This window comes from Lynx rufus, unplaced genomic scaffold, assembly GCF_022079265.1.
Source record: "Lynx rufus isolate CCGP_SWC_20201006 ecotype Redwood Valley unplaced genomic scaffold, mLynRuf1.p SCAF_15, whole genome shotgun sequence".
Taxonomy (NCBI): Eukaryota; Metazoa; Chordata; class Mammalia; order Carnivora; family Felidae; genus Lynx; species Lynx rufus.
The window spans coordinates 21,479,898-21,542,211 of record NW_025814829.1 but is presented as its reverse complement, the minus strand read 5'-3'; the positions used below and the strand labels follow the sequence as shown (position 1 = coordinate 21,542,211).

The window sequence follows — 62,314 nt, the reverse complement described above, 5'->3', positions numbered from 1 at the left end:
TTTAAATTTCAAATGCCATTTTTTTCATAAGTCACATTTATCCATGGACTTGCTTGAATTCTGTGGATCTTACATTCACTTGTTTGGGAATATTACATTTAAATGTTCTATTTCACATCTGTAATAGCAATAAGTCTTGTTGTTTTTTCTTTTCTTTTTAACGTTTGTTTATTTTGAGAGAGAAAGAGCACGAGTAGGGGAGGAACAGAGAGAGAATCCAAGCAGGCTCCTTACTTTTGGAGACTTACTATCTAAAACTTCCAAGTCCCGAGATCTTGAAATGTACTTTGAAAGGACATATCTAAGGTCATAATCTTCCTTTTAAATTCTGGTGCATAGCATTTTGTCTTTCGTCATTTAGAGATTCAGATGATGTCATAAGTCTGATTTTCTTTGTTGTCAGTCTGCTTTTTCCTAGAAATCTGTGTGATTCTATCTTCACTCCTTGGAATTTGACATTTTCAGCTTATCTCTGGTACAGTAGAGATATCTTTAAGTTTTTTTTAAGCAATCTGTACACCCAGCGTGGAGCTTGAACTCACAACCCTGAGATCAAGAGTCGCACACTTCACTGACTGAGCTAGCTGGGAGCCCCAGTAGAGATGTCTTTAAGGAAATTTTCTGCCTGGCATTTGATGAACCCCTTTTAATTTACAGACTCAGGTTCAAAAAAAAAAAAAAACTCAAGTTTATTCAGTGTAGGGAAATTTTACTGTATTTTATCATTATCTTTACCAATTCCATTCTTTTTTTTTTTTTTTTAAGATCTTCCATTGTATAGAAATTTAATCTCCTGGAATTATTTCCATGTTATATACATTTTCTTGTGTTGATGTCTTTCCGCATTCTGGAAGATATCCTGACGGTGATACTGTACAATTGAGTTGTGTTTTTCATCAGTGTTTATTCTGCTTCCTGTTCTTCTTTTGAAATCTCGGGGGAAGAGGCTAGAAATTTGCGTTTTCTTATTTTTTGCACTTTCTTTTGCTTCTCCTCTGTTTCATAGCAATATATTCATTTGTATCAAGCTGTGTCCTTAGCATGAAGATTTTAAAAGAATTTCTTTTTCTTACATTAATTCAGGAGTAGGATAGGAGAGTTACTCCTCTTGGCTTCCTTTCACTATTGAAAAGTAACCAGGTTTTTCTTGGCATCATGAAAAGTTTTTTTTCTTTTAAAACTTAAGAAATTTATCAGTGTGCATCTTGGTTTTAGGTCCTTGCAAAGTTGGGGTAGTGCTGATTACTGTCAAGTTTTGTTTTTTTAATCTCTGGAGATGGCTTTTGTTTTGTTTTGGGCTGTTTTCTTGAATAGCGGTTATATTCTTTTTTTCCCCCTAGTGAAAGTTACAGAAGTTCAGTGTGTAAAACAGATACATGAAGGAACTGTTCTGTTGAAACATTAGTAAGGCAGTGCCCATCTACTCAACGTTCAGTCTCCGTGCTCTGTGCCCCTGTGAGGGAGTTTTGCAGAGCCTAACTAAAACAAACAAAAACCACTGTAATTTGCAACAATTCATGCTGTTTTGCTATTACTTCTTAAGTACCATTTTGTTTGATTGGGATGTTTTCAGGAATGAAATTGACCCCTGAACCTTTTATTTTCCTTTCGAAAATTTTTTTCTTTTGTAAAACGTTTTTATTCTTGTCTCATTAATACTTTCTCTTTTTGTATATGTATCATTGTAATTATTTGGATATCCCTTAGAGACTTGATCCCATTTGAGGTAGTGTTTTAAATTACCTTTTGGTGTACGTGCTATTACAGAATGTACTCCCCGTGTTTAGGGTCAGGGGAATCCTACTAGTGGATCAGTGAGGTGCTATGAAGGGTCCAATCCTTGTCCAATTCTGTAGTGGATCTGTGATGGGCAGGCCGGTTAGGACAGACTTAAATTTTTTATTATGTCTGTGTTGCATTGTATTAGAAAATTTAATGTTCTTATGAGCATAAAGTAAAATATAATAAATAGCCGCCTGTAATCCTGCCAATCACCCTGGTGGTAACTACTGTTAATAGTTTGGTCTATGTTCTTCCAAACTTCCTGTTGCTTCATCTTCACCGACATTTAGTGCTGTCAGTGTTCTGGATTTTCACCATTCTAAAAGGAATTTGCAATTCCCTAATGATGTATGATGTTGACCATTTTTTTGTGTGTTTATTTGCCATCTGTGTATCTTTGGTGAACTGTCTTTCTAGATCTTTTGCCCATTTAAAAAAAAATACGTATTTTTTTTGTGAGACAGAGCCTGTGTACTTGAGTAGGGGAGGGGCAGAGAGAGAGGGAGAGAGGATCCCAAGCAGGCTCTGCACTGTCAGCACAGAGCCTGACATGGGGTTCAATCCCACCTGCTGTGAGATCATGACATGAGCCAGAATCAGAAATCTGACACTTAACTGACTGAGCCACCCAGGCACCCCTTTGTGCCTGTTTGTAATTGGTTTGTTCATTTTCTTATTGGTGAGTTTTAAGTGCTCTTTTTATATTTTGGATACCAGTCCATTGTGAGTTATGTATTGTTGCTTTTTTTAATGTTTATTTTTTTTTGAGAGAGAGAGAGAGACAGTGTGAGCAGGGGCTAGGGAGCAGAGAGAGAGAGAGAGACCGAGACACAGAATCCAAAGCAGACTCCAGGCTCCGAGCTGTCAACACAGAGCCCAGTGTGGGGCTCGAACTCATAATGAGATCATGACTTGAGGCAAAAGTCGGCCGCCTAACCAACTGAGCCACCCAGGCGCCCTTCAGTTAGTTAATGTTTTGCAAAGATTTTCTGCCAGTCACTTGTCTTCCGTTTTCTTTTCTTTTATGTTTATTTCTGAGAGTGAGAGAGACAGAACACAAGTGGGGGAGGGGGAGAGAGAGAGGGAGACACAGAATCTGAAGGAGGCTCCAGGCTTCAAGCTGTCAGCACAGAGCCTGATGAGGGGCTCAAACCCATGGATTGCAAGATCATGACTTGAGCCGAAGTCGGACACTTAACCGACTGAGCCACCCAGGCACCCCCTTGTGTCCCATTTTCTTAACGTTGTTTCCACAGAAGCCTCACCAGAAGCACCTTTAACATTCATATTTCCCGCAGCAGTTTCTTCTAGGCTTTTCTATGGCGTGCCTCCAAACTCTTCTAGTCTCTATTCATGACCCAGTTTCAAAGCTTCTTCCACATTTGTAGGTGGTTTTTCAGCCACACCCCATTTCCCAGTACTCAAATCTGTATAATGCTACATATTATCACGTCACATGGAAGTACTATAACTTTTTAAAACGACTCCAGTTTTTGAACATGTGGGTGTTTTTTTCATTATTAAAAGCAAAGTGATGGTGAACTTGATTGAATATTTACCTCGGGATAAATTCTAGAAATGAAATTGTGCATCACAGCATATGCACATTTAAAGGTTTTAGTAAATGTTTAGTGGCATTCTTAATTCCTAACCTAGGTTGCTGATTTCAAGGCTGGTTTTTATTGTGGTCTGCTATTCTTGGATTAGGATTATTAGTGGGAGATATGATTGAGTTTGATTTCATTTCAAGTTGTAGATCAGTGTTTCTGAAACCTGGTCTTCTGGTGTATATGAATTTATAGAAACCCTTTCCAAATTCTGGCAGGTGCTCTTACCGTGTGTTTTTATTTCTGTAGAAGCTTTCTTGAGTACTTCACTGTGAGGGCCAGGGTATGGCAAGAGCAGAGGGTGGGGTGTTGGTAGTTTTGTGTATTTTATGGAAGGAATCCCAAGGACGACTTGCACCTTGTTATAATTGGTGTGCAACTCTGTTTTTGTCAACCATGATTTCTTTTTTTTTTTTTTTTAATTTTGCCTAATTTTTTTAAGTTTATTTTTGAGACAGAGAGAGGCCATGTGTGTGAGTGGGGAAGGGGAAGAGAGACTCCCAAGCAGGCTCCACGCCGTCAGCGTGGAGCCTGATGTGGTGCTGGATCCCACAAACTGAGATGATGACCTGAGTTGAAATCAAAAGTTGGATGCTTAACCCACTGAGCCACCCAGGCGCCCTGGTGTGCAACTCTTTAGCCATCTTAATTCCATAAGCTAGCTCTACAGATGTATTCAGGGGTAATTGTTTCATCAGTTATTCTAGTGAGACAGCTTTTCCCACCTACTTGTATACTTTTGAATTAAAAATGCTTGTGAAAATATTGGGACTTTTGTCAGATGAAAAAAGCCTAGTTTGTCAGATACGTAGATTTAGCAAATATCTTGTGTAAAATAACGTAAATCCCATCAGTAATCTAAAATTAGATTATTGGGCCACTCGGGTGGCTCAGTTGGTTAAGAGTCCAACTTTGGCTTAGGTCATGATCTTGCAGTCTGTGAGTTCGAGTCCCTCATCAGGCTCTGAGCTGACAGTTCAGAGCCTGGAGTCTGCTTCAGATTCTATGTCTCCCTCTCTCTCTGTCCCTCCTCTCTTGTGCTCTGTTCCCCACCCCCCCCCAAAATAAATAAACATTAAAAATAAAATAATAAAATGTAGATTGATTATTGAGTTAGCAATGCTTATTTTATGCTGAAGTCATGTAATGAGCACCGTAGAGAATACGAAAGAAGGGCATGGCTATCCTTAACAAAAATTTTACATTATAAATGAGAAAGTATAATATTCACATAAGAATAAAATACTAACCAGTGCTCACTAAGCCCTGCACAGGTAAGGACATATTCATGCAATTAAAATTTGGTTTTAACAGTGTGATCTCAGTCAAGGTGATTTGGAGGAGGAAGTTGGCAGAATTTATCTGAAGTACTTTAATTCATTGTCTCCTCATTTTAGGATTGCATTTTAAAGACGATTTCTGTGATTGAGTGGTCTTTTGGAAGATTAAACCCATTTCAAGAGGACTTGGAGCTGGTCCTCGCCTTGAGGAAGCAGTGGCTTGTTTTCAAGAAGCCACTTCTAATCTGAGGATCTACCCAGCATGCCTAATCAAGGAGAAGACTGCTATTTTTTTTTCTATTCTACATGTACCAAAGTAAGAATTGGCATCTCTAAATCAGTTCTTTCTACAGTTTCTCTAATAAAATTTGATAAGATTTACCCAGTATACTAAGTTTTTATGTTTTGTTTTCCTCAACTGTTTATTGTCTGCTACCTGCTACCATTGTTTAAAAAGAGAATAGCAGTCCTGGGAGACTTCCATCGTTCATCCTTGTTTTTTCTCCTCTCGTATGCTCTTCACTGCCCTTCACGTTCTACAAAAGTGGAAAGGTTTACAGCGCATAGGCATCACTCACTGTTGTCTTATTGATAATTAATCTGTTCGGGGCGATTTCGGAATGAGGAGCGCTTTGGCCCAGCTTGCAAACTTTGATTTTATTTACTTTGCATTAAATGAATGTGTGGGTTGTATTATACTTCTAGAAACTATCGTGGGTTGAATTTGACTTTTTTTCTTCAGATTTCCTGCTGAGTCATCAAGCCATTCTTCTAAATACGCTTTTGCAGCATTTTTTGCTTTTTCTGTGTCCAGACTTCCTGTTTTTCTGCTTAATTTTTCTGTGGCTTCATTGAGATCTATCCACTTTTCTGCGCCTTTATGACTAATTCTATAATTGTATGTGTTGTTAAAAAAAACCTTTTTTAAAATCATCTTGGTGCTGTGTTTAAAATGATCAGTTTTGAGCAAAGCCCTGATCACATAGCAGGTTGCACAGCAGTAGTGTTCTGTTTAAGATATTACCATTGTATAAAGTATATAATGAAGCATAGAATTAAACTGAAATCCTAATCTATTAACTTTCTGATTTTCCATCAAAAGCTAGTTACACAAGTCAAGATGTATGAAACGGTTTTGAAGAACTGTAAAATGTATTTTTAAAGTGTACCACTTTAAATACTCCCACTTATCTTTTTGAACCCCATCTCTCAGCTTATGTCACTTATGTTATAAAATCAGATGAAGGATACTGTCAAGGAAATTATAAATTTGTTGACCTCAGATTGTTCTTGTCTTCCCCCTGCACTGTTTTCTACCTTGCCTGTCTCCTTACTCCTTTGTGTTTGTCTAGATGCCAGGAAACTGTTACAATGAACATTTCGCGTAGGCTCTGTTTTGGTACCACAGTTCTTTTCTGTATTCTCTTTGTTTACAGGGTGACAGCTGTCCATTCCGTCACTGTGAAGCGGCACTAGGAAATGAAACTGTTTGCACATTGTGGCAAGAGGGGCGCTGTTTTCGACAGGTGTGCAGGTTTCGGCACATGGAGATTGATGTAAGGTTTCAGTTTGTACTGTAATATGTAGTCTGGTGTTGTGATGGGCCAATGCAAAATACAGGGGGGAAATGACATTTTATGTAATATGCAGGTTACATTTTTTTTTTTTGATGAGATAGTGAAATTTCTGTCATAATGCTCACCTAATAACTTGATATTTTGGAGTATTGGTATCATTTTCTAGGAGGCAGTTTGGTAATCTGTCGAAAGTGTAAAAATTTTGTATGTGTCACTGGGGAGTATTTTTGTTTCTATGTTTATTTTAAAACCACCTCAAACTTAGAGGAAAGCTGCAAGTACAGTATAAAACGTTTTTCTGAGCTACTTGGGAGTAAACTGTCACCTCCAAATACGTTCATGAGTATTTCCTACAAACAAGAAGGACATTCTCCTACATAACCATAATACAGCCATCAAAATGAGAAAATTGGGGCACCTGGGTGGCTCAGTCAGTTAAGCATGTGACTCGATTTCAGCTCAGGTCATGATCTCGGGGTTCATGAGACTGAGCCCCGCATCAGGCTCTGTGCTGACAGTGTGGAGCCTGCTTGGAATTCTCTCTCTCTCCTTCTCTGTCTCTGCCCCTCACCTGCTCTCACGTACACATGCACATGCGCTCTCTCACACTCTCTCAAAATAAGTAGATATAAGGTTTTTAAAAATGAGAAAATTAACATTGGTATATTACCTTCATTTAATGCAGAAACCCCATTCACATTTTGCCACTGTATCAGTTACATCCGTTAACACAGAAGGAGCAAGTCCAGAATCTAGTGTTGTATGTAGTTGTCCTCGCTCTCATTCTCCCTCAGTCTAAAACAGTTGTTCAGTCTTTACTTTTCATTTGCCTTGACATCTTGGTAGGTATAGGCCAGGTATTTTCTAGAATGTCCTGCAGTTTGGGTTTGTCTGGTATTTCCTCATTACTAACTTCAAGTTATGTATCTTTGATGGGAGTATTAGTTCTTCTCATTGCATGTCATTAGTGACACATTCCTATAGTCTTTTATTATCCCGTTACTGGTGATGTTAAATTAACCCTGATCCCTTCATTAAGGTGGTACCAGATTGCTTCACTATAAAGTTTTTCTTTTTGTAACTAATATGTATTTTGTGGAGAAGTACTTTGAGACCCTGTCATTGCCCCATTTCCTACCAAACTTTCCGTTTTTTCCACTTAGTTACCTATATTTGTGTGAACTCAAGGTTTTCTCTTTTATTCAATGTGTTACACTCCATTACTATCATTTTTTTTTTTATCAAGTTGACCCAGATTTGCCCTTTAAGCTGACTTTTGTGTCCTTTTGATGTTTACATCATTCTTTGAACACCTTTTTGCTTTCTAGCCTAATAAGATTTTTTATTAGGCTCATCCTGTATTTTTCCTCCTCCAGCCCTGGAATCAACCATTTCTCTAAGGAGCCCTGGATCCTATTAGTGAAGAAATAAGATTTGGGTAGCTCCTGGAGTCTCACTGCTTCCAGGCCTGCAATGGACAGAATAGGGGAGTATATAAGTGTATTCATATAGACACATTTACCTCATTATTTATTTTTTATATCTGTGTATTGAATCAAGAGTTCACAAAGATGCCTTCAGTTCACCAGCACTGCAGGGTTTATTTAGTCTAGGCTCTCCTTTTCCATACTTGTAACTCTCTTTTCCAAAAGTAAGAAAGTCGCTTCCCACTGTCCTTAACATCAGCTGATTTTATCAGTCCCCTGGTTCCGTAAGCCAGTGTCATATCACAGCCTCCTCCTTCCTCTCAGGCTCTGACATCACACATGAGGCTGCTGTTCTTCCACAGGGACATCTTGCTCACCTTGTGTTGGTTCCGACAACCCTGTAACAGGCCTTGTTCCTTGCTCCACCGTGAGGACCTCATCTTCACCATGCTTGGACCCCAGCATACTGCTCCTCTCCCCGCAGATGCCCTTTTCACACCTTTGGTCTCTGATATCTGTGTTGGAGAGCCCTCCTATGTGAGATGCCTACTTTCTCACCCTGCGTGTATTCGGACTCTGTAGCAGGTCCCCACTTGGGAAGAACCTACCTTTCTTACCCTGCTTGGTCATTGCCCATTCTACGCTGGCCCTCCATAAATATACACTCCCTATCCTACCCTGGGATCCCTTCTGCACGGAAGCCTTGCTCACCCTGCTTGGGCTCAATCACTGTGCTGGCCACCCTCCCAACTCCTTCTGGGTTCTGACATCTTAGGCCAGTTCCACCTTGTCACGTGATGCCTTCCTCATTCAGTCAGGCTCCAACACCCCGCTCTGCGCCACATGCCCAGCGTGAATACCTACCTCTCATCTCTCGGCCTCACCTAATGCCCTTGGACTACATTGTTTGAGGGGAGGTGGGGAAGGAAGGAAGACTGACCATGCACTTTATATGCCTGGGGTTACAGAGCTACTCCAGGTAGGTTCTAGATTTATGGCCTCTTAACTGCATTCTGTGCAGCCTATCTTCCAAAGATCAGGGAATTCACTAAATAAATTCAGAGAAATACTCTGCAGCTTTTGAAAATTAATGTAGTACTGGCAAAGTATAAATTGGCACAACTCCCAAAAAGGTGTGGTGTGTCAGAGTCTCTGAGAACATCTACATTTAGAGGGAAGCCTGGGTGGCTCAGTTGGTTAAGCGTCAGACTCTTGGTTTTGGCTCAGGTCGTGATCTCACAGTTTGTGGGTTCAAGCCCCACTTGTCATCCATGCTGACAGCACGGAGCCTGTTTGGGATTCTCTCTGCCTCTCTCTCCCGTCCCCTGCTCATGCTCTCTCTGTCTCTCTCAAAATAAATAAATAAACCTGAAAAAAAATTTACATTTAGATATACTCTAGAACTCATCAGGAGACTCAGCATATAGTTGTATTTCATGGCTAAGATTTATTACAGTGATGGGGAGGTACACTGATTATAAATGAAAAAAAGACACAGGCAGAGTCTGGAGGAATCCATGTGCGGTTTTCTTTTATGATCTCCCTCTCATGACGGGTCACACAGAGCACACACTTCCCTGGCAATGAAAGTGCAGCACTACGTGTGGGATGTTCCTGCCCAGGGAAACCCATTAGAAACTCCAAGATTTTTAATGGGGCTAATCATGTAAGCACCCTCTACCTATCACATTCCAGAACTCTAGACTCCCAGAAGGATGGCAGCCTAAGACACGTTATTTGCACAGTCTAGGCACCGTGATCAATTAACTGACTAGGAACATTCCAAGAGCCAAGTTCCCACGTGCCAACCAAGGGCCAACTTAGCAAGCAGGCTACCTAAGGATAGCAGTCTTTGGGCTGTATCTTCAAAAATACTGTATGCTGGGGTTTTGTTTTGTTTTGTTTTTGTGTTTTTAGCTTTGTGTCATCTGTGCTCATATGTGCAAAAGAAGATAGATGCAGAATTACTCATAATTTGTAATGATAAGATATGTGAAATAACCTAACCCTCATTTAAAATAAATTTGCTACAATTAGGAGCGTCTGGGTGGCTCAGTCGGTCACGCGTCTGGCTTCAGCTCAGGTCATGAGTCTCATGGTTTTGTGGGTTCGAGCCCTGCATCAGGCTCTGTGCTGACAGCTCGGAGCCTGGAGCCTGCTTCGGATTCCGTGTCTCCCTCTCTCTCTGCTTTTGCCCCATTTGCACTCTGTCTGTCTCTCTCTCAAAAATAAATAAAACATTAAAAAAATTTTGTTAATAAAGTAAATTGCTACATTCATACAGTGGAGTACTGGACAGCTGTTAAAATTTTTTAAAAGGGCAACTTTATTGATAAGGAAAGATTGGGATATATTGTCAGTGAAAAAGCAAGGGGGTAGAATAAGGTGCATAATATGCTACCATTTGGTAAAAAAAAAAAAAAAAGGGAGAAGAATTTATATTTGTTTTTCATTTGCATATGTATTTTTAAAATCTCTGGGGGTATAAAAGAGAAACTTAAAACATGGGTCGTCAGGGAGTGGGGACAGGAATGGAAAGGAGCGTTTTTACTGTAACCCCCTCTACATGCAGTTGATTTTCATTATTCATAGGTTCCATGTTTGCAAATTCACCTACTTGCTAAAATTTATTTGTAACCCCCAAATCAGTACTTGTGGTGTTTCATGGGCCATCTGCAGACGTGTGCAAAGCATTGAAAAACTTGAGTCTCGTGACCTACACACTCCCAGCTGAGATGGAACAAGGTGACACTCTGCTGGCTTGTTTTAGTTCTCATACCATTAGCAAGTGTCCTTTTTGTGGTCTGTTTAAAGCCACGTGTTTTGCATTTTTGTCCTTTTTTTTGGTGATTTTGCTGATTAAAATGGTTCCCAAGTGTGGTGCTGAAGTGCTGTGTAGTGTTACTAAGTGCAACAAAGTTCTTAAAGTTCCTTATGTAGAAAATACCTGTATTAGATAAGCTTCATTCAGTTGTGAGGTATAGTGCCCTTGGCCTTGAGTTCTGTGTTAATGAATACACTAAAAAAGGTGTCTTTAAACACAAACACCCGTTCAACTGTGCTATATTGATTATTTGATAAAAATGTGACCAGAAACTTGCAGGAACCTGACTAACTTAAACTCTGTATTTCCCTGAGGAGCAGTCGGGTTCACTATTAGCTAATTTAGTATTCGTAGTGACTTCATAGAATCAGCTGTATGTCTTTGGACCATGTGCTGTATTACCTTTTAAATATTAAAAAAAAATTCTGTAGGAGAATGTTACTAGGGAGGATCTGTTGCTAAGTGAGAAGTGGGTACACTTATATGGAATACTTTTAAGTTTTTAAGTATACATGTAGACATTTATAATTTTTCTTCTTTTTTATTTTTAAATAATAAACTCTAGACCCAACATGGGGCTTGAACTCATGACCCCAGAATCCAGAGTTGCTCTACCAACTAAGTCAGCCAGGCACACCTTTAGTTATAGATACAGATATAGATATATATTTGGAGAGAGAATTCTGTATTTCTTTTTGGATAATAGCATAGCAAGCATCTATTACCATTTTCCAAGTGGTTTTCATTGTGTATTACTTTTCACTTAGAAACAAAATCCAGTGGGGTGCTTGGGTGGCTTAGTTGGTTAAACATCCAACTCTTGGTTTCAGCTCAGTTCTTGATATCGAGGTTCATGTGTTCAATCCCCACATTGGGCTCTGTGCTGACAGCTCAGAGCCTGGAGCCTTCTTCACATTCTGTGTCTCCCTTTCTCTCTATCCCTCTCCCGCTTGTGTGTTCTCTCTCTCTCAAAGATAAATAAACTTTAAAAAAAAAAATTTTTTTTTAACATGTTATTTTATTTTTTAAGAGACAGAGAGGGACAGAGCATGAGCAGGGGAGGGGCAGAGAGAGAGGGAGACACAGAATCGAAAACAGGCTCCAGGCTCTGAGCTGTCAGCAGAGAGCCCACCGCGGGGCTTGAACTCACGAACTACGAGATCATGACCTGAGCCAAAGTCAGACACTTAACCGACTGAGCCACCCAGGTGCCCCATAAATAAACATTTTTAAAAAAAGAAACAAAATCCGGTAAGTGTGTTAAACAGAGCAAGTAAATGTCATGTGACTATATACATGTGTCATGTATATAGAGGATATCATTACAGAAGTCATCCAGTAATTTGAAAACTGCTTCCAGGAAAGAAGTAAAAACTTAAGCAAAGACAGACCCAGGAGCATTAGGTTCTGCCTTAAGGAAGGAGTAATTGAATAATTGTTGCTTCTGTCTAAAAGAGAATAGTACTATTATGCTTCCCTTTTGCGTGTGCCAGGAGACTAATAAATTCTGTCCATTTCTTTGAAAGGTAAAGGTTTTTGCTGTACTGTTTATTTTTTTTTTAATTTTTTTTAATGTTTTTATTTATTTTTGAGACAGAGACAGAGCATGAATGGGGGAGGGGCAGAGAGAGAGAGGGAGACACAGAATCGGAAGCAGGCTCCAGGCTCTGAGCCATCAGCCCAGAGCCCCACGCGGGGCTCGAACTCACGGACCGCGAGATCGTGACCTGGCTGAAGTCGGACGCTTAACCGACTGAGCCACCCAGGCGCCCCTATGCTGTACTGTTTAAAAATAGGTAATTAATAGGGGCGCCTGGGTGGCTCAGTCAGTTGGGTGTCCAACTTCGCCTCAGGTCATGATCTTGTGGTTCGTGAGTTTGAGCCCTGCATGGGGCTCTGTGCTGACAGCTCAGAGCTTGGAGCCCGCTTCAGATTCTGTGTCTCATTCGCTCTCCGCCCCTCCCTGCCCTTGTGCTCCGTCTCTCCCTCTCAAAAAATAAATGTAAAAATAAATGTATAAATAAATAAATAAATAAATAAATAAATAAATAAATAAATAAATAAATAAAACGAAAATAGGTAATTATACATGTGGCAGTAAACTCAGGACATCAGTTTTGTAAGTACTTTTTTTTTTTTCCCTAACCGAACTGCCTTTCAGAGATGTTGAGCTAATTTTCATTTCCATTATCAGTACACAGGGCTGTATGATTCTTCCACATTCCCACTGACACAGTGTATTATCAAATAATTTCTCAAAATCGTCAATTTTTATCTTTGCCCTTTTTGCTACATTTAAGGATCTTTTTATAATGGTAATTGTTTTTGTTTCTCTCTTCCATATTTTTAGCTTTCTGAAGCAATGCTGCTGTTCTTTCCTAGAATTTTTTTTAATTTATTTTTGAGAGAGAGTGAGCACACCTGTGTGCATGCTCGAGGGGGAGAGGGGTGGAGGGAGAGAGAGAAAAAGAGTCTTAAGTAGCCTCCCTGCCCAGCACAGAGCCTGATGCAAGGCTCCACCTCACAACCGTGAGATCGTGACCTGAGCCGAAATCAAGAATCAGAGGCTGAGCCAGCTCAGCCATCCAGGAGCCCCACTCTTCCTACAATTTTAAACCTTAGGTTGCTTATTATGATGAGCGATCCGACATAATCCAGCAGATGCGGTTCTGTGTTCCCCCTTTATCTCTTGACTGTCGCCAACTGTGCCCTCGAAACTTCTCACTAACCTGACTGCTCTACCACGGAGAAATTTTACCTGTTTTGATCTCTACATCGGTGCAGCCACACAGTGTGTGCTCTTCTTGTGTCTGGCTTCTTTCCTTTTGCACTGTCATGTTAAGTGTAGCAGTGTTTATTCCTTCTGTGTACTGGGTGGAATGCTCTTGTATGAAAAAACTACAGTGTATTTATCCATTCTGGTGTTTGTGTACATTTGGTTTTCCATTTTGGAGCTGTTAACAAACAGTATTGTTTTGAACACACGTACACATCTAGTGTATGCATTAGCAGTAATGTATGTATTTCTGCCGAGCATATATCCTGTGACCCAGCAATTTATTCTTGATGTGAGGGTATTTCTTTTCTCGTTCCCCTTCACAAGGGTGCGGTAGCTTGCGAAGGAAAATACCAATCCTTAGTGTGTTACATGTGCCTTCCTTGGAGAAGTCACAAAAGGGAAAATCGATCTCAAAGCTATGAACTCGCAGCTTCAAATAATAACTGCAGTTTAGTGAGTCCTTTCTACGTGCTAAGTGTTTCGTGTACATTATTTCATTTAATCCTTACACGAAACTTAAATAGCTACTCTTATTGCCATTTTATAGCTGAGGATACTAAGACTTAGAGGCATTAAATTACCTGTCCACCATCACATGGCCAGTATGTAGCATAATGGTATCTTTGATTCCATAATCTTAACTAATATATTATCCTGCATCTGTAAGTTAAGTGTAGGCATTTAGAGGTTCTAGGATGAGACAACAGCAGAGGAACTACTTCCCTGCCCACTTCCTCTCCCCATCAAGCATGAAGAGCGTCACTTTCAGCAACCCTCGTGCTCACAGTCAGCTCACATACCTCAGAGTTTTGAAGCCTGTGATGAACTTTATTATCCAGAAAACAAATGACCAAAGTAACACAGGTCACAACTCATTTTTTATTTGAAAACAATGTGTTTTTTCCTCTAGAAAAAACGTAGTGAGATTCCGTGTTACTGGGAAAATCAGCCAATGGGATGCCAGAAGCTGAACTGCGCTTTCCATCACAACAGAGGACGTTACGTTGATGGCCTTTTCCTACCTCCAAGCAAAAGTGAGATGTGTTTTTAGTTTTAAAAGAATAGTTACTATTTAATGAACACCTGCTGTGTGCGGTATATAGAGTACTTTACATACACGACCTTTCAGTCCTGCAAGAGAACAGTTTTATTTCCACCTTATAGATGAGGGAGCTGAACTCTTCTTTAAGGTTAAATGACTTATACCTACATAGCCCTGCTCATAAACCAGTAAGTATCATAAGCTTTTGTCGCCAAAAGCCATGCTGCCTCACAAATGTTTCTCGGCATGACAGTTTAGATTACGATAGCTTCATTTCCCATTTTCTTATCAGACCCAATGAGTTTTCCAAAAGAAACTTGATTCTCCAGGCCAGAGTTCGACAGAACTGGCCCCCCACCTGTTTTATAAAATAACCTTCTATTGGAAGGAAGCCGTGCCCATTCATTCACATATTTTCTATGGCCAGATTTTATGCTCCTGCTGCAGAGTTGAATAGTTGAGACACAGCAGTCTGCAAAGCCTGAAATACTTACTGTCCCAACTGTTTACAGAAAGGGTTTGCCAACCCTGCTTAGGTGATTAAAATAGGATGGCTACACATTTTGGCCCCTATTTAAGAGAAAAAAGTGGCTTTGCTCCTCTCTGGTTTGGTTCAGAAGTGTTATATCTACTATCTCTTATTTGCTGAGCAAAAAGCCTCAAATTTCAGTATTAAAATTAAACGTCTAGAATTTGCAACCAGTTTTATACATCTAGCCTCCAGATTAGTCTGTGTTTTGAACACCTACTTTGAGTGTGTTTATGTACGGTGAGGAGTTACTAGCTAATAGCCCTGTTTTCCCTCCCTGGGAGTGTGCAACTTAATTGTTGAAAATGGGGAAATCGGGTATAAAAGGACATAAGTGCTCATAAGGAAAATGCACCAAACTTCTATGCGGTTGGAGATTTTTTGATGAAGTGGGACTTTATCTTCTATTTTTAACTTCTGACTGATGTTGTGTATCTAGCTGTGCTCCCCAGTGTGCCTGAGTCACCAGAAGAGGAAGTGAAGGCTAACCAGCTCACAGTTCAACAGAACAAACTGTCTGTCCAGTCTAATCCCTCCCCTCAGCTGCGAAGTGTTATGAAAGTAGAAAGTTCGGAAAATGTTCCCAGCCCCACCCATCCACCAGTTGTAATCAATGCTGCAGATGATGATGAAGATGATGATGGTGAGTTTTCAGCTCTTTCTTTAAGGCAAATAAGTGACTGGGGGTCATTTAGTGAGTTAGAAATCAGAATTAGAGCCTGTTGTTAATTGTACATTTGTCTTACATGTTGATACATAGATCAGTTTTCTGAGGAAGGCGATGAAAGCAAAACGCCCATCCTGCAACCAACTCCCGAAGTTCACAACGGATTACGAGCAGCTTCTGCCCGCAAACCTGGGGTCACTTTGAAGCAAGGTAAGAAGAGGCCGTCTTGCTGCTGGTGCCTGCTCATGAGTCTTGCAGCAGTGTTGAATGTGCCCGAACTCTTTTAAATAACTTGGGAATGGATCACGATCACCGCCACCTCTCTCTCCTCCGCCCCCACTGTACACACAAGCAGATTTACACATACTTTCTCTTATTTGTCCAGAAAACATTTGCCTGCTTGCTGTGCACAAATAAAACACAGAGGGCGTGAGGTGTTCTTTCCTCATGTGGTTTCTGTTTGGGTTTCTCAGGTGAATGTTTGAATTTTGGAATAAAAACCCTTGAGGAAATTAAGTCAAAGAAAATGAAGGAAAAATCCAAGAAGCAAGGTGGTAAGTCATCAGTTTTGACACGGGTGGTCAGATTTTACTACAGGAGAATAACAAGAACCTTCTGATGAGGACACTTGGCAGCAGCCAGAATGAGCACATGTGGTTTGTTTGAAGTAAAGCACAGACTTCTTGAAACCAGGGCGGCTTTTTTAACTCAGAGCTAGACGTGGACAACAGTGTCCTGGGAAGAACTGCTCTGTCTTGAGAAAGACAACTCCAAAGAATGGCATATAAATCACACTAAGGCGAGAAAAACTTTATTTTGAATTATTTGAATTCTTCTCAGGAGCTGTTGTCTTCTAGAGCTTGCCTCAGCCTGGTTGGCCTATATTTCCAACCCTAAAAACTACAGATCCAGTGTGAAAAGTAGTATTTAGAGAGGATCAAATGGTTGGTTCTAAGTACTCCCTTGCTAAGGCTTGTTCTTGGAGTTGTGTTTTGCAGATGATTAAAAGACAGATTTTAAAAGGTTGAGTTGACACACTTGGTGGCTGGCGTGCTTCTGAGGTTCACTTTAGGAGCTAGCCTTCTTGGTAGATAAAAGTAGATTCAGTGCCTGAGTCGCTGGAAACAATTTTATATTTTATTTTTACATTGTGACCAAAGCAGAGAAGAAATAGGGATTCTCTCCCCTCTCTTGCCCCACCCTAATTCACCAAAGGCAACTAGGTTTGCCTATACAAGACTGGCCCGTAGTCCTCCAGTGGTCTGTGTTGAACTTAACTGGTCACAAAAACAAAATTTCTTGGCTTGTAATGGCTTTATTTTTTCCTAAATTATTTGCTGCTCTCTGACTTGCTTTATTCAGAAGGTTCTTCCGGAGTTTCCAGTCTTTTACTCGAACCTCAGCCCATTCCTGGTCCTGAAAAAGAGAATGTCCGGACAGTAGTGAGGACAGTAACTCTTTCCAGCAAACAAGGTGAGATATAGGTCGGTCTGGGTTGTGAGTTGTCAGGCTACTACTACCATATAACTGAGAGAGCTAAGTCCTAGGGTGTAGTGTACCTTCGATGGATTTGCAGGAAGACTTTAGTATGTTGGTCACATATAAGGATGAGAAGAAAAATCAGTGCCTTTGACTCTTACTTATAAAAGGTTAAAATTCTTGTTCAAGCAGCTCTCATATTTATGTATGTTTCGTTTTTACATTTACCATTTATCTGTATCCATTCAACAAATTTATTGACTGCCTATTGTGAGTAAAGAACTATAATAAAATCTTTAAGCTGTAGAAAAATGGAAGTCTTTTCTCTTAATAGTTTTAAATGTGGTAAGAGATAATGACTTAAGTAAGTGTAGTGTAGATACATTTAAATGTGCTGTTGAAACAACAAAGAATTAGAAGAAAGAGAGCTCACTTTTTGCTGGTAATCAAAGTTCTGTACAAGGGTTAGCAATGGAGTAGAGTGTGGTTTCATTGAGCGTATCGAGGTGCACAAGCAAAAAGAAGAGCTTGGGTTTTATAATCAGTTGGTCAGAACACAGCCTGTGTTCATATGCTTGGCTACTGTTAGAATTAGGACTGTGTTATTAATTCCCTTTGGGCTGCGCATTTGGCTATTTAAATTCTTATTTAATAGGGCACCTGGATGGCACAGTCAGCTAAGCACCCGACTCTTTGTTTTGACTTAGAGGTCATGATCCCATGATTCATGAGTTCGAGCCCCTCGTCAGGCACTACGCTGACAGCGCAGTCCGCTTGGGATCCTCTCTCTCTCCCTCTCTCTCTGCCTTTTCCCATGCTCTCACTCTCAAATAAATAAACTTTTTAAAAAATTATTTAATAGGTTAAATTTTTTTTTCCCAGTGAGATATAGTCTTTTTTTTTTAAATAATTAATTTATTTTTTAATTCCGGTGAGGTATAGTCTTAATACTGAGACCTGACTTTCAAGAGACTTCCTGGGTGGACTTATCAGAGCATACGTTGTAACCCATTATTAGTTACTGAATACAGAAAAATGGACTAATGGTAGAGAAATCCTGTTTTTGCCATTTCAGGAGAAGAACCCTTGGTAAGATTGAGTCTAACCGAGAGACTGGGAAAACGAAAATTTTCAGTAGGTGAGATAAATTTGGGGCAGATCCTTTGTGGTTTTCTGTTTGTGCATTAACATGATATGTCCTCCAGAACTCCCTTTGCATGAACGTCCTGTCGATACTGATTTGCTGGTCCTTCTGAATTCTTGGCTGCAAGAACTTACAGAATTTCTTGATGTTTTTCACGTATGCGTTAATACCTTTTATTGATTACAGAAATTTGTAGTGTTACAACTTAGACTATAACCAGCTTTTTAGAAGGTACTGTGTTGAAAAAACTGTAAAGAAGATATCTCTTTGTTTCTATGGACAGATTGGAACTTGAGTTTTTTTAGCTAAAAAATACGACTTTTTATTTAAATGTCAGCACACATGTAAACTTTGTGATTTTATGGTTTCACATTTAAATTACAAATGAGAATGGAGAGAAAAATCCTACCTTGTGTCTAGTCTCTCCAGTTTCTGATGGGACCCTGCAAAGATGATACCTTCAGTCGGGCAACCTGAAAAACAACTTTCAGCTGGTGACACGTAGACACCTTGTGTAGAGCAGTACAAGACAGCAAACCAGGGGGCGGGAAACCTGGTTCAGGTCTTGGCTCTATCACTAATTGGCGACTTCACGAACCTACAGAATCCTTCATAACCTTAGATTTCTTATCTAGAAGAGAGGGCTATTTAGTCTTCATGTCACAGGAAAATGTAATGATTGCTTTGCTGGTCACCTAATCATCACAGGTGCATTTAACCCCAGATATGCCTAGAATTCAGCAGTTGGCCAAATAAGATTTTTGTTTGTATGTGTTTTTGTTTTTGGTTTTTTTCCCACATAATCCCAATTCTGAATTTTGGCCTTAGTGCTTATCATTCAGGGCCATTTGTAGTTTTAGTCTATTATTTGGTAGGTGTTGGTATGTGTGTTCTAATTTTTTGTTCCTTATTTTTTCTTTCTGCTACCTTTGTATTCTCTAACACTGAATTCTAAGGAAGCTAGTGAATGAACACACCATATAAACGCAGAAAACTTAACAATTATTCTGTGTTGTCTGTTTGCTTATAGTTCTTTACCTTGTTGAAGATGGATTTAAACTCTTAAACTAAGTTCTGTGTGTTTGTAGGTGGTGACAGCGATCCTCCATTAAAGCGTAGCCTTGCACAGAGGTTAGGGAAGAAAGTTGAAGCTACAGAAACAAACACTGACAAAGCACCAAAGAAAGGTACCTTCATTCTAATACACGTGTGCGTGTGTGCGTGTGTGTGTAATCATGACGCTTCTCTCTTGTAATGTTATCAAGGATGGTTTGTATTTTTTGTGGTTGTTGTTCAGGTAAATCAGATTATCTTGTGTCTGTATTCAACAACAAACATTTGAGTGTTTACTCTGCTAGATTCTAGGTAGGTGCCACTGGATAAAATAAATACCATCACAGTCCTCAGAAGTTTATAGTATAATGGCAGACGGGAATATTTCTATATATTGTGATAAATTCTGTGACCGAAAAACTACACGGTGTTGGGCACCTGGGTGCCTCAATCGGTTATGTGTCCGACTCCTACCTCCCACACACCCCCATATAAAGCTTTTTAAGCCATTGTAGAGCCTTTGGGCTTAGTAGCAATCCATGGGAAGGTTATGAAGGAGAATCAAAAGCTCAGATATGCATTTTAGAACCATGACCCTGCCTAAAATACGGAGAAAGATTAGAAGGAGACAAGAATGCTGTCCAGAATATTAGTTAGCAGGATGTTAAAATAATCTGGAGGAGAGGAGTTAGTGACATAGATATAGTGGTCCTGGAAGTTGGTACGGAGAGATATGGACTAACTTGAGGATGTTTGGGAGTTAGAGTGATTACCTAGTTGAAGTTCTATTTATGGAAAGAAATCAAGGTTGGAATTTTTTTTTCCTTTTATGACTTAGCAATGAAACACTGGTGTTAATTACTAAAAAAAAAAAAACTTTTTTTTATTGTGTTTAGTTTTAACTTCTCTCTCTTTTTTTAATGTTTATTTTTGAGAGAGAGAGAGAGAGCATGAGCAGGGAGGGGCAGAGAGAAAAAGGGACAGGAAATCTGTAGTGGGCTCTGCAGTGACAGCACAGAGCCTGATGTGGGGCTTGAACTCAACGAACCGCAAGACCATGACCTGAGCCAAAGTTGGACGCTTAACCAACTGAGCCACCCAGGCGCCCTCCAAGAGGCTTTGATGGGTAGCTGTTCTTATTTAGAGTCTTCCTTGCATTCTCAGAGCGAGTGGAAGTTATTCTTTTTCTATGTAGCGATACCCTTTTTCTCCTGGCCTATTGATCATATTGAAAATTTTCATAACTAAGAAGCCTATTTTAAAATAGATTTGAGGGGCACCTGGGTGGCTCAGTCATTTGAGCATCCAACTTCAGCTCAGGTCATAATCTCACTATCCATGAGTTCGAGACCCCCGCCGGGCCCTGTGCTGACAGCTCAGAGCCTGGAGCCTGCTTCGGATTCTGTGTCTCCCTCTCTCTCTGCCCCTCCCCCACTCATGCTCGCTCGCTCTCTCTCTCTCTCTCTCTCTCTCTGTCAGAAATAAATAAACATTAAAAAAACCTTTTTTTTAAATAAGTAAAATAGATTTGAAGGATGGGAGCCTTTTGATGCCACTAAGACTTTAGAAGGCTGTACAATAACAAAATTATTTCCCTGAATTCAGTAGTTTTTGCTTTTCAGATCTAAGAAAAAATTTTTTAAGCTTTCTGGAATACTCTAGGGAATTCATGATTCACATAGGTCTGTTTTGTTGAAAAGAAAAATTTTAAGATCTTAAGAGGGTTTTTTTTGTTTGTTTTTTAAGAATTTGCATTAGAAGAGAAGCATAAGCCAAATTTGTAAACTTTGGGGGGGAAAGTTCTGGGGCACCTGGGTGGCTCAGTGAGGTGTCCAACTCTTAATTTCAGCTCTGGTAATGATCCCAACATCATGGGATCAAGCCCTGTGTCAGGCTCTGCATGGAGAATGGAGCCTGCTTAAGATTCTCTCTCCCTCTTGCCCACTCACGTGCACATGCTCTCTCTCTAAGTTAAAAAATAATAGTAATAATAATAATGAAGAAAAAAGTCTGGGTTCAACTTTTTTTTTCTTTTTTTTTTACAGTTCACGTTTCCAAGTCTCTGAAGGAGCGATTAGGCATGTCAGCTGGTCCAAACAGTGAGGAGGCAGCAGGTAAGTAAACTCTAAAACCAGCTTCTGTTATTTTTTTTTTCCTTGCTGTAACAATCTAAGTAATTAATTACTCACTGGTATGAATCCTCTTCTTAAAAGATGGCAAAATCATTAGTTCACCATAGCATTAGTAGTAAGAAACTGGAAACCACCTAAATAGCCAACAAAAAGAAATCCAGTTCAATTAAGGTAGTTATGTACTAACGTAATTATTGTCATAAGTCATGTTTTAACAATAATGATGTGGAAAATTTCTCACATTATATTGAATGAAGAAAGGTTACAAAAGAACACATAGTGCTTTTGACTTTTTGATGTAGGATAAGAACCTTATTTTATGGGAGTGATGAAATTTATTTTCTTATTCTAGAAACTTACTGTCGGGAGTAGCATCCATATATATGAGATGACTCCAGTTTTGTAAAGATAAAAGTATGTGCCTACAAAGAACACTGCAAAAAATACACCAAAATATTAACGTTTGTTTTATTTGGGTGTTGAGGTTTTAAGTATTTTAATTTTCTTCCTTATATTGAGATTTTAATTTTTAAGTAATCTCTACACCCAACATGGGACTCAAACCCACAACCCTGAGATCAAGACACACATGCTTCACTAGCTGAGCCACCCGTAATTTTTAAAACTTTTAAATTTGAAAGTCTAACTACTTAGCATATACATGTATACAGTTTAATGAATAGTAAAATGAACATGTACTCTAGCCCTTCAGCTTTTTTATACATTGCTAGATTCAGTTTGATGTTTGGTTGTTTTTTTTTGTTTGTTTTTTTTTTTAAGTACTCTCTGTACCCAAAGTCGGGCTCAAACTCTCAACCCAGAGAGCCGGAGTTGCACACTCTACTGACTGAGTCAGCCAGGCGCTCCTCACTGTGATGCTTTTTAGTTTTTATATCTGTTTATGAATCGTGTTGGCATGTGCTCTTTTTTCATACTGTCTTCATCTGGTTTGTGTGTTAAGATTTTGCCAGCATCATAAAAAGGGAGTCTGATGTCAAACATTATTACCCTTGTAAAGAACCTGAATTTATTCTTCAGAAACTTGTAGTTGGGATTTTCTTTACCCTTCCCTACTATGCTGTGACTTTAGTACGGTGGCTCTAAACGTGGAACTTTTTGTTTATTCAGACCAGCATTCAGGTGGGCCCTTCAAATCTAAGGACTTACCTTTTTTTAGTTCTAGAAAACATTCTTCCAATTTCTTTGAGTATTCCTTTCCCACCCTTCTTTTTAGTTTTCTGTTTGTGGAATTCTTACTAGACAGAGGTTGGAACTTTTGGACATAGGCTTCTCATGTGTTTTAATCTTGTCTTCATATTCTCCATTCCTTTGGGTTTTGGGGTTTTGCCTCACCTTCTATGGTCTTTGCTTGGCTTTATTTTCTAGGTCAGGAATATAGTAAATATTTTAGGCTTTGCAAAGGTTTGTGGTCTCCATTGCAACTACTCCACCCTGCCGTTGTGGTGTGAAAGCAGCCTTGTACAATATGTAAATGCGTCCGTGCAGCTATGTTCTAATAAAGTTGTATTTATAAAATTGAGATCATGGCCATATTGGGCCCAGCAACTATAGTTTGTTAAACCTGTTCTAGATGGCTGATTTTTGACCAGGTTGGTGGGGTTTTTTTTATTAGTTCCTTCTGTTGGATTTATTTTTGCACTTGTGTTTTTGTTTTCCAAGACCCTTTTTTGGTTCTCTGATTTCTCCATCTTTTACAGCCTGATTTCAGGCTGCTCTGGAGTTTCTAATTTGAACCTTTTAAAAAATGTGTGAGTATATTATTTGGTCATCTTCATCGCTTCTATTTTGGTTCACTGTTTTTTTTAATTTATTCTTTTAATTTTAGAGAGTGCACAAGCAGAGAGAGGAGAGAGGAAGAGAGAATCTTAAGCAGGCTCCATGCTCAGTGCAGAGCCAGACATAGGGCTCTGTCCCCCAACGCTGGGATCATGACCTAAGTCCAAATCAAGAGTCAGACACTCAACCAACTGAGCCATCCACCCAGGCGTCTCTGGTTCACTTTTAATGTTACTGCTTTTTCATAGCTGTAAGTTCCTAGCCGGAGTTTCCTGTGTGGGTTCTAACCAACTTGTCCTCAGGTGATCCTCCCTCCTGACTGGGAGACACAAGTAAGGTCCGCCTAAGTGGGGAAGGTGTACTGAAAGGCAGTTGTGTGGGTTGCAGGCTAGAAGACTGGGGGCTCATACCATTGCCACAGTAAGAAGTTTCTTTACTTTCAGAGCACAGCCACTTTCTTTCCTTCCCTAGCTGTACTTTTTCTTCTTGTCCCCTGTTCTTTTTCTGCTTGTCATTTGTTTCATCTTCTCCCTTCAGCCCCGACCTCCTAATGTGCTCCCCTCCCCAGCGGATTCTCCTCGTTTTAGGGAGCAGTTCTCAGGAGAAGGTCATGACTGGTCCAGCTGTTCTATAAGTCATCCTTAAATTTCTTTTTTCCTTTTTTTTTTTTAAGTTTCATCATGAAAGTGCCTTTTTTTTTTTTTTTAAGTTTATTTATTTTGAGAGAGAGAGCGTGTGAGCGTGAAAGCAGGAGGGTTAGAGAGGGAGAGACAGAATCCCAAGTAGACTTCGCACTGTCAGCACAGAGCCCAATGTGGGGCTCAATCTCACAAGCCTTGAGATGATGACCTGAGCTGAAACCAAGAGTCGGATGCTTAACTGACTAAGCCATCCAGGTGCCTCCCATCCTTACATTTCTACCCACTGTTGCTTTTCCTGCTAGTTTGGCGGGTTTTCTTTGGCTCTGCTGGGAAGAACAGATCTCACTCCTACAGGTTTTTTTTTGTTCTTTTTCTGTTTTTCTGTAAATTCAGACAGCTGCTGTCTTATCTCAGAAACCCCTCAAGATTTATGCTCTGCCGGTGGTAGCCTTGTTTTCCAGCGCTGTGGATTTCTTCTACTTTTACTATCTTCTCTGTCGTTTTGATAAAATGTTGATGGAGTGGGGAAACAAGGTCTTCATGTCCCCGTTCACGCGCTCCCTTGGAGTGGTAATTCTGAGATCAGCCCACTGTCTTCAAATGGAAGAATTTGTATTCGAGAAACCTAAGGAAGTGATTCAGTATCTGTTTGAGTGCTGTCTGTGTACAGCTACTGTACTGACATATTTCAGATAACTAAATATAGCCCCTTTTCATGAAGTATCTATCTGGTGTGGTTGGAAATACACACACTTGAAGTACTGTGTGAGCAGTGCTATGATCAGAGAAATCAGCTAGATTGGAGGGTGTCAGGTTCTAAACTGAACTCAGTTAAAACTAACTAGGCAGCAGGAGAAAGACCAGTAGGGAATATTCTGTGTAGAAGGGACGGCACATTCAAAGGTTCAAAAGGTGAAACCAAGTGTGATGTGTTTAAGGTTGTTAAAGGATATTTTTGGGTTTTGATCTTGCATGAAGAGCTGTCATTCACTTATCAAATGTGTGTGTACAGTCTCCAAATTTTCCCACATTACATCATTCTTTATTTTAGCCCTTCAGTAGTGAGGACAGGCATATCTGTCAGTGTGAATTTGCTCTTCAAACAGATGTAGAATGATGAATGTGTCATTAAAAATAGCTCTTCGGGGGCATGCCACTCTCTGAGCCTTTCCCATTTCTCTTCTGTCTTGGACCCGTCTCACCTCCTTTTCATCCTTCACATATCACTTAAATATTACTTCCTCTGAAAAGCTTCCCTTCACCGGTTCCTGGGCAGAGGTTGGGGTTCTTGCTGTCTGTTCCTGTGTGTTAGCATCACACTTCCTGTATCAGATTATCATTGTTGGGGCGCCTGGCTGGCTAAGTCCTTAGGGGAGGGAGTGTGACTCTTGATCTCAGGGTCATGAGTTCAAGCCCCCGTGTTAGGTGTAGAGCTTACTGAAAAAACAACAACATATCACAACGTTATTATCACACTTTGTTGTTGCCTGTTTGGTCTCTCAGAGTTTAAATTACATGTGGGTAGATACCGTGTTTTGCTTACCGTTCTTTTTCTAGCACGGTGTCCAGCACATGTTTAGATCTATAAATGAATGGAAGAATTAGTTCATTACTAGTTTGGTGAGATTTACAATGACAGATTTCTCCAACTAGTAAGTGGCTTTGAGGTTCGTCGGGAATAAGCTTCTGAATAGAACTCTAACAAATCAGTAATTTTTGCCACCTAAGAGTTTTCCTTGAGGGCCACTTCCTGAAACTTGGAGTATTCTGAAACTGAAAATGAGACTAATAATACTTTGATCATTTTAATTACCTGCCTAAATGATACTACTCTGTTAGGACTCTGTCCTGATCCAAGAACAGAAAGATCGTAAGTTGTTAAGAGATAAACTCCAAATACAGTGACTTGTTTTTTCCCCCATGAAAACAGAGAAAGTTACTAAAGTTGGTGAGATTCACGTGAAGACATTAGAAGAAATTCTTCTTGAAAAAGCTAGTCAGAAACGTGGAGAATTACAACCTAAACTCAAGACAGACGGACCTTCAAAAGTCGATGATTCTACTTTAGGAACAAGAAGCCCCTCCACTATCCGAATCAAAACCTTCTCTGAGGTCTTGGCAGAAAAGAAACATCGGCAGCAGGAAGCAGAGAGACAAAAAAACAAAAAGGATGTAACTTGTATCAAGCTGAAGGCCGACAGCGAAATTAAAAAAACGGTGGTTTTGCCACCTCTAGTCATCAGCAAAGTAACGTCGGAGGAGCCCGCAGGGAGAACCAAGTCTATGCAGGAAGTGCACATCAAGACGCTGGAGGAGATTAAACAGGAGAAGGCGCTGCGCGGGCAGCAGAGCTCAGAGAGCAGCATCGGTTCCCAGCAGCAACCCGAGGCCACCCCCGGGGCAAGGCGGCTTCTCCGAATCACAAAAAAACCAGGTAAGGACACAGTTCGGTCTGTGGTGCCATTTCCCCATTTCCCCAAGTCGTGTGTCAGAGGGCGGTGGTGCGCTCTGTGTTCGTAGGAGTTCTGCCAGAACTGTACTCGGATAACTTTGAAGACCACTGGATCCGATGAAGTTAAGCTGTTTCTTTACAGGAGCGCTCTGTAGACCTTTGATATTTTAACAGGCATTTCTAAGCTTTATGAGGACGATGGGCTTTATCTACAATTTTAGTTGTCCTATCTTATCTTTATTTTTATGAAGAAAGTTTTGCTTTAATCTGTTACTGAAGTTGCAGCCTAAGTGAGAGAATTGATGATGTGTTTAATGTGAATATAGGTACAAAAGAAGAGAAGAAACTTCAAGAAGGAAGTGAAGTGGTTTCTCAGAGCACTGTTACTAGAACAGAGGCTAAAGAGGTGAGTTTATTTTAGATCATTGTATAGTTTTGTTCATGGCAAGCAAAGGCCAAATGAATGGTAAAATGTGCCTTTTAGTTTTAGCATAATAAATTTCTATGTAACATTTCACTGATAAGTTAGGGAAACAAGCTTTCACTGTGCTTATAATTTTCTGTGAGAGTTTTCTGTACTTCTGTGTATCTCCGTGTTCTCTACTCCTTTAAAGTTGTTTTTAATTGGCCGCTTAATATTTTTTTAATGTTTATTTTGAGAGAGAGAGTGTGGGAGAGCTCACACAAGCGGGGGAGGTGGGGCGGGTAGAGGATCTGACACTGGCTCCATGCTGACAGCAGAGAGCCTAATGAGGGGCTCTCACTCATGAACTGCTAGATCACGACCTGAGCCAAAGTCGGATGCTTGACCAACCGAGCCACAGGCACCCCCATTTAATATTTAAAAAAATTTTTTTTCAATGTTTATTTTTGAGAGAGAGAGAGTGTGATCCGGGGAGGGGCAGAGAGAGAGAGAGAGAGAAACAGAATCTGAAGCAGGCTCCAGGCTCTGAGCTCTCAGCACAGAGCCCGGTGCAGGGCTCAAACCCACAAACCATGAGATCATGACCTGAACCGAAGTCGGGCGCCTAACTGACTGAGCCACCCATTTAATATTTTTTAAATTAAGCATAATGTCACCCATTGTACAAAACTTGGGAACTTTTATTTTTTTAATAAAGAATAATGCTTATAATTCCACAACTCAGATGTAGTAACCATTAGGTTTCTTCATGGATTTCTTGCAAGCCTTTTGTTTATATACACGTGTATATGTGAATTTGTTCAGTGTTTAACTCATGTTTAGAAAATGGTTGAGGGGCTCCTGGGTGGCTCAGTTGGTTAAGCATCTGACTCTTGATTTTGGCTCAGGTCACATGATCTCACAGTTTATGGGTTTGAGCCCCGCATTAGACTGACAGCACAGAACTTGCTTGGAATTCTCTGTCTCTCTCTCTGTCTCTGTCTCTCTCTCTCTGTCTCTCTTGCCCCTCCCCCACTCTCTCTGTTTCTCAAAAGTAAACATTAAAAAAATAAAGTAATTGAGAACTCTACAGTGTATCATTTTGCAGCCTGCTTTAATTATGCTGTATTCATAATTCTTCAAGACATTAGTTGGCCACGTAATGTTCTATTATGTCAATATAGTCTGTTTCTGGACATGTAGATGTAGTTTTATACAGTTAAGAGGATGAATATCATTGAACATAAATCTTTGTGCCAGTGTCTGATTAGGAGGCGTTTGTAGTTGACTTAGGGTCAAGATCATCTATCCTATAACATTGGGGTTTTTGTTGTTCCACACATTTTTTTTTTTTAATGTTTATTTTGAGAAAGAGCATGCAGACACATGCACGGGGGAGGGACAGAGAGAGGGGGAGAGAGAGAATCCCAATCAGGTTCCGTGCTGTCAGCACAGAGTCCAATGCAGGGCCTAGTCCCACCAATCAGGAAATCATGACCTGAGTGGAAATCAAGAGTCAGTCGCTTAACTGACTGAGCCACCCAGGTGCCCCTTGTTCCATGTATCTTGAACGTTCATCTTCAGCTTGTCATTTTCCGTTTAATATCAGCTCTTGTGTTCTAGATCACATCAAACTCTGCTAGACTTAGAGGTCAGCCTAGTAACTTATAAATAAGATTTTCTTAATTGAAATAAAATTGACATAGTATTATATTAGTTTCAGCTTTAGTTTTTTTCTTTGAAACAAGTTTTTTGTTTTGTTTTTTTTAAAGATTTAAATTTTGGGGTGCCTGGGTGGCTCAGTTGGATCTGGCTCTTGGGCATGAGTTCAAGCCCCACGTTGGGCTCTGTGCTGGGTGTGAAGCCTACTTTTAGATAGATAGATAGATAGATAGATAAAGATTTTATTTTTAAGTAACCTGTATACCCAATGTGGGGCTCAAACTCACAGCCCTGAGATCAAGAGTTGCATGTTCTACTAGCTGAGCCAGCCAGGTGCCCTAAGTTTTTTGTTTTTTGTTTTTTGTTTTTGTTTTTGAGATCTAAAGAAAGCCTGGTAGCTTACAAATAATAATTATCATACAGATTGTTGGGGGTACTAAGTTTTCAAATCTGTCATTTAAATTTATCCACAGGCTTCAGAAGAGACCACGGGAGTTGGCATCCCTAAAATTCAAGCCAAGAGATGTGAGACCATGAGAGAGAAGCACATGCAGAAACAATTGGAGAGGGGAACGACGCAGAAGGAAAAATCAGTTTTGACACCCCTTCGGGGAGATGTAGACTCCTGCAACACTCAGATAGCAGAGAAGGCCCTGCTCGCGGCTGCGCCAGGCATCACACGGCACCTGACAAAGCGGCTGCCCACAAAGTCGTCCCAAAAAGCAGAGGTAGAAACCTCAGGAATTGGGGACTCAATATTGAATGTGAAATGTGCAGCACAGACCTTGGAAAAAAGGGGTAAAGGTGAGTGGTTTTGCTAAAGTGTGTTGCTTTAGGATTTCACAGTTGCCGAGTTTCTAGTAACTCCTGGCAACAGTTGAGTCAGATTCCGGTTGTGTTGTATGCTGGTCACGCAGGTGGAGAGTAGGATTTTTGATAATTCTATTTAAAATAAAGACAAAACTAGAGGAGTTCCTTTCTCAGAATTTAAAGTTGCTGTTAGAGGTGCCTGACTCAGGTTGAGCGGTCGACTTCGACTCAGGCCGTGATCTCACGGGCTGTGGGTTCGAGCCCCACATTGGGCTCCATGCTGACAGCGCAGAGTCTGCTTGAGATTCTCTCTCTCTCAAAATCAGTTAATAAACTGGAAAAAAAAAAAAAGGAGAGAAAGAGCTTTGTCTAAAGCTCGCTTCGGCAGCACGTAACTAAAATTGGGACGCTGCAGAGAAGACTAGCATGGCCCCCAGGCAAGGATGGCATGCAGATTCGTGAAGGATTGCATATTTTTAAACAAGTCATGGGACGTAACGTACCATAGTTAACTACTACTGTGTTGCAGGGGCACCTGGGTGGCTCAGGTGGCTAAGCGTCCAACTTCAGCTCAGGTCATGATCTCACGATTCATGGGTTCGAGCCCCGCAAAGGGCTCTCTGCTGACAGCCTGGAGCCCGCTTCAGGTTCTGTGTCTCCATCTCTCTCCGCCCCTCCCCCACTTTTACTCTCTCTCTTAAAAAATGAATAAACGTTAGAAAACAAAAAAAAACAAACAAACCGCGTTGCATATTTGAAAGTTGCTAGGAGAGTAGATCCTAAAAGTTCTCACACACAAAAAATTGTAACTGTGTATGTACTAAGTAGACTTACGGCCGTCATCCGATCACAGTATATTGAATCATTATGTTGTATGCCTTAAGCTAATATAATGTTAATATGTCAGTTACATCTCCGTGGGGGAAAAAGCTTTCTGTGGTGTATCTTTCCTCTGGTTTTGAAGAAGGAAAACACCAGGGAGTGGAAGAACAGCAAATTCAAGAGCCACTGGAAGGGATTATTTGAGTATACATCTACATTATGCCCACATGTATAGTGCAGATCGTTCATGGATTGTTTTCATTTTGGGGTGTGTGTGTTATTTCCAGTATTATGAAGGAAGGTCGATATTCTAAATTATTCTCCATGTGAAAGAGGAATTATTCTAGCTCTTAATCAGATATTTTCTGTCCCTTGTAGCTAAACCCAAAGTCAACGTGAAGCCATCTGTCGTTAAAGTGGTCTCATCCCCCAAGTTGGCCCCCAAGCGCAAGGCGGCGGAGGTGCACCCTGCTGTCATTGCAGCTGTGAAGCCACTCGGCTCCAGCAGCGTCCTACAGGAAAGCCCCACCAGGAAAGCAGCTGTGGTAAGCGTAGATCCAACTAGATGCTGCTGTGAGCGGTGTGGGAGGAAAGCCGGGAGAGGAGCTCTGCCAGCTCCCTGCCTCTGTGCCGCTTCTGCCGTTGCCTCCGCATCTTGGTAGTTTAGGTTGTTACCGTAGTCTCCATCTACAAGCACACCTTTGTGGGGTGGCAGAATGGGATTTTTTTTTAAAGCGAATTCTTGGGCAGCAAGATATTTTGCCTGTTTCGGCACTCAGTCTTGGGACTGTTTATTCTTGGATTTCCAGAATAATAACCAAGATTCTGAGAAAGTGGCAAAAGAACATGAGTATGTTCAAATAAAAAAAAGCCTGCCTCCCACTGAATCGCCTTACTTTTCCTTTTGTAGGCTGTCGTCCCACTCCTCTCTGAGGACAAGTCAGTCGCTCTGCCTGAGACAGAAAAACCCAGAGACAGGTAATACTTGCGATTCTTCCTAAGCAGACTTTAGGCCACTCTTCTTATTTATGCTCTGGAGAATAACACTGCTTAATAAACATTTGAACATTGCCGATTTGGCCACGTCTAAGTAAATGTAAGCTTCCAGTTAATCGCAAGAAAACATGATACTCGGGGTTGCTGTTCTCCTTTGGTGCCATTGTTTATATATTGACTGTATTATTATTATTTTTTTTATGTTTTAAATATCTGTTTGAATTCCGCTTCTTTAAAGGATGAAAATGCTTTGTCCTAAATCGGTAAAACAGTTCTGTGTTACGTGTTTTATCAGAAACAGCTCTTTGCTAACTCTTTGTGTTCCTGAGACATTCAGTGGGTGGGACCATTGAATGGTGGGACCATTCAGCCAACCACTGACAAGGCAGTTTTCTAATAATCTTTTGGGTTTTTTTCTTACAGTCTTGCGCTGCCTCCGGTCCAGTCCTCTTCCGATCCCTCCCCACCGGAAGTATCTGGCCCTTCTTCATCCCAGGTGGCTACGAAAACTCGCCGACTCAGCTCTGCCTCAACAGGAAAGCCCCCGCTTTCAGTGGAGGATGATTTTGAGAAACTAATATGGGAGATTTCAGGAGGCAAATTAGAAGCTGAGATCGACTTGGATCCTGGGAAAGATGAAGATGACCTTCTGCTTGAGCTGTCAGAGATGATTGATAGCTGAAGGCGGTAGAACACTTAAAAAAAACCACAAAAAACAAAAAACTGGACTTAGTTTCATCTATTATAACATTTACCCAAGATGATCATTTCTTTAGTCTAGAATTTGCCCCGTATCAGAAGTATACCTCCGAATTACCTGTTCTGGATTCCTTGGGGTCAGATTTTTAAAGTCCCTTGATAACCATTGTCCATTCGATGCCATTGTCTAGCATCTATAAGAAAAATGTCTTGTCTTACACCTCTCCACAAAAAAACTGAGAGGGAGATCCAAGTCGAAGGGTGCGAGAGAACTTAGTGACTCCTTGAGGTGTTTGTCAGTTTGGGCTTTTTTCCCCTTTGCTGTGTATTTCTTTTATGTCTCGTCTTAATGTACTTAATGTTACCTGAGTTTGAAAAGGATGAAGACAGCTGCTGCCATTAAGGACCAAATTTCACACTACCACTAAACAAAAAATCCACTCAGTCTGTGTTAAATTGTATGTCTTTTTAAAGGTATTTGGAGATCCAACTAAGCTTTAGAGAGGGCTGAGCAGCTCAGAAAGCTTGTAATCTGGACATAACTTTTTCAACCTGATTTTCATGCTTCTGCTGCTCTGTAAGCCTCTAAAAAGCAATAGCTAATTTATTATTACTGTAATTTTTTAAGGCTTTAAAGTGCCTCAGGGGTCCTCTGAAACTAATTTTCTATTTCTGGGATTCCCTGGATTCTTAACAAGAGATGGTGACAGAATGATTAGAGGAATTCTTTTTTTAGCATGAAAGTTGTCCCTTCTCTTCTTCAGTACTTGCCTCCTACTGGCATTGAATTATCACAGGGATAAAAATTGGTTAATTTTTTATTTCTAACTCTCCCAGCAAACTCGTCTCGCCCAGTATTTATTTGGTACTCGTTAACCGCCAGGGGGAAAAAAATGGAACTCCTCCAAGCTGCCAATATTTATCTACGAACTGTAGCAGTACGCCGAACTGTACTGTAGCAGGGATTATTGAGATGCTCTGGGGGTGTATTGTATACCTTCCAGTTCTCTTCATTTCGGAATTGAATTTTCTTTTCTTGATGTCGGTCTCCTTCGTATCACCTCAAGGTTTAGACGTGTGAAGGAACAAGCATGATGGGGAGAAGAGTCTTAAAAGGAGACATGTTGTACATAATCGGAAGGAAGAGGAAAGGAGGACTTGTCCATTTTGATACTTTGCTGTGGGTGGCCAGTTTGTTTCTCATAGGGAAATCTGACCCACCTGTCGTGTTGGCTCCTAAGGAACTGCTGTTGTAAGCGGCTCATCGAGAGTTGAACTTCATGTAGCCTTGTTGGGAATATGGAAAAGGAAGAAAGCCACAGGACTGCCCATTCAGTCTTGGGAAGATCTGGATGATTCTGCACAAGCAAAAATGACTTGAAACTTATGTATAGACACCTCTCTACCAATCCTTCTTCAGCTGACTGAATGTTGTATAATAGCCCTTCTCCAAAGCAGGGGTGGAATGTTCTGGTTTCACCACAGATTTTCTACTCATTTCATTTTTGGAATCAGCTTAAAGATTCCAGGTCCCTTTTGTATATAACCTTTATTCTTTTGCTTTTTTAAAAATAATTTTGTTTCATATTTAAAGTCCTTGTATTAGTCAATGATTCATGTTCAGCATTATTTGAACCATTTGCCATTACAAGAAAGAGAAATACTTATTTGTGTTTTAAATAAAGCCGGTGTAGGAAAGTCTGGACCTTGTGAGTCAAGCGGTCATACGTCACTTCAGCCTAGGGTCTGTCTCGATAGGGGCCCCAGTCAGAACGTCGTTGGCCTCTTGTTTAAATGCTCCAATTTCACAGATGACTGTGTCGCTTTAGAAAACTCTCACAAGGATGTATTGCCAAACTTACCCACAAGTATGCTCAGTTTTAGCTGCATAGGGTTTCCCAACATTAATTGAATTGAGTTCCATTATCATTGTAACTCAAATAATGCCGTTTGTTTTTTTTTTAAAGAGAGGGTTTAGAAATGATCTTAAATGGGTTCCATTAAGAATTTTCGAGCATGAGAAAAAAATTTTTTTCAAGCATGAGGTCCTAAAAATTTCAGACAAGTTTTTTCATATAATATGCCAATTTTTTGGTCAAGGGAATACACATAAGTTTGTTACCAGAGAACATAGATTTTTTCTAATAGTCCAAAAGTAGTTCCAACAAGTCCAATCAACTTTTCACAAATAGCAAACAGATTGTGTGTTGAGGTTCGAGGGATGATGGTTTGCAGTTTTAACAGAAGAGGGCCCAAATGTTGCAGAGTTTGGCCACAGCCAGAAATTTCAAGATGGGCCCCACCCATCTGACTTCATTTAACCTTAATTACCCCGTTAAGGGCCTGTCTCCAACTACGGTCACATTCTGAGCTGCCGTTGGGGAGTGGGTAGAGCTTCAACATAGGAGTTTCAGGGGGCACACTTCAGCCCATGACAAAAGGCATAAAATAAGTGGCCAGATGAATGAAAAAGCTCTTGAGCGGTATCAGGGGCTGCTGACCTTTGCTAGACTGCCCCTGACTTTGCAACCCCACTCTTAGGAATGCTCATTCGTCCTAGTCATTCAGCAAGCTGTGAGGCTTCTGGTGGAGACGCAGGGAAGTTGAGCTGAGAGGAAGGATGCTGTTGACTATTGAGGCCTGGAGCTGACTCTTCGCTCAGGGTGTGTTTCTCTGGACCAGTGTTTCTCAAGCCCACTTTGCAGACACTTGGGGAGCGTTGTGAAAATCTCAGCGTTTTCCAACACTACGATTAGCTGTAATTGAAAACATTAGTTGTAATTTAAAAAGGGAAACAGGTTTCATAGTACTTTCCACTATTTAATGAATTGATGGAGTTGGTGATACAGTTGACCCTTGAACAACACTGGTTTGAACTGCACAGGCCCACTTATATGTGCATTTTTTTTTTTTTTTTTGAGTTGACAGCAAAAGCTATGTGGCATTTATTTACAGATGTCCACCCCGGTCTTCAAGGGACCCATGAGAAGGCCACTGATGCAGAGATTGAACCTGCTGCCCTTCCTGGGGAGGCCTCCTGGGCCCTCCGTGGCCTCGGGGAGCCCCAGGACTGGGCAGGGTGGCTGGTCGCCCTGTGTCGCTACAAGGTAGGTTGAGCAGGGGGCCGCTAGCAGGCAGGAGACTGGGCTGAGGCAGAGGCCCAAAGGGCAAGGATGTTACTGCATAGAGAGCCCTGGCCACAGAGTCCTCTGTGCACTGGGCTCGGGGAGGCAGCTGCTGGTGGCCACGGGCCCGTGGTACACCTCCAGGCGGTTGGGGCAGATGTATTGTGCACTCAGGCCCATGTGGCCACCCACAGCCCCCCCCCCCCCACAACCACCACCACGGGTGGCTACCCCTGCTAAACCAAGGCCACCAGGCTGCAGAATATCACTATACCGGGGCCAGCCTGCCACCACCCTATCCCCTTCTAGCCTAGCCAGCCTATACTCTGGGTTTTTTCAGTGAATGTATGCATAGTACTGTAAGTGTATTTTCTCTTTCTGGTGACTTTCTTCTTTTTTTCTTTCTTACAACTTGCTTAACATCTCCTTTTCTCCAGCTTATTTTAAGAATTCAGTATAGGGGCGCCTGGGTGGCTCAGTCGGTTGAGCGTCTGACTTGGGCTCAGGTCGTGATCTCACAGCTCTGTGAGTTCGAGCCCCGCATCGGGCTCTGTGCTGATGGCTCGGAGCCTGGAGCCTGCTTCGGATTCTGTGTCTCCCTCTCTCTCTGCCCCTAACCCACTCACATTCTGTCTCTGTCTCTCTCAAAAATAAATAAACATTACAAAAAAAATTTTTTTTAAATAAATTAAAAAAAAATTCAGTATATAATCCATAAAACAGAGAAAATATGTGTTAATAGACTGTTCACGTTATCAGCAAAGCTTCCCGTCGACAGCAGGCTATTAGTAGTTAAGCTTCAGGGGAGTAAAAAGTTATACACAGAGTTTTCACTGCACGGTGGGGCTGAGGTGTTGGCACCTCTAACTCTGACATTGTTCAAGGATCAACTGTATATTCATTTACAATTACCAAAATTGAAAACATATTAAGGGTATACAATAAAAAATTCTCCTTCCTACTCCTGCCCCAGCTACCCAGTTCTCCTCCAAAACCAACGTTATCTTCCTACTCCTGCCCCAGCTACCCAGTTCTCCTCCAAAACCAACGTTATCATTTGGTATTCTTCCAGAGAGATCTTAGGTGTATATATATATATATATATATATATATATATATATATATATATATATATATTTGCATATATATGCAAATATATGTGCAAATTCATTTACATACAGTATCGTTTAAATCCATGATCTGCACCTTGCTTATTATATTTTTTCCTATGAAGTTTTAAATTATGAATTACAAATTCGTGACAAATCCTGTTTCATCTACGCCCATACCCACTATCCACCCCTTATTCTGGGCCCCAGGGCTGAGACTAAGATGAGGCAGGTAAGGTGCCTGGGCGCAATTTAAGGAGGTGCTCGCTCCCAGGGTTATATTTGCATGTGTGAGTGTGAATCCTTAAATGTTTCTCCTTAGGGGCACCTGGCTCCCTCGGTTGGTAGAGCATGTGACTCTTGATCTTGGGGTTGTTTGAGCCCCACATTGAGGGCAGTGTTTACAAAATAATAATAATAATAATTGATTACTTTTGCTCCTTAGGCTTACCCCATCTGAGATTCAGCTCTGCTCACTCCATGGGATTATCATTTTTCTTTAATGTTTATTTTTGAGAGGGAGTGAGAGAGTGAGTGCAGAAGGGGCAGAGAGGGAGCGAGAGAATCCCAAGCAGGCTCTGTCCTGTCAACCCAGAGCCGGACGCAGGGCTCAAACCCACAAACCGCAAGATCATGACCTGAGCCGAAACCAAGAGTCAGACGCCGAACCAACTGAGCCACCCAGGAGCCCCCATGCAATTATTTTGAAATAAATCTCAGATATACCATAGCCTGATTTTTCTCTTTACTGTATATGGGGTACCATTTCATATCAGGACACAAGGAGCTTCTTTGATCTTAATTACAGTTGCATAGTATCATACTATACGAATATGCAGTGATTGAGATACTCCCTGTTGATAGACATGATGCTGCTGTGATTACATTATATCACACATGTAAGTTTATCTATAGGATTAAATACCTAATAGTGCAGCTTAATGATTGCCATTACCACCACTCTTTGATCTTTGTCTATGCTTCTCAGGGGAAATTAGTGTGCATATCTCATAATGAGTGAAGTTGGGCATCTTTTCATATGTGGGAAGATCATCTGTATTTCCTTTACTATAAACTAATTGTTCACTTCTGCCAATTTGTATTTCGGATCTTTGGGTCAGATTGGGGCTGCAAATTCTTTAGCCTTTAACAGAAGTGGGTTCTATTTTTCCAGCCCTTGAACCTGACTGGGGGTGTGGACCATAAACTTGTTCCGGGTCTGGCCTTTAAAAGATACTGTTGGCTTCAGCCTTGGTTTTTTTAGAGGCCTGAATCCTCATGTGAGAAAGCCTCCTACTCTGCTAGGGGTGCCTGGGTGGCTTAGTTGGTTAGGCATCTGAATTGATTTTGGCTTAGTTCGTGATCTCACAGTTTTTGAGACTGTGAGCCCTTGTCAGGCTCTGCACTGAGCATGAAGCCTGCTTGGGGTTCTCTCTCTCTCCCTCTGTCGCTCCCCCACTCATGCTTTCTCTCTCTCCCTCTCTCAAAATCAATAAATAAACTTTATTTAAATTTTTTTAATGTTTATTTATTTTTGAGACCGAGAGAGATAGAGCATGAGCAGGGAAGGGGCAGAGAGAGAGGGAGACACAGAATCTGAAGCAGGCTCCAGGCTCTGAGCTGTCAGCACAGAGCCCGACGTGGGGCTCGAACTCACGGACTGTGAGATCATGACCTGAGCCAAAGTCAGACGCTTAACCGACTGAGCCACCCAGATGCCCCAAATAAACTTTATTTAAAAAAAGAAAAGGAAAGAAAAGCAAAGCAAAGAAAGCATCTAGTCTGCTAGAGAGACCATGTATGAGGCCCCGAGGCTACACAGACATGGAGGGGCACCCAAGTGAGGCCAGCTTTCCAAATACACACGCCAAGCCCTTGAATATGTCTGTCTTCTGAAGCAAAAAAGTTGCCCAGCTGAGCAATGCCCAAATTCTTAACTCACAAAATCACGAAATGTAACAATACTTGTTGTTTTAAGGTACTATTTGTGGGGCGCCTGGGTGGCGCAGTCGGTTAAGCGTCCGACTTCAGCCAGGTCACGATCTCGCGGTCCGTGAGTTCGAGCCCCGCGTCAGGCTCTGGGCTGATGGCTCAGAGCCTGGAGCCTGTTTCTGATTCTGTGTCTCCCTCTCTCTCTGCCCCTCCCCCGTTCATGCTCTGTCTCTCTCTGTCCCAAAAATAAATAAACGTTGAAAAAAAAAAAAATTTAAGGTACTATTTGAAATCTTTCACAGCAATAGAGAACCAGAAGAGCATTTTTAAAAAGTTCTTTATATACTAATAAAACTAGCCATTAGTTTGATGTGGTGCAAACATACTTTTCCCAGATCTTTTGACTTTGCCTTATTATGGTGGCTTTTTAGTCACCCAAAACTTTATGTAATTTTTATGTAATTGAATCTATCACTTTTTCTTCTAAAACCCTGCTAGAGCATACAAGCAAGGAAAAGGCAATTGTTAAGTACAAGAAAGAGGAAATATCTATGATTACACCAGATAAGCTAGCAAGAAGGAACTAAAAAGTTTACTGGAAAATTCTCAAAAACTCAAAAGGAAAATTTAAACGAATAGCCATCAGGTACTTAGTTTTAAAAAACTGATGCTAAGTTGTTCTCAAGTTTATTGTAAAAGGATTCTTTTAATCAGATAAGCTAATTCTAAAGTTTATAAGAAACAAACAAGAATAGCTAACAAAGTTCTACTGACTTTTAGTCCTAGCAAATAAACATCATACAATACTTGCAACAGTGACACTGGCCCATAAATAGACACAAAGATCAATTGAGCAAAATATAAACTACACACACACACACACACACACACACTTGGTATATTATAAACGTGGCATTTTATTTATTTCTAATGCTTATTTATTTTGAGAGGTTGACAGAGTGCAAGTGGGGGAGAGGGGCAGAGGGTGAAAAAGAATCCCAAGTGCAGAGCCTGACTTGGGCTTTGATCACAGGCCCCTGGTGGGATCATGACCTGAGCAGAAATCAAGAGTCCGACGCTCAACCAACTGAGCCACCAAGGTGCCCCTAAATGTGGCATTTTAAATTAAATGGGGAATAATGGGTTATTTTTTTGTAATAGTAATGGAAAACTGGGTAGCCATCTAGATATTATAAAGCTGTATCAGTTTCAGGATATACTGGGATACATTCTAGATGGTTCAAAAATTTAAATGTAAAAAAGCAAAATCACTTTTACTTTTTTTTTAATGTTTATTTTTGTGAGAGAGAGAGAGCGAGAGAGACAGTGAGGAAGCGCAAGCAGGGGAGGGGCAGAGGCTCCAAAGCTGGCTCCCCACTGACAGCAGTGACCCTGATGTGACCTGAGCTGAAGTGGGACTCTCAACAAACTGAGCCACCAGGCGCCCAAGCAAACTTTTTTTTTTTTTTAAATCGCTTCTCACGAACTATGTGATCAGATAATAGGTTATAGGGATCGATCTCCAAAAGCCTAGGCATCATGACGTCAGAGCCGGAAAGTTGCAAAAGTAGTTAAGCATCTTTGTTTTCTGAGATGAGACAGGTATGATAGTCTATTCCACCCATGCTATCTTTGAATTCAACAAATCTCCTGTTTACTCTGTGGACGATCTAACCCTCTACTGGGATTGGGTGGGACACCTTTTTTTTTAAACAAATAATTACCTTGTGCGTTTTCCAGCTCTTTATAGTGTAAAGCTCATTTTCACATCCTTTAATCACAACATTTTATAAGGACAAGCATCGATATTCTACTCAGCAGATCTCAGGCAAGTTATGATTCTTCCACTTGCCTAAGGGGTGTCCCCTTAGAGGAGTCCCCCAACTCTGAGCTTCAGTTTCTTCATCTGTGAAATGGGTATCCCGATCAAATAACATTTCTGCCAGGCCACAAGCCCCCGACAAAACCTTACAAATTCCAGCTCCTCTCCTTCCAGCTCTGTCCCCTGGGCGACAGTGTGTTTCAACACGGAGGCCTTGCTGAGCACACACACAAGGCACCGCTTCACTGCATCTTCAACCCGGCGAGGAAGGACATTTTCATCTCCATCCTGGTGATGCCACCGCCGAGACAGGGCAAGGCTGAGGAACTTACCCTTATTTGGGCCTAGTCCTCAGGTTTCAGGGCTTCCCCGCCAGCCGGGCCCTGCGGCCACCTTGCAGTAACCCCTTACTTACAGTGTTCAGAAAACAAAGGGGACGAGAGTGGGATCAGAGCCAACCACAGGGCCTGATTTTTGCATTCTGATCATCTGTGGCTGCTAGTGGCAGGTGTGTGGGGTGGGGGGTGGAAGGGGGTCTCCGGGTTTCAGATCATCTGTGGCTGCTAGTGTCAGGCGGGGCGGGGCCTGGCTAGTGTCAGGGGGGTGGTCCTCCGAGTTGGGCTTCTTGCCGCCCTACCCTCTCCATCACGATGCGGCCCCTCATGCCTAAATTTCAAGGAAATAGGCCTCAGAAAAAGCCCTAGACCCTAGAGGTACGCAGGGTAACCACTCGGCTCCTATAGCCCACATAGAAAATGGAGCCGCTCCGGCGCCAGGCGCCAGCGTCTGCACCGCTTTCCGCCGCGGCCGCCGTACAGGCGAGGCCGCTCGGCGCCTCCTCCCGGCTCCCTCCAGGAGGCGCTGTAGGACCGACTCACGGTCCAAGGTGCGGCCGCCTCCGGAGGGCCTCCCCGCAGGGGCTATGGAGCACCGAGAAAAGCAACCTCCACGGCTAGAGGGGCATTTCCCAGGAGCCGCCCCGGTCGCCTCGCGCGCGCCACACACTTCCGCTTCCGCCTCTTTTGCCGGAAGTTTCTCTCAGAGCTAGCGTGCGGTCTTTGTCAGCTTCCACCATGGCGTACCGCGGCCAGGGCCAAAAAGTGCAGAAGGTGATGGTGCAGCCCATCGTATCCTACGTAGGATGTCAGGACTGGGAGGTTCGGGCCAGAAAACGGGGGGCGAAAGAGCAGACCGAGAGCAGGCCTGAGGGAGCGGAGTGCGGACCCACATCCCATGAGCACCCGGGGCGACCGAGGCCGGGAGAAAGCGCGGGGTAGTTGAAGACCCGGTGAGAGGTGGGCTTGGGCAGCCCCCTGCAGTGGGCAGTGCAGGAGTGGCGCGGATGAGCGAAGGAAGACGGCTTTAGTTAGGTACTGAGTGGAGGTGGGAGTCCTCAGGCTCAGGGAGGAGGAAGATGTCGGCGCCAAGAAGCCCCTGGAGAGCAAAGGAGTGGGAGGGATTCCTTCGGAGCGTTCGGGAGTCCCTAAAGAGTGCCTGGCTGGGCTCCGGCCGTTGCCTGGACACCAGACCTCGTGTTCAGAAAACAAAGGCGAGATGGGGGTGGGATTGACCCGTTTCGGGGAGCACGGTCTACCCTCTGCCTGTATTTTTTTTTTATCCTTAACGCCTGGTGCAGAACCTCATCTTCAGATACTTGCAAAATGTACGTAAGTTGTTTGTGCTTTGTTGTTCTGTCATTTTTTTTTTTTAAGTAAAAGGTGAATTTATTTGGCTTGTTTGCATCATCCTGCCTAATCAACGTGTTCTAGAGTTAAAAATAGATGAAACGGGCGCCTGGCTGGCTCGGTCGGTCGAATGTGCGACTCTTGATCTTGGAGTGGAGTGTTCCAGCCCCACCGTAGGGCTGGAGTTTCCTTAAGGAAAAAAAAAAGTAGGTGAAACCGGAGATTGGAGGAGTATTTGCGGGGAAGGGGCTCCGGGATGTAATGAAATGCCCACTCCAAGCAGTGAAAGAATAGTGTCATTACTTTTGCAAGACCAAAAGTACTTCAAAAAGCAGTTCTTGGCAGGCATGACTGGTATTTGGGTACTTTTGTTGGTACTCATTATCGGAACGTTCCCGCTTTCCTTTCCTCTGGGGTGAAACATTGAAGGAAAGAAATCCTGTCGACTTTAAGCCACATAATAAGGTGGTGTGTTTAGCACTTTGGAGAAAACTGAGATATAAAAAAGATGCCCGAAAAGGAAGAGACGAGGGATACCTTCAGAGGATATAGTGGCAGCTTTCCTTTAGGGGAATTTTTAGCAATTCACATTGTGAGGTAGTAGGGCCGAGTATTTAAGTTATTTTGGAAAGAAAATGCATTTTCTGTTGCTCTGACAGTTGTAGTATGTGTAACACAGTTGCAGACAGACTAATTTCATCATGATAATTTTTTTTTTGAGTAATCTCCACCCAACGTGGGGCTCAAACCCATGACCCCACGATCAAGAGTCACATGCTTCACCCAACTGAGCCAGCCAGGCACCCCAAGCCATTGTAACTTTTGTTTTTTCTAAGCAGGCTTCATGCCCACCACAGAGCCCAAAGTGGGGCTTAAACTCCTGACCCTGAGATCAAGACCTGAGCTGAGGTCAAAAGCGGGGGTGCTTAACCCAGTAAGCCACCCAGGTGCCCCCAAGCTATTGTAATTTTTAATCACCAGGCTTGAGGGTCCTTCCCCTGGTTGTTAAATGTGAGATGTGGAAACCTGGGAACCTGGAGAAAGCTGTTTTGAAGCTGGATTTTGCTATTGCACATAAGAAAGAAGCCCTGATGATTTGGGAATTGCTGCTTTATGCTATACTGTCAATTAGCACTCAATATGTATCGAGACGAGAAGCTGTAAGAAATACAATTGAGTCCCAGCATCACAGGAAAATTATTAACTTGGTCCCAGTATAGCATTTATTGAGATTATTGCTTGGCAAGTAACTAATCTTGGTTACTAATTCTTACATATGATTTGAGTAGTTCAATTCTCGGCTTTTATTTTTGAAGGTTTTCTTTAGGAGCCAGATTTCTGTATTGTTTGACCAGAGTGATTATGTTTTGCTTGTTTTTTTAACATACCTATTTTTACGATTATTTCAGAGATCTCGGATTCAGGTGTGGCTTTATGAGCAAGTGAACATGCGGATAGAGGGCTGTATCATTGTGAGTAACCAGGATGTTTTCTCTCAGTCGGTGTTCATAGAAAACGATTTTGCAAAAATGCCCAGCCAGGACAGTGTACAAAAAAACAGTGACCCAACCCAAGGAAGGTTCTTCAGGGCCACTGTCCTTGTCTCACTGTTGTACTTAATAGGGCTTGGGTCATTCATAAGAGAGGGACAATTAATCTTTAAAAATTATTTGAACAACAGTGTTAGTATTTGAAGGACGGGACGAAAGAAATGAAATTACAATGGGGTGAAAATCAGTGGTGCATTAGTTCTGTCTTAGGTGATAACCTGAATATACCTGGGTGGGGTTAGTTCAATAGGACTTTCAGGATGACAGAGTACGCTAAATAATGTTTTAAAGAAAGACAAAACAGTGCTCGCTTCAGCAGCACATACGCTAAAATCGTAAAGAAAGATAAAACATGGCTGAAAAGTAGTATGTTAGGACACTTTGATATTCCCTTTAGACATTGTAGATTCCGTCAGTAATCTCCCCTTCTGTGATTACTAGTAGAAAAACAAACGTTCTGGGTAGTGGTTGATAGTGTTTTGTGAGGAACACGGGAGGAGTGGTGCCAGTGCAAGTTCACACACAATTCTGTATGGGACAGGTTGTAAAAGACAGGGACAGTGGCTCTTAGGCCCAGCTAATCAGATCTTAAGTCCAAAAGGCTCTAAAGGTAATTTGGAGCACGGTCTGCCTTTCTTCTGTTATTTAAAAAAAGGCTTAGGAGGGAGATGGTGTTTCAGCTGAAAGATCAGTAGAAAGGTGAATTTCTGAAGTTAGTTGGCATTTCTATATTGAGGTTGGTGTAGTCATCTGAAATGGCGTGCGTGTGATTTTACTTGAAGATGACATTCGGTTGGCTTATCTTTCTAGGGTTTTGATGAGTACATGAACCTCGTATTAGATGATGCAGAAGAGATTCATTCTAAAACAAAGTCAAGAAAACAACTGGGTAAGAATAGCTGGCCTTTTGGACTTATAGAAATATTTATTCGCTTGCAGAATTGAACGAGTTTTAACTCTATTCATGTTTAAATTTAGTGTGCAGTTGAGAATGCACTGTGTGGAGGAGTATATGCTTTTGAAATCCTCCTCAGCCACTTGCTGCTTACCCCACTCCATTTCTGCTTTTGTTTCTCCACTCAGACCCCTCTCATGAAGGTCACCAAAGACTAACGGTGTCAAATCGAGTCGTCAATACTAGTTCTCATTTTATAGAACTCTGAACAGCGTTTGGCGCCGTGGGCCACTCCCACCTTAAAACGCTTTGTTCCTTTGGCTCCGTGATACTGTACTCGGTTTTATTTTTCATTTCTAGTTACTCCTTTTCAGACTTTTGTATATTCATCCTTTCAGACCCCGCCATTAAATGTTTTGGGTTGCTCAAGGCTGGGTTCTAGGCCCTCCTGTCATTTGGTGTTATTTACCCAGGCCCTCTAGACTATACCTTCAGTTGCCATCTCTATATTGACCTCAGATTCACCTCTGTAGCAGTAGGCCTCTCTGAGCCTATTCACCATGTCTACCTGGATGTCTCAAAGGCTCTTCAAAGTGAGCATGTCAGAAATCAAACTTGCTTCCCACTCCCTGTACACTCTTTTAGACCTATTTTAGTGTTCCTGCCTTACTGAATGGCACCAACCCCCATTCAGTTTACTGGTTGATTTCTTTGCAACTGCCTCAGCCCCCTCCACTTTGCTCTGCAGGCTGCAGTTATCTTTGAAAAGCACCAATTTGACCTTGTCATCCCTCTGCGTGAAACCTTCCGTGACTTCCTGTTGCTAGTGGGATAAGAAAATCTTTAATGTATTCTGCAAAGTTCTTCATGATCTTTTCTCTCTCTGCTCGTTTTGTATCACTGCTTCATTTTCTGAGCTTCATCCACACGTGTGCTCTCTCAGCTGTTTGAACCTGCATACTTGTTCCACCATAAATCTTTGTATATGTGGTTTCCTATGTGTTTAGGACTCCAATCAAATGTCAGATATCAGGTTTTCTTTTTGTCTTACTGGGGTGAGGATGGGGGCGGGGGGAGACAGGCTGTGCTGAGTTTATAGTAAAACACTCATTAGTGGGATTGTTCGATTAATGTCTCTCTCACTGGGCCGCGTGCTCCATAAGTCCTCTCTTTTTTGCTCCCTAATAGGCCTAGTGCCTAATTCAGTGCCTGTCATACAATAGAAACAAAAAAATATTTGAATAATGAATGCAGGTCCTGAACCCAGTTAATGAAGGGTCTTTAGGAATCATGACTTCAAGACAAGCAGTCATTTCTTTCAAAATCCTGTTCATTTGAAGTTATTTAGGTACTTTGTTTTTAATCGTTTAATGCCTAGTTCACAGCTCACTAGTACCTTAATCAGTGGTGGCCTTCAGGTGTCTCTTTTTTCCGGACCCTGAGGATTCTCTTGAGCCTGTAGGAGATATGTGGAAGGTAGAATCTGAGAAGTGGTATGGTGTTTTGCTATGCTTCTTTCTGTTTAGGCTATTTTTGTGAAAGTCTGGATTTTCAAATTTAAACATGTCTTGCCAGGAAGGGTAAGCTAGCTTTATTGACATCAGTATATATAAATTATTCGGAGGGTGTTGAATTCCTGTAATAGTATTTATCCTATAGAATAGATTAATATTACCTGTTGTAGAAGTCTGAGAAACTTAAAAATCAATCACAATTGGGGTTGATTAGTATTTCTCAAAATGATTTTACTCAACACTGAAGATATTTATAGCTATTTCTCAGGAAAAAAGTATTCCCTGCTCAAATAAGTTTAGGAAATGGTGGATAAATTTGAAGAATTTTATTTATTGTAGTATAGACTCTTTAATTTATTGAAAACAGGAATGGTATCGGATGCTGTCAAATGTTTTAAACTTGGAACACCACTCGTTCTTCAACTTCTACAAACTCAGAGCAGTGGGATATGTTGGGGTAGACCTAGTCAGTTGACTTAGTCTGTAGAAATCGGAGGTTTCGTGAAATAATATTTCTCTACATTCATTAGTTTATTGTTGGAAAAGCTCATACACTCTAATATGCAGAGCTTTTCAATATGTGGATATTTGAAATTTTTCACATACCTTCTCAAGGAAGAAAGCATTTCAAAATTGCTCAAGTGTGATCTGAAATTCTGAGGCTAAAAGGTGTTGCACACTTGTCTGAGTGGCTATTAATAGCTTTTTTTTTTTTTTTTTTTTTAATTTTCTGTTGCAGGTCGGATCATGCTAAAAGGAGATAATATTACCCTGCTCCAAAGTGTCTCCAACTAGAAATGATCAATGAAGTGAGAAATTCTTGAGAAGGCCATGTAGTTTGTTTTTTTTAGAGGTCCTTTGTTGGGAGTATAGTTCTAAAACATTTGTTCCTATTGTTTTGATTACCTTTATGTTATTACCAGATGACAATAAATGCTGTGGGATTGTTTTTATTTAAACATTTACATTGTTTCTTTCTATCCAGTGTTAGAGACCTTTTACACAGTGGCCCCTAAGTTTTCTGAAGGGCGGCAGTTGCCCCTGGGCATTTGTTTTTTATAGGGCCTGGATCTGTAGATTCTTAAGGCAAAGAGTAGGAATTCTACCTGACAGGTAAGCTTCTGATATTGGGTCATGGAGAAGAGGAGGGTTTGCAGAAATAAAGGTTTTTAAACTAATACATGTCTTCATTATCAGTTCTAGTTCTAGATGCTGGAACACTAGAATTCCTAACCACGGTAGGTTGGAGGTGCTATAATAGTTTCAGTGTTTGCTTATTAGCACTCTCCGAGTCACTCTCTGAGGTCTTTGTGAATTCTTGTATTACTGAGATCAGAATGTGAGAAGTATTTGGGTATAAGCAAAGAGTAAAGTGCCCTAAACGTACATTTAAAATGAGATCTGTTGGGGCACCTGGGTGGTTCAGTCGGGTAGGTTTCCGACTTTAGCTCAGGTCATGATCTCGCAGCTCGTGGGTTTCAGCCCTGTGTTGGGCTCCGCGCTGGCAGTGTGGAGCTTGCTTGGGATTCTCTGTCTCTGCCCCACTTGTGCTCTCTTTCTCTCTCTCAATAAATAAACTTAATAAATAAATAAAATGAGCTCTGTTAAGAGTTAACAGGAGGGAGGGGTGCCTGGGTGGCTCAGTTGATTAAGCATCCTACTCTTGGTTTCAGGGCTTTTGCTCAGGCCATGATCTCATGGTTCGTGGCATCAAGCTCCACGTCGGACTCAGTGCTGACAGCATGAGCCTGCTTGAGATCTCTCTTTTCTTCCTCAAAATAAATAAATAAACTTAAAAAAAAAAAGTTAACAGGAGGGACACTTTGTGAGATTGGTAACCTGAAAAAGACCACAAGCAGTGCTGGTAAGTTGGTAGGCATAATAATAGTATGTTCGTTGGAGCAACACGTATCTCTTCCCCTTCTCTCTAAAGATTTTGGTGCCTCCCTCAGTAATTTCTTAGTTCCCAACTGAATTATGTGGATAGATCTTTCCTCCCCCAGTTTCTCAGGGCGGTTCTAGTTAGGGGCGCCAGGCTGGCTTAGTCGGTAGAACATGTGACTCTAGATCTCAGAGTCATGAGTTCTACCCCCACACTTCAATCCCTATTTAAGTAATAGGGATTACTTAAATAAGTGAAAAATGACCCCAGGGTGGTTCTAGTTAGAATTCTGTTCAGTGATTATTGAGCATCCGCTGTTACACGGGCACAAGGTTGAATAAATGCAGTGAAACAGACTGGCAAACAAATAGCTTCAGTGCCACACACTAAGTGCTATTTAAATTGGATCTTGAAAGATGAATAAGGCCTACCTTAAATTCTTGTAGTGGGCATTATTAAAGGTTAATGAAGAAGGAGCAAGACTAGTTCCTGCTTTTCCAAGTGCCTGTGAGGGAGATGGCGAACCTTGCTTTAAACTGAGCAAAAGAAATCTTTTCGAGATAGAGGAGGTTTGTAGGCAAGTGTAGAAATTTGTCCAGCTTAGAAGTTGGCATTCTAGTTGTTCCTCTCCTATTTGAACCTGTGCCTTTTTGGTCACATTTTGAAGTAAAGGGCTACTTTACTTTAGCTCTTTTAACATAGTTGAGTTTGAAATGCATTGAACCTGCTACAGCGTGCAAAGAAATCCTTGGGCAGCAGAGGGAGTTGCAGCCCTGGGACTGCTTCAGCCTTTCTAGTAAAAGCTTTTTCAGAGCAGAGCAAAGACCTCCCTGCAGCTTTCTTGGCACCAAAATAGCTAGGAAGAAGGATAAAAGCCGGAGCAGTATAATCCCTAAGAAAACCTGCTGGCTGCTTTTCCATTTCCCTGTGTGGCCTTTCTGACCTGGCTGCCCTGTGTAAGCAAAGCTGTGCCTGCTGTGGCTTATTCTGAATGGATCAAGACCTGGAAAGTTCTATTTTTGACAGAGCAAACGATGATAGAAATAAGGTACAGTGAACTCTTACAATTGAGCTCTGTATTTAGAAATCTCTGCTTGCTTTCCTGCCTTACTGGAGCCTGTGGTGTTTGCTTTTTAAGTTGTACTTTTCCACAATCTGTAGATCTTTTTTCCAACCAGAATTTGTATTATAGGAGGCGTTGCTCTCTGCTTCATTAAGGTTATTAAAACATGCTGCTGGGAAGCTGCTCTTGTTGGCAGCCCTTGGTATGTGAGCAATTATTTTTCTGGAATGGCTGTTGGTTTCTGAGGGGGTCTTGCTAACCACCCACTAACTCTCTTGTAACATTCTTGAAGTGGGGGTGGGAGGAAAATAAGGCTCTGAAAAAGTTAAGTGCTGGTGCAGGCCTGGTGTTTTATTAGTCTAAGTAGGTAGGGAGAGAACGCGATAAGAATAGTTTGAAAACCCTAGGATTTTGTATTTGCAGGCACCAGCTATTGTATCAAATTTGTCAGTTTTAAGATGAGAGAGTGGATCTTTGTCTAATCTAGTTTTAGGCATTATTGGCTAGGCAGTGTCATGGACAATTCCTGGGGTAAGCCTAATAGGCACATCGCCTATTAACTGGATGACACAGGAGGTTTTCCTTAATTATTCCTTTTAGAGCTAACCATAATAACCTACTCAGGCCATGCTTTTTGTGAGGAGATGTGTTTGGTAAAACTTTTAAAGTGGGTTAGAACTTAAGTCTATTGTACCTAGAGTTTAAGTCTATTGTACCTAGAGTTTAATTTTAAGTTATATCCAAAACACTTTTTTAAAAAATTGAATTTAAAAATCCTAGCATAGAGCATGTTTATAATTAAAATGCCAGTAGAATAGAAAGATAGGAAGTAAATAACAAAAGTCCTTCCTTTTCCCATCCGTATTCTCGATACATAACTACTATTAGGAGTTAGGGGTTTATCCTTCTAAACTCTGCAAATATGTACAATTTGGGTTTTTTCTTAATTTGGTATTTGTATTTAAAAACTTTTTTTTTTTTAAGTTTATTTATTTGGGGGGATGGACAGAAAGGGAGAAAGAAAATCCCAAGCAGGTTCTGCTGACAGCATGGTGTCCAACATGGGGCTCAGGTCCCAAGAACTGTGAGATCAGGCCCTGAGCTGAAATCAAGAGCCAGACATCCAACTAAAACTGAGCCACCCAGGCGTCACTAAAAGTTTTTTTAATTTTGGTAAAATTGTGCAGCTCAGTAACGTTAAGTACATTACACTGTGCAGACATTCCCTAGAACTTTATCTTGCAAGAGTGAAACTACCCTGTCAACAACTTCCCATCCCTTGGCCCTCCTAGCCCCTGGCAAACATCATTCTTTTCTGTTTCCAGGAGTTTGACTCCTAGATACCTCATGTATATGGAGTCATAATAATACTTGTTTTACAACTGACTTATTTCATTTAGCGTAATGTTCTCATGGTTCACCCATGTTACAGAATGTGTCCTAATTTCTTTCTTCTCTTTAAGACCGAATAATACTGTATGTTTACACACCATGTTCTGTTTATGCGTTGAACTGTCAGTAGACATTTAAGTTACTTTCACCTTTTCGCTATTGTGAATAATACTGTTCTTCAAGGTCCTGTTATCAGTTCTGTTGAGATATACCTAGAAAGTTTTCGAGGAACCATCTTAGTATTGCAGTAAACATGGGTGTACAAAGATCTCTTTAAGACCCTGCTTTCAATTTTTTTGAGAGTATGTACCCAAGGTCTTTTTGAGGAATCATCATCATATTGTTTTCCACAGCAGCTACACCGTTTTACATTCTGATCAGTAGGGCACTACATCCTTGGCAAACCCTATTTTCTACTTTTGATAGTAAACGTCTTAATGGTTGTGAGGTGATACTGTGGTTTTGATTTGCATTTCCTTAATGGTTAGTGATCATTTCTTCATATGTTTATTGGTCATTTGTATATCTTCAGAGAAATGTCTACTGTTAAGTCCTGGGCCCATTTTTAAACAGATTATTTTTTTGTTGTTGAGCTGAAGGAGTCCTTTACATATTCTGGATATTAACCCCGTATCAGATACACACTTCACAAATATGATAGTTAAGCACTGGACTTCAGCTCAGGTTGTGATCTCACAATCCGTGAGTTTGAGCCCCACATCAGACTCTGCTGACAGCTCAGAGCCTAGAGCCTGTTTAGGATTCTGTGTCTCCCTCTCTTCCCCTCACCCTCTCGTGCTCGCTCGCTCTCTCAAAAATAAACATTAAAAATAAAAAAATATTTTCACCCATTCTGTGGGTTGTCTTCACTCTTTTGTCTTTTGATGCACAGATAATTTTGATGGAATCTAGCTTATTTTTTAAGATTTTGTTGCCTGTGCTTTTGATGTCATAGGTAGTTTTACTTATATATGCATACTCCCTGCAGCTTGACCCTTATCAACAAAACGTGGATATATTTCCATGTTAAACAGCTGTATTCTATTGTATGGGTCTCTCAGGTTAAGTAATCACCTGTATTAGTGGCTATTTTAGGCTGCTTCCAGATTTTTGCTGTTAAAAAGAGTTTCCATTTACATATTCCTGAGTTGAATTCTTAGAAGTGGAATTATAAGATCAAAGGATATGCATATTAAAAATAATTCTGTAGGTACTTCTAAATTGCCTTCCACAGTACAAATGAGAAAATTGTTTTCTTCATTCTAAACAACCATCAAGCAACAGTTTGAAATTCAAGCAACAGTTTGAATGAAATTCACAGGCTTATTGTGAGATGACCATGAAGTAGTAATTGCCAGCATCCTAAGGATGTCAGAGTAGAACAACGGAAAAAAAACTTGGTCTTTGATGACTTTTGAGCCACTGAATTAATCAGCTCTGGAACTTGCCTAACACCAAACTTGTTATGTGAGAGAATAAATTTCCTGGTTGATTTTCTGTTAGGTAAAACTGAAGCATTGTGAATGAGAACAATGTCAGAACAGGGCCACCTGTATTTGGAAGGGGATCAGTTGTTCAGTGAAGAATTTTTAAATGCCATAGTTGAGTTGGCAATTGAAGTGATAATCTTGGACTATATGCGGGAATACAAATGAAGTGATGTGACTGGTTTTATTCTGTTAAACAGCAGACTTTATTTCCTTCCCTAGTTATGAAAATAATTCCTGAGAAAGATGATCCTGGATCATCATTCCATGTCCATAGAAACTGCTGTCTCTGGAGTATTAACAGATTAGCCTCATCCCTAGGGCCATGCTGAGTTAGAGATGTTTTGCTGGGCTGGGAAATTGCAGAGGAGACGTGGGGAAAATAAACAAATGAATGCCTCTTCCTGGTAGACTTTGTTGCTAAACCAGAGAGAAGGTAGATAGAGTGAGGAGAGTGTTTTGCCCAAAACAGCCTTTTTTAGATCCTATACCATAAGATACTCAGTTTGGAAGGTGTTTCTCATTTTTCACCAGTGTCCACTTTCTTTGGGTGTTCTTTGCTAAACAGTGAAGGATATAAAAGGGTGTCCTTACCTTGGAGATTTAGGGAAGCAGTGAAATACACTCAAAAAGATCGTAAGATCTTGGGGGTCCACAATCACAACTTTAGAATTACCCAAGCCTCTCAACCTCAGTTTCATGGTGGTGGTGGAATGATTTAATAAGATAATACATATGCCATTTCAGGTCTCAGGAATGCACAAGAACTATTACTTGTCTAGTTCCAAATGACGATACTTTATAGTTTAAAAGATTCGTTGAGGAATATGTGTGGATAAGAGGTAAACTCATTCTACATAAACCCAAGATATTAAAATTTGGGGAATTTTTTGTTTTTGCTTTTTCAGCCAAGTTTATGGAGGTATAATTTACAGATACTAAAATCACACGTTCATACCTATATACTTTGATGACATTTGACAAATGTATACAGCCCTGTAACCACCAACAGTCAAAAAGTATTTCCATGATCCAAAATGTTGCCTGGGCCCCTTCATAGTCAATCTACCTCAACTCACCCTAGCTCCTGGTAACTAATGGTCTGATTTCTGACCTTAAAGTTTTGTTTCCCTCAGAATGTCCTACAAATGGAATTTTACAGTGTGTAACCATTTATGTGTGGCTTTTTTCATGGAATATGCTTTTGAGTTTCATTCATGTTCCATGAATCAGTATTCTGTTCCTTTTTATTGCTGAGTAGTATTCCATTGTATGGATATACCACAGTTTATCTGTAAACTACTTAGTGGAGTTGGGGGTTATTTTCAGTTTTTTGGCACTTCTGCATTGATTCCTATAAAGTTCATGTGTAGGCCCATTTTAAAAATTGGGACGTGGTGCATGGGTGCCTCAGTTGGTTAAGTGTCCCAACTTTGGATCTCACACTTTGTGAGTTCAAGCCCTGCGTTGGGCTGTGTGCTGACAGCTCAGAGCCTGGATCCTGTTTCAGATTCTGTGTCTCCCTCTCTGTCTCTGCCCCTCCCCTGCTGTGCTCTCTCTCTCAAAAATAAATAAGCATTAAAAAATAATAACAATAATTGGGTTGTCGTTTTTTTCTTTGTTGTTGGGAGAGTTCTTTATGTCTTTCTGCATTTTTAAAAAAATCCTTATCAGATAGGTCTTTTGTGAATACTTTTCTCCCAGTCTGTGGCTTGTCTTTCATTTCTGTACAGTGTTTTTAAACAACACAGAATTTTCCTTTTTTTTTTTTTTTTTCAATTTTCAAGTTTTCATTTATCAAATTTTTCTTTTATGGTACATACTTTTTGTGTCTAAGAATTCTTTGCCAGGGGTGACTAGGTGGCTCAGTTGAGAGTCCAGTGCTTGATTTCGGCTCAGGTTGTGATCCCAGGGTCATTGCATCTTTTATATAGATGATCATTTTGTCTGCAGAAAATGAAGATGCAAGAAATTTTAAAAATGCAAATAAAAATAGTTTTATTTCTTCCTTTCCAGACGAAGCCTTTTATTTCTTTTTCTTGCCTTATTTCAGTGGCCAGAACCACTCTAATGGAGTGGTGAAAGGAGACATCTTTGTCTTGTTCCTGGTATTAGGGGGATCCTAGGGAAAAAACATACTACTAAGTGTGATATAGTTACAAGGTTTTTGTACATACATACAAGGTTTTGTACAAGTCTAATTTGCTTAGACTTTTTCTCTACTGAGATGATCATACGGTTTTTCTATTGAAGCCTGATAAGGTAAATTGCATTAATTGATTTTCAGTGATAAACTGACCTTGCATTTCTGAAATAAACACTGTTTAGTCATGGTTTGTTATCTATTTTATATATTGCTAAATTCACTTATTTAATATGGTCATTAGGGATGTTGATCTGTAGCTCTCTTGACAATGTTTTTGTTTTGTTTTGTTTTTTTTAAGGTTATTGATTTTGAGAGAGAGCACATGGGGTGAAACCCCAATGCCGGGCTCCATCTCACAAACTGTAAGATCATGGTGACCTGAGCTGAAATCAAGAGTCAGACACTTAACCGAGTGAGCCGTCCAGATGCCCTTTGTTTGGTTTTAATATCAGTGTAGTAGTTTCATATAAGGAAGTGTTCCTTCATCTTTTATTTTCTGTAAGAGTTTTATAGGATTGATGACCTATTTCCTTTCTTAAATGTTTGGTATGTTTTCACCTGTGAAGCCCTTTGATCTGGAAGGTTTCTATACTTTATCCCCCAGTTTGGAAATCTTTTTTTTTTGGAAATCTTTATCATATCTATCTTAAGGAATTTACACACTTACTAAGGGCACTGTATTACACATAAATCCAAGAGAGAAAATACTATGAGGCATATATAAATATAATGAGGAAGTGACATAAAAAATGCAGAAGGTATGGAGTACTTGGCTGGTTCATTTGGTAGAGCATGCAACTCTTGATCTTAGGGTCATGAGTTCAAGGCCCATGTTGGGGGTAGAGTTTACTTACAAAAATGCAGAGAATGGTCTGGAGCACAATGTGAAAAAGACATTGTATGATAGAAGTTGGTAATTGTAGCCTTTCAGTGCTTATTTTTAGACCAACCTTATCTCTCAGGATTCCCCTGTAAGAATACTTCTCTTTATTACAGTTAACTTACTATCCCTCAAGTTCACCTATCTCTGTAGCTTGTTGTGGTAGCTTGTGTTGTTTTTACTCCTAATTCAATTACTTAAATAGATCTAGGATTATTCAAGTTATCTACATTTATTGAGTGAGCTTTGGGAGTTCTGTTTTTGTTTTTTTTTTTTTTTAAGTATTTTTCCCATTTCATGTAAGCTATCAAATTTATTGGCTTAAAGTTGTACATATTTCCTTATTCTAATGCCTGTAGGATCTGTAGAGATGCCTTCTCTCTCATTCCTAATATTGGTAATTTGTCGCTTCTCTACTTTTTTCCTTAGTCTGGTTAGAAATGTATCATTTATTGAACTTCTCAACCAGCTTTTCATTAATTTTTCTCTAATGTTTTATTATTTTCAATTTCTCCTGTTATTTTCTTCCATCGGCTTGCTTTGAGTTTAGTTTGATCTTTATATAGTTTTTTTTTTTTAACTTTTTTTTACATTTATTTATTTTTGAGAGACCAAGAAAGAGCGTGAACAGGGGAGGGGCAGAGAGAGAGGGAGACATGGAATCCAAAGCAGGCTCCAGGCTCCGAGCTGTCAACACAGAGCCCGATGCGGGGCTGGAACCCACAAACCGCGAGATCATGACCTGAGCCGAAGTCAGACACTTAACCGACTGAGCCACGCAGGCACCCCTGATCTTTATATAGTTTTTAAGGTTGAAGCTTAGATTATTGATTCAAAACATTTCCTGTTTTTTAATGTAAGCATTTTGCCATGTGTTAGAAATTTCAGTAATGTTGCGTTTTGATTTTTGTTAAGCTCAAAATATTTTCAGTATCTTTTTTTTTTTTTTTTAATTTTTTTTTTTTCAACGTTTATTTATTTTTGGGACAGAGAGAGACAGAGCATGAACGGGGGAGGAGCAGAGAGAGAGGGAGACACAGAATCGGAAACAGGCTCCAGGCTCTGAGCCATCAACCCAGAGCCCGACGCGGGGCTCGAACTCACGGACCGCGAGATCGTGACCTGGCTGAAGTCGGACGCTTAACCGACTGCGCCACCCAGGTGCCCCTCAGTATCCTTTTTTAATTGCTCTTTGATACGTGAGTTACTTAGAAGTGTATTAATTTCTGGGACGCCTAGGTGGCTCATTTGGTTGGGCGTCCAACTTCGGCTCAGGTCATGATCTCATGTTTCATGAGTCTGAACCCCACATCAGGCTCTGTGCTGACAGTTCAGAGCCCTGCTTCAGATTCTGTGTCTCCCTCTCTTTCTCTGCCAATCCCCCCACTCACACTCTGTCTCTTTCAAAAATAAATAAAAACGGGCTCAGTCAGTTGAGTGTCCGATTTCAGCTCAGGTCATGATCTCAGGGTTCGTGAGTTTGAGCCCCATGTCTGGGTTTGTGCTGAAAGCTCAGAGCCTGGAGTGTGCTTCAGATTCTGTGTTTCCCTCTCTGTGCCCCTCCCCTGCTTGCGCTCTTTCTCTCAAAAATAAATAAAACATTAAAAAAAATTTTTAAAACATTAAAACAAATTTTAAAAATAGAAGTGTGTTAATTTCCAAATACTTGGGGATTGTCCACGTGTCCCCTAGGTTCAGATAATTTATATGATTTCAGTTATTTTCAACTTGTTAGGTTTCTTTGATAGCCCACAACATGATCTATCTTGGTGACTATTCCACATCCACTTAAAGAATGTATGTATTGCTGGGGTGCTTGGCTGGCTCACTTGGTAGAGCATGCAACTCTTGATCTCAGGGTCAAGAGTTTAAGCCCCTTGTTGAGTGTGGAGCTTACTTAAAAAAAAAAAAAAAGAATGTATTGCTGTTGTTGGGGAAAATATTCTATAAATTATCAGGTCAGATTTGTTAGTGTTGTTCAAGTCTTTTATGTCATTATTATTTGTCTACTCATTCTCCATTACTGAGCAAAGTAGGTTTATTATAGATATCATATAGTTGAGGTCCAATATGACAATCTCTGCTTTTTAATTTGGGTGTTTAAATCACTTACCTTTATAGCAATTATTCGTATGGTTTGTTTAAATCTGCCATCTGGTGGGAGGCAATTCTTCATAAGTCTCTTGCATTTCTGTATGTCTTACAAGCAAGGTACTGACTGTCCTTTGTTTCTGACTATCTTTACACAGATGTTTATTTAGCAAACTACCTTGGAAGATAGATAATATCCCCCTTTAGAATAAAGAAAATAAAAAAGTTTACTTCCTCAGATACCAGGCTTTTCTGCAATAACACAACCCATTACTTATATCAGTGTCATGTATATGATTCCCTATTGATTACAATATACATCTTTAATTTCTTATAGATTATCATCAGAACTATCTTATTGCTTCATGTATGGCATAAGAACCTTATACCTCCAGTTCCTCCCTCTTTTGTGCTCTTTTTGTCACACTTTTAGATGTTATAAATCTTATAGCACATTATTGATGTCAGTTATCAAGACTCATTCTGTGACTATCGAGAAGTCCCATCTTTTTTAGGAATTTTTAAAAACATAATGTAAACTTGAATTGGAAATAATTTTCCAGGTTATTCTTTCTGAAAGAGGTGTGAGCTTTGTACTGAACAAATCTTTTCTTGGCTTTTACTTGATATCTTTCCATACATAACCTTCCTATGTCCTCTTAGAGGAAACCTGAGTGCTGATTCCATTTCTGTATAGACTGCCTTTTAAAGTGTTGGCGAGGGTTTCGTGTCAGGGAATTAGCAGGAAAGGCTGGAGGAAAGGTCAATAAGGGCATTTCCTTTTCCCCTCTTATTGTTAATTTCCTTCAGACAGCTAAAGAAGAAGAAATACTTTCTGCTACAGTCTTTATACCTTGCTTCAACTCTAGAGTGTTCCTTTTTTCCAGATTCTATTGTTAAAAACAGTTTCTTATGACATTTGGGGGTTCTAAAATATCACCCATAATCTTGCTTCCTATAATAGCCATTTCCTGCTATCCTTTACTTTAGGCTTTGTGCATAATGTTCCATTGATTTAACAAATCATAATTTATGAAGTATTTTCTTATGTAGTTTCATATTTTTCACCTTAATAAGTTATGCCACAGTGAACATTGTTATCTCTTTTGTCTCTCATAAGGATATATTTCCATGAGTGGGCTTCTATATTTTGAAACTATCCGCATTTTTGTAGTTCTTATTATATGTTGTTAAAGTAAGGAAGAGGAGGACATTTGGAACATAGATACTTTGTGGGGGAAGATCTTACAACTTTGCCTAAAGAAAAGAAGGTGAGTCAAATTGGTTTTAGGTTTGTTGAGAGACTGGCTATGGCAAGGAAATTTTCAAAACTTTGGTTATGGATTTATACTTACTCTTTCTCCAGCGATTAGTGCTTAAGTTTAACCTCTAGATTTTTTAAAAAAATTATTTATTTAAGTAATTTCATTCAACATGGGGCTCAAACTCATGACCCTGAGATCAAGAGTCTCACACTCCCCTGAGTGAGCCAGGCAGGCACCCCCAGATTTTTTTTTAAATTTTTATTGTGGTTTAACACATAGAGCATAAAATTTACCATATTAACTATTTTTATTCTATTTTTTATTTGAGAGAGAGAGAGCATGCGTGAGCAGGGGAGAGGGTCAAAGGGAGAGAATCCCAAGCAGGCTCCACACTCAGCACTAAGCCTGAATTTGGGCTTGATCCCATGACCCTGGGATCATGACCTGAGCCTAAATGAAAAGTCGATGCTCAACTGACTGAGCCACCCAGGCCCTTTATTTATTTATTTATTTATTTATTTATTTATTTATTTATTTATTTTTCTTTTTAATGTTTATTTTTGAGAGAGAGAGTGCAAGCAGGGGAGAGGAGAGAGAGAGAAAGAGACAGAATTCGAAGAGGCTCCACACTGTAGCACAAAGCCCAACATGGGACTTGAACCCATGAACCCCGAGATCATGACCTGAGCCCATCAGACACTCAACCGACTGAGCCATCCAGGCACCCCTCCTTTAATTTTTTTACTAAAAATTTTTTTATTTTTATTTTTTAAAGTAATCTCTACCCTCAGTGTGGGGCTCAAGCTCACCACCCTGAGATCTAGAGTCACATGCTCTACCAACTGAGCCAGCCAGGCGCTCCTAACCATTTTTTTTTTAAGTGTACAATTTGGTGATATTAAGTACGTTTATAATGTTGTACAGTCATCATCATCTACATAACTTTTCATCATGTTAAAGTAAAACTATACCCATTGAACAATAATTCATTCCCCCCATCCCCTTCCCATCCCCCAGCCCCTGGCAATCATAGTTCTACTTTTTGTCTCTGATTTTGACTACGTTAAGTATCTCATATAAGTGGATTCATACTGTATTTGTCTTTTTCTGACTGGCTTATTTCGATTAGGGTAATGTCCTCGAGGTTGATCCATGTTAAAATTTCCTTCCTTTTTGAGGCTGAATATTCCATTGTATGTATTATACCACATTTTGCTTGTTCATTCATCTGTCAATAGGCACTTGGGTGTTTTATCTGTTGTGAATAATGTTCTGAACATGGATGTACAAATATCTCAAGACCCTATTTTCAGTTCTTTTGAGCATATACCCAGAAGTGGAATTACTGAGTTACATGGTAATTCTATTTTTAATTTTTTTAAGTTTATTATTATTTTTTTTATTTTTAGTAATGTCTACACCCAATGTAGGTCTCAAATTCACAACCCCAAGATCAAGAGTTGCATGCTCTTCTGACTGAGCCAGTCAGGTGCCCCTCAATTTTTGATTTTTTGAGGAACCACCATACTGTTTTCCACAGCAGCTGTACCATTTTACATTCTTACCAACAGTGTACAAGGGTTTCCACTTTTTCCATGCCTTCACCAACGTCACTTATCTTGATTTTTTGGTAATTGTTTTTTTTTTTGTTGTTTGTTTTGTTTTAAGTAGGCTTCGTGCCCAGTGCAGAGCCCAACACAGGACTTAAACTCACGACCCTGAGATCAAGACCTGAACCAACATTAACAGTCAAACACTTAACTGACTGAGCCACTTGTTTTGTTTTTAATGTTTGTTTTTGGGAGAGAGAGAGGGAGAGTGTGTGTGTGCATGAGCACAAGCAGGGGAGGGGCGGGAGGATGGGGGACAGAGGATCCTAAGCAGGGGCTGTGCACTGACAGCAGAGAGTCCAGTGTGGGGTTTGAACTCCCGAACCATGAGATCATGACCTGAGCTGAACTCAGATGCTTAACTGACTGGACTACCCAGGCACCCTGTTATTTTGTGTTTTTTGATAGTAGCCATCCTAATTGATGGGAGGTAGTATCTTAAAATGTTGATTTACATTTCTCTGATAATGATTAGAGACACTCAGCATCTTTTCATGTGCTTATTGGTCATTTGTATGTCTTTAGAAAAATGTCTATTCAAGTCCTTTGCCCATTTTTTAATTACATTGTTTTTTGTTGTTGTTGACTTCCAAAGAGTTCTCTGTATATTCTGAATATTAATCCCTTATCAGATACATGATTTGCAAATATTTTCTCTCATTCTGTGGATTGTCTTCTTACCCTGGATACTGTCTTTCAATGCCTAAAATTTTAAAATTTTCGTGATGTTCACTTTTTTTTCTTTTCTTGCCTGTGCCTTTGGTGTCATATCCAAGATAATATTGCCAAATCCAGTATCATGCAGTTTGAGTCCTATGTTTTCTTTTAAGTGTTTTATAGTTTTAGGTCTTACATTTAAGTCTTCAATCCATCGTGAGTTAGTTTTTCCAACTTCATTCTTTTATGTGAATATCCAGTTTTCCCAGCACCATTTGTTGAAAAGACTGTCCTTTAGGGACTCCTGGGTGGCTCAGTCGGTTAAGCATCAGACTCTTGGTCTCTGATCAGGTCATGATCTCGCAGTTTATGAGACTGAGCTCCACGTAGGGCTCTGTGCTGATAGCGTGGAGCCTGGTTGGGATTCTCTCTCCCTCTCTCGCTCTCTGCCCCTCCCCAGCTCGCATGCTCTCTCTCTCAAAATACATACATACATTAAAAAAAAAAAAGACTGCCCTTTCTCCATTAAAAGGACACCTTCGTCAAAAATCATTTGATAATATATGTGAGGGTTTATTTGGCGGCTCTTTATTCTGTCTCATTGTTTTATATATCTGTCTTTTTTTTAAATCTTTTTTAATTTTCTTTTTTTTTTTTGAGAGAGAGAGAGAGAGATGGAGTGCAAGCATGGGAGGGGCAGAGAGAGAGAGAGAGAGAGAGAGAGAGAGAGAGAGAGAGAGAGAGAGATCCAAAGCAGGCTCACAGAGCCTGATGCGGGACTTGAACCCACAGGCTGCAAGATCATGATCTGAGCTGAAGCTGGATGCCCAACTGACTGAGCCACCCAGGTGCCCCTGTATATCTGTCTTTATGCCAGTACCACACTGTTTTGAGCTTTGTGGTAAATTTTGAAATTAGGCAGTGTGAGTCTTCTAGTTTTCTTCTTCCTTTTCTAAGCTGTTTTGGCTATTCAGAGTCCTTCAAGATTTCATATGAATTTTAGAATGGGTTTTTTGTTTGTTTCTGCAAAAAATACCATCAGGTTGTTGACAGGAGTTACATTGAATCTGTAAATCACATTATATAGTATTGACATCTTAACAATCTTAAGTCTTCCAAGCAATGAACATGGGATATGTTTCCATTTATTTATGTCTTAATTTCACTAACCAGGGGGCGCCTGGGTGGCTCAGTCAGTTGAGCGACCGACTTCAGCTCGGGTCATGATCTCACAGTTTGTCAGTTCGAGCCCCGCATCGGGCTCTGTGCTGACAGCTCGGAGCCTGAGCCTGCTTCGGATTCTGTGTCCCCCCTCTCTCTGCCCCTCACCCACTCATGCTTTGTCTCTCTCTGTCTCAGAAATAAATAAACATTAAAAAAAATTTTTTTTAATTCTCTAATCAGTTGTAGTTTTCATTGTATAAAAGTATTTCACCTCCTTGGATAGGTTGATTTCTAAGTATTTTATGCTTTTTGATGCTATTGTAAATGCAACCGTTTTTGTAATTTTCTTTCAGATTGTTTATTATTATGTATGAAAATACAACTGATTTTTGTGTGTTTGTATCCTGACTTTGTATCCTGCTACTTTGCTGAATTAGAATATTAGTTGTAAAAGATTTTTTTGTAGACTCTTTAGAGTTTTCTACATGAAATATCCTATCTGTGAACAGAGATAATTTTACTTTTTTCTTTCCAATTTGGATGCCTTTTACACTTTCTTGACTAATTGCTCTGGTTAGAACTGCCAAGTACTATGTAAGTAACATAAAAGTGAAGAAAGTAGATATCTTTGTCTCGTATCTGATCTTAGGAGGAAAAGAGCTTTCAGTCTTTCACTATTGAGTATGATGTTTGCTGTGGGTTGTTTTGTTTTTTTAGTATGGCTTTTATTATGTTGAGGTGATTTCCTTCTATTCCTAGTTTGTTGAATGTTTTTATAAGGAAAGGGTGTTGAATTTTGTCAAATGATTTTTCTATATGAATTGATATGATCATTTGAATTTTCTTTAAATGTTTGTTTTTGAGAGAGAGTGAGGGAAGGGCAGAGAGAAAGAGGGAGAAACAGAATCTGAAGCAGACTCCAGGCTCTGAGCTATTAGCACAGAGCCTGATGTGGGCCTCGAACTCCTGAACTGCGAGATCATGACCTGAGCCAAAACTGGATGCTTAACTGACTGAGCCACCCAGGCGCCCCTGAGATGATCATTTGGTTGTTTTTTTGTTTTTTTTTTTTTACCTTCATATTGTTATGTGGTGTATTATATCGATTGGTTTTTGTATATTAAACCACCCTTGCATTCTAGGAATAAACCCCACTTGGTCATGATGTATAATCCTTTTTAGTATGCTGCTGAATTTTGTTTGCTGGTATTTTATTGAGTATTTTTGCATTGGTATTCATAAGGGATAGTGGTCTATAGTCTCTAGTATCTTTGTCTAGCTTTGGTATCAGAATAATGCTGGCCTTAGAATGAGTTAGGAAATGTTTCCTACCCTTCTAATTTTTTTCTGAAAATGTTTGAGAAGGATTGGTGTTAGTTCTTTAAATATCTGATTGAATTTACCAATGAAACCATTAGGTTCAGGAGTTTTCTTGGTTGGG

At 40.5% G+C, this 62,314-nt stretch overlaps 2 protein-coding genes and 1 non-coding gene across 3 annotated transcripts; all 3 read left to right on the top strand.

The window, feature by feature from the left end:
- The first annotated feature begins 4,867 nt into the window (after positions 1-4,867).
- ZC3H11A (zinc finger CCCH-type containing 11A) lies at positions 4,868-33,309 on the top strand. The gene is made up of 16 exons (XM_047076650.1): positions 4,868-4,985; positions 6,106-6,225; positions 14,187-14,310; positions 15,287-15,490; positions 15,608-15,724; positions 15,988-16,068; positions 16,877-16,987; positions 18,069-18,131; positions 19,226-19,324; positions 21,236-21,304; positions 25,691-26,194; positions 26,539-26,618; positions 28,751-29,081; positions 30,288-30,454; positions 30,820-30,887; positions 31,329-33,309. Exons 1-16 carry the CDS (start codon positions 4,932-4,934, stop codon positions 31,585-31,587), a joined length of 2,451 nt encoding a protein of 816 aa, XP_046932606.1. The 5' UTR covers positions 4,868-4,931; the 3' UTR covers positions 31,588-33,309.
- LOC124510554 (U6 spliceosomal RNA) lies at positions 29,461-29,565 on the top strand. Its single transcript, XR_006961750.1, has one exon. It is a non-coding gene; the product is annotated as a U6 spliceosomal RNA (small nuclear RNA).
- Positions 33,310-40,614: 7,305 nt separating the features above from the next.
- SNRPE (small nuclear ribonucleoprotein polypeptide E) lies at positions 40,615-46,195 on the top strand. Its single transcript, XM_047076648.1, has 5 exons — positions 40,615-40,719; positions 41,229-41,255; positions 42,687-42,749; positions 43,638-43,716; positions 45,976-46,195. The coding sequence occupies exons 1-5, from the start codon at positions 40,666-40,668 to the stop codon at positions 46,029-46,031; spliced, it is 279 nt and encodes a 92-aa protein (XP_046932604.1). The 5' UTR covers positions 40,615-40,665; the 3' UTR covers positions 46,032-46,195.
- The last annotated feature ends 16,119 nt before the right edge of the window (positions 46,196-62,314 follow it).

Excerpts from the sequence above, each read along its gene's own strand:
- ZC3H11A (XM_047076650.1), top strand. The coding sequence starts at position 4,932 with ATGCCTAATCAAGGAGAAGACTGCTATTTTTTTTTCTATTCTACATGT. Across the intron at positions 15,725-15,987 it reads TGGGGTCACTTTGAAGCAAG|GTGAATGTTTGAATTTTGGA; the intron begins GTAAGAAGAGGC and ends TGGGTTTCTCAG. Across the intron at positions 18,132-19,225 it reads AAAACGAAAATTTTCAGTAG|GTGGTGACAGCGATCCTCCA; the intron begins GTGAGATAAATT and ends GTGTGTTTGTAG.
- SNRPE (XM_047076648.1), top strand. The coding sequence starts at position 40,666 with ATGGCGTACCGCGGCCAGGGCCAAAAAGTGCAGAAGGTGATGGTGCAG. Across the intron at positions 40,720-41,228 it reads AGGTGATGGTGCAGCCCATC|AACCTCATCTTCAGATACTT; the intron begins GTATCCTACGTA and ends CGCCTGGTGCAG. Across the intron at positions 41,256-42,686 it reads TCTTCAGATACTTGCAAAAT|AGATCTCGGATTCAGGTGTG; the intron begins GTACGTAAGTTG and ends CGATTATTTCAG.